We start from the raw sequence: 72,089 nt of genomic DNA on the forward strand, positions 1-72,089 counted from the left end.
ATTTACACTCATTCAGGTTTTAATCATGCAGTTCTAATAAAGTATTTGATTCTTAATTTATATTTATTTATGAATAGATAGGCTATTTAGGGTGGTCCAGATCAGTTAGGCCTCTTGAACGCCGCGTAATTAATATAGCAGACTCATTATGATCAACATTCAAAGGAGTCATACACTGGGATGGGGGGCGGGCAGAATAGCAGCTAATTAACAACCCATAAAAGGAGAGGATGGAGTGATACACCGTAACCCTGATGAAGAAGGCCGTGCACCTTCGAAACGCGTTGGTTTAGTCATCCCTTTTGGCCCCAACGCCGCTCCGTACCTTGTGTGACGTCACAGTTCAGGCACTTGCGAGCCGGCGCCAGCAGCCATTTCTCTCCTCGCGGTTACCAGGGACGCCTTCGGCCGGGGCTCCCAGGTATCGCGCTAGCTACTATACTACCTCCCGCTCTCCCCTTCTATTTCCCTCCGACGCTGCAAGAACCAGCAGCGGGGACCGGATCAAACTACTCCTCGGGGCATCGCAGCGGAACAATCAGCGCATCTATACTTAGGGTAAGCACCCTCTCACCACGGAACAATTGCGCATTGTATTTATACATTGACTACTTGCATCTTAGTAGCATATAGCATTTACCCCTAAGCGCGGCATCACTTTGTCCGTTTGTGGCATTTTTTCTATATATCTATATCTCAGGATAGGCACAGATCCTGTCAGTGATCCCAGCAGCTAGGGTTTTCCAATCACTATCCATTTTCCCTGTCACCATCCTTTTGTCTCTAAACGTGGTGAGCGCCAGTGTGTCAATTTCTTCTATCACTCAATCGTTACTGTTTCTGTGCCTCCACACTAACAGGCAGCCCCACCATGGTGTTTCAGGGATTACTGGATGATAGAAATTCTCGTTTGCGTTTCATCAAAGAACGCTTCAGCACTAACACCCCCATTTTCCCTACATATAATAAGGCAACTAATCTCCTCAAAACTTTGGAAAAGTTACTTTTTACCGAAATGAGGGATATGTGGGAAGTGGTATCCCTAGAAAAATACTTACAATCCCGAATTATCCCCAGAGGGCTAACTATCCATAAGACCCTTACTGGGGACTTCGGTGACCCTGCCACCAAGCAGGAATGGGAGAATATGTTTGAAGATTTTTCCTTTAGGGCATTACAATTTATCATTGACAAAAGAGTGCTTAACTTGAAAAAAACCAACAAACAAATCATGGACACTGTTACACAGTTAAAAACATGTACCATGACTGACGAAGCACAGGAATTAGCAGATAGTATTACACATAGATTGAGAGAACGAGAAACAGAAATTATAAATAAAAAAGTGAGAAAGTTCCAGCGTGACCATATCCCAGAGCAAGCGTACATGGATTATCCTGCTTCAAACTCAGGAACGGACAGATGGAACATCTCTCAGATTAACACTAGTGAACTGATGGTTCTTGATGAATATAATTCTGTGGAAACCCAAGGGGAGGGGGATGTACCCCTCAATTTTTCATGTGCCAAATCCAATTCAACACAATATACGCCAGTACGTGGAAGGGACCAGCTTGATTCAGACCTAATGCTGGAACAGGCAACTGTAGGGGAAGGCGTAATTCGGAATCCTGACAGCCCTGACAGGAGTTTGGATTTTTCAGTATATCCAGGCACACCATCTGACATACATTCTAGCCCCAGGGCAGGGGTGAACAACCCAACCCCTCTACCTACTTGTATTACCAATAGATACTCTCCCCTTACTAGGTGTGGGGATATGGAGGGAACACCAGTAGGTCCTAACACCATCCCAATGCTTACAACCACCCAGGTGAATCGTATTAATAAGGAAGCCCAGAAAAACAAAAAGAGTTTCCTCCTACACAGGAATCCGACTTCAGTGGCAGGAGTGTCTAACAAGGGTCACATTACGGCAAATAGGAATAAAATTACAACCAATAATAACAACAAGAAAACCTCAGGCCCAATTCAGAAGAAGAAAGCGAATAATCCAATTGCATACCCATCTGTAAGCCGGGATTTTTTCCGGGTAGGAAACAACAAAAAACAAGGAGAGGCAAGAGGGGTAGGCAACTCTCCAAAAAGAAAATAAATTCACCTATTGAATGCCAAGAAATATACAACTTAAGTTCACATCGACTTACGAACAGTGAGGTTGCCCTACTACAAAGAGGACTGAAATTTGCTCCTACCAGCTCAGCTAAACCATTCAACCTGTTTGTGAGTATGAAAAAATACCTACGAAATCTAGCACTGAAGAAATACTTCATTAAAAAAGAACGAATGGCAACTAGAAGTAACACTCAAGAGGTGTCTAACTATATTCATACCTCACTAGCCAATCCTTCTGCATTCAATCCAGTACAGGAATACTCCCATGCATTCCACACGTTTGACACGCTGGTAACAGCGGACATCAGGAAACTACACCATAAGGAACAAAGGTCCACATATGCCTCTCACAACCTGAACCGACAAGAGAGAGAATCCTTGAGAATACTTCAGACAAACAACGATATTATTGTTCGCCCAGCGGACAAAGGAGGTGGCATAGTGGTCCTTAACCGCACAATGTACCAAGACGAGGCAGAAAGATTGCTGAGCGATGGGACAACATACAAAAAATTACTAGGAGATCCTACTTCACATTATGTAAGCAAACTCAAGGTCCTGTGTATGAGGGGCAAATCTCTGGGCATTTTAAATAAAAAAGAGTACCAATTTGTATGTAAGGAGAACCCCAGGATAGCAGTGTTTTATCATATACCTAAATTACACAAGAGCAAAACAAAACCTCCAGGAAGACCTATCATTTCCGGGATAGATAGCCTGACAGCTAATCTATCCCGGTATGTAGATACCCACCTGCAGAAGTGCATGCCACTCATCCCGGCATACTTGAAGGACACAGGGCACGTTCTGCAGGTGTTAAACAACATTGACTGGAAACCTCAATACCTGCTAGCAACCCTGGACATAAAATCCTTATACACTGTGATCAACCAGGAAAAGGGATGCGAAGCGGCGGGTTGCTTTCTCCAGAAATTAGGGACATACCAGGAGTCCCAGGTACAGTTTATTCAAGAGGGGATTATGTTCATCACAAAACACAATTACTTCATGTACGAAGATAGGTTCTTCCTGCAAACATGGGGGACCGCGATGGGCACGCGGTTTGCGCCCAGTTTCGCAAATATATACGTAGCCAAATGGGAAGAATCCTATATATATAAGAATGGACGCCTACAGGAAGGCCTAATACTTTGGCGCAGATTCATAGATGACGTGATAATCATCTGGGACGGCTCGTGGTCCTCATTAGAGAGGTTTTTGTCCAACCTAAATGATAACAACTTTGGACTCGAGTTCACGCCTACTATAAGCTCCAGTAGTATCAACTTTTTGGACCTTACCATATACATTGAGGAAGGCAGGTTACATACCAAATGCTATCGTAAGGAAATTGATGTAAACAGCTACATCCATCTAACTAGCTGTCACCTGCCCGTTTGGCTAAATAACATACCGAAAGGCCAGTTTACTAGAGTCCGACGGAACTGCACCAACATAAGGGACTATGAGAACGAATCAGAACATCTGACAAATCAATTTGTGGAAAAAGGGTATCCGCTACCTGCATTGGAAAGAGTTAGGAACGAGGTAAGGGATATATCGAGGGACTCACTGATTGAGGGGAACAGAAACAGAGTTGGGGATACCATCAGTATTCCAGAACCGATAAAGTCCCTACCAATCATAACACAATTCCACGCAGGGTATAGGAAATTCCAGAACATCATACGCAAACATTGGGCGATTCTATCTAGGGATAAGGTGGTGGGAGAATTTTTGCCACCTCACCCTAAGTTCGTGTTCAGGAAAGCCCGTACTTTGGGCAATCTTCTTGCCCCAACAAACAAACTGGCCCTTAGTAAACCAGCATCTAACAGTGGGATTCCCTCAAGTTCCAATATGGGATTTACACCTTGTGGCAGTTGTTTCAGTTGCATCAACACAACCTTCAAGAAAACCTGTCAGACCCAGTTCATGGACACCAACAACACAAAGACATACAGCATTAAGAATAAAATCTCCTGTTTTTCCTCGGGAGTGATATACATTATCATATGTCCATGCAAGAAACTGTATGTTGGTCGTACCAAGAGGGAACTCAGGATACGGATCAAGGAACATCTTACTAACATCCAAAAGGGATTTTTAGGACATCCCTTGTCACGACATTTTGTGGAGAACCATGGGGGGAAGATTAAGGACATACAGTTCTGTGGAATTCAAAAGATCAAACCTAACTCAAGAAAAGGGGACTTCCTCAAACAGATGTCGAGAATTGAATCTAAGTGGATATTCTTATTGGACAGCCTATCCCCAAGGGGTCTCAACCAGGAGTTGGAATTGCATGCCCTCTGAAGCAGGCAGTAAGACTGAAAATAATTCTAATGTGGTATAAACACACATGCATTATAGGCACATAATTCTTGTGAAAGGTGGAGAGTACTCCTCCATGTCTGTATCCCGTCTCATCTATCCCTTACCCCTTCTCCTCACGCAACAGGCACATAGAGTAACATCGCCCTCCCCGTCCCTCTCTCTCTTTTTTTGCGTGGTTCCCTGTTCTACTCCCTTAATAAGGACATAGACACGTATAACCAAGTAAGGGGTATGGTTCACCTTCCAGCGTACACAGATACAAACAGTACCCTAAGCGCTTTATTAATAGTGGGAGGCAAAGGGATTGAGCTATGTTTTTAAGCTAGGGATTCTTATTAGCGCTTTTGTCAAACAAACGTTTTAAATATTTTAATACCAAGTAGTTTTAGTTAGCGTCTTTCTTTTAAGTTTTTTACGTGAGCCCCGGGGTAACGGCTACGTAATATAAACAGAGGAATTTGCATATCACCAATGAGGCACAGGATAAAGTTCTAGGTTTTTAAGTTTTAATCATGTAGTTTTAATAAAGCATTTGATTTTGAATTTACACTCATTCAGGTTTTAATCATGCAGTTCTAATAAAGTATTTGATTCTTAATTTATATTTATTTATGAATAGATAGGCTATTTAGGGTGGTCCAGATCAGTTAGGCCTCTTGAACGCCGCGTAATTAATATAGCAGACTCATTATGATCAAGATTCAAAGGAGTCATACACTGGGATGGGGGGCGGGCAGAATAGCAGCTAATTAACAACCCATAAAAGGAGAGGATGGAGTGATACACCGTAACCCTGATGAAGAAGGCCGTGCACCTTCGAAACGCGTTGGTTTAGTCATCCCTTTTGGCCCCAACGCCGCTCCGTACCTTGTGTGACGTCACAGTTCAGGCACTTGCGAGCCGGCGCCAGCAGCCATTTCTCTCCTCGCGGTTACCAGGGACGCCTTCGGCCGGGGCTCCCAGGTATCGCGCTAGCTACTATACTACCTCCCGCTCTCCCCTTCTATTTCCCTCCGACGCTGCAAGAACCAGCAGCGGGGACCGGATCAAACTACTCCTCGGGGCATCGCAGCGGAACAATCAGCGCATCTATACTTAGGGTAAGCACCCTCTCACCACGGAACAATTGCGCATTGTATTTATACATTGACTACTTGCATCTTAGTAGCATATAGCATTTACCCCTAAGCGCGGCATCACTTTGTCCGTTTGTGGCATTTTTTCTATATATCTATATCTCAGGATAGGCACAGATCCTGTCAGTGATCCCAGCAGCTAGGGTTTTCCAATCACTATCCATTTTCCCTGTCACCATCCTTTTGTCTCTAAACGTGGTGAGCGCCAGTGTGTCAATTTCTTCTATCACTCAAGTTTTAAACTTGTTGTTTGTGACAAAGTTGGCAACACAACGCTTTTCTATTCCCATCTCCAAGATCCTATCCCAATATGTAGAACGTGTAATAATAATAATAATAACAATAATAATAGGAAATACCTCCAATTAGAAATGTAGTATAATTCTTCTGATGTAGCTTACCTCATGCAGTGACAGTTAGTTGTAAGTGGTCGGTCGTAAATGTAATCATGGATACCTAAACTACTGCAATGCCCTGCACATGGGATAAGAGACATAGCAAATCAGAAGAACCATACTACATTTCTAATTGGATGTATTTTATAATATTATTATTATTACACCTACTACATATTGAGATAGGATCTTGGAAATGGGAATACTATTTTAAAGATGTGATCTAGGTACACAGGTTATAAAAAAGCAGGTAAAATTGTGAATGACTACAGTTTAGCTACATGTCAATGAAAATAAAGTGCTTATTTTATCTATGATCATAATTTACATGGCCAGTACTCTAAAGAAATAGTTTAAATATTGTTTGATGTAAATACTGTCCTTGGTCACTGTTAATCTAAAAGGAAAAATAACAACCTCCACGTAAGATACAGTACGGTACACAACGGTACCATGATGTAAGAAGTGTTACAATAACACAAGAGTCAAGGGTGGTGCCGTCCCTCCCTGGAGGTGGTGCAATGGACAGCTGAGGTGGAGCCAGTTTTAAAGCTCAATATTCACACAGTTTGCTCTCTTCTCAATGTGAAAGGAAAGGCTTAGGGACGTCTCTCCAGTGACAGGTGCTGTCAGATCGCGGAGTGTGTGTAGGGCGACTGTTTGCTGTCATTTAGCCCTATCTGAGCCTTGACATTTTCTCTGCTTACTGCAACATCACAGCTTAAGACCACATCTGATCTAAAAGGGTAAGTTGTGCTGAAACTTTTATTCTGCCTTTTGTGTCTACTCTAACTTCTGTTTTATCAAAAGCAAACTGATGTCAGGATGTCACCGAATATATACAATCCTTGTATATTACTATAATCAATGACAAATATGATTGTATTAACACAATTTTATTATTTATACTATGTGGCCAGCATCTATCTATCTATCTAGCTATCTATCTATCTATCTATCCCATATCTATCTATCTATCTATCTATCTATCAATCTATCTATCCCATATCTATCTATCTATCTATCTATCTATCTATCTATCTATCTATCTATCTATCCCATATCTATCTATCTATTAATTTATCTATCTCTCTATCTCTCTAATGACTTTTAGACATATATTCTTTTCTGTCTTTACAACAATGAGACTTTTGCTTTGCACATGAACTGGTAGGAAGCCATTGGAATGTGTTGGTGTTGAGACGATTTGAGCAGTGACCTATCTTTGGACGTTCGCTATCTGGCCACTCCATACTGCTATTTCTAGAACTGAGGCTGATCTCCTGTAACAGATGCAGCTAGTGGAATGTGAAGTAGGGGGGCTGAAGCTCAGTGTTGGGAGGTTGAGAAGATCTCAGTCAGCAGCTGATGTACAGAAAACAGTTTGTATACAGCTAGGCCTTTCACACTGTCACTCCTTAAAGACAGTATAGCTGAACCAAATCCAAAGTAAAATGATCCCAGAACCAAATGAAAAATAAAGTGATCTCTTCTTTTCCTCCTATTTTCATTGGCTATGACTGCTTATTCCATACTATTCCATATGTCCAAGTGGTGGAACAGTCTACTACAAGAGCTGGACACTGTGGACATAGTAGGAACCATCTATGGTTTCAAGAAATTATTGGGGGGATTATAAGAACATAATATAAATACTTATGTAAATGTGTAAAGTTCTTGATCTGAGTGTTCATCAGGATCAGGAGGAAAATCTTTGCTCTTTTGGGGCAGACTAGATTGTGTATCATAGTTGTACCTATAGCCCTTCTCTTTATCAATTCCCAAACCTCAGTTGACATTTACAAACATGTCTTTTTTTGCATACTGACTATGTAACTATTTAACTATGGATGCTTACAGTGGCTACTAAATTAGAAAAGTACATCGTTCTATTTCACCTTTCAGATAGTTGTGTTCAGTATATATACACAATTATATTTAACCTATCTCCACGGCACCAAGAAAACCGACACATGTTCAGGGACAAAAATTTCCAGGAAGACTCGTTTGAAACTGGATACTTTCTCTTGAAATGTGGGACAGCTGATGACCATGCCGGGATGTGTGACAGCATAGGCCCAAACATATGCATGGTTATTCAATTTAAAGACCATTTTGGCAGTCATCCTCCAGATAGAAATACAACATTACAAATGATATTTCATATTTAATTTTAGCAAATGTAATTTAAAAAGTGTCTAGCCTGAGGAGATTATGTATAAACCATGATCTCAGGTGCATATTTTATTACATTAAATCACAACTGCATTACAAATTAGTCCTTTATTAGTTTAAGAAGAACATTATTTAGATCCTACATGATGAATCATCAAGTGTTATAATTTTGGTTTAGGGCTCTTTCAAACAAACGTATTATACTAACTTTTGCTGTCCGTTTGCGTTATGGACCACAGCACCCATTATAACCAATGTGCCAATGACTGATTTTCCATACGTACCAACGGTCTGCATTGAAAAGAATCACAGAACCACTCCTGTGTAAATAGCAGGCAGCTCCAGCTTTGTGGAAATGCACATAGATCTGCACCGAGTCGATCATGGTCCCAATTTGCGGACATGACATGCCAGAATATTAGTTTGGCCATCTGAACTCGGCTTGGCAGTGGAAATTTTATTGTTGGTTTCTAATTAATCCGAACTGACTGTTGTGCCCATTCACTTATTTGATAAGGTTTTAGCATTCTTGATGGTAAGAACATTGAATGCATACTGCCATGGAAAAGTATAATGTTACAGGGTATATACACTAGATTCCTTGATAGGGCGTTGATCCAGGGAACTAGTCTGATTGCCGTATGTGGGGTCGGGAAGGAATTTTTTTCCCCATGGTGGAGCTTACTCTTACCACATGGGTTTTTTTTGCCTTCCCCTGGATCAACATGTTAGGGCATGTTAGGTTAGGCTATGGCTTGAACTAGATGGACTTAAAGTCTTCCTTCAACCTTAATAACTATGTAATATTAATGAATACTGCCATATTCCTATTATCAAAAATGGCAGGAGCACTCCAGAACTCACAGCATAGGTTCTCCGCTCAAGTGTAGATACTGCCCAATTATTAAAGCGTAATTGTCATATTCATTTCTATTTAATAAATCAATAGTCCACATGAAAATAAGAAACTTTGTAATATATCTAATCTAAGAAGTCTGCTTCTTTCTTCTTCTAGACTCATCTTTTACTCTCAATTTATAGGTAAAATCTGAATTCAGACCCAGGTTTTCATATTACTTTTAAAAATGTATCGAAGAGGGGAGGAAGAGAATCGAAGCGCTAGAGGCAGACACAGACATTTTGCTGCAAGTTCTAATGTTCTCCTGTCTCAGTAATGGGAAAATCTGTATCAACTGAAGGTTCATCCAATTAAAATGATAGTAGTCATGATCGGTATATCTATTTTGTGCACTAAATAGTTGCCACAAATCCATTAAGACCTGTTTCACACGTCTAATATTCGTGGTCCAGGTAAGGACCATGATGTCTTGATTAGCCATGGGTTTCCTGACCCTAGATCAACGGACTAAGTTCAGTTCAAGAGACCTGCAAACAGTCCGAACATTTTGGTCCGTTAATGGATAGTGAATGTTGGACGAGTGCACCAGCCTAAGACAGAGGTCAAAGGTAAAATATAATTGTTAAGGCTATGATAGGGAAAGTGAAATAATGATGAAAAATTGTTCTTAGCTCTCAGTTGTTAAAATTCAACTCAGAGGGGAGAATTTGTTAAGTCCGATTTTGTACATTTATAAAAGATGGACTATGCTTGCATCACAACACACAATCAAATCATCGGGTTCCCTGAGCAGAGCTAGTTGTATAAATACCACCATTATCTTAGAACGGGAAACCTGGATGTTGCGCCATGTATTATGAGCAATCCGAGCATGGTCCATGTTTCATAGACATGTGAAATGAGGCTAAGACTGGCTTTTCATAAGCTAATCGTAATATGAAGTACACTGAAGTAAAGACCACCTCACACAGTAGATAGCTGTTGAGAGCACCTGTGTTCTCTATTGGAGAACCGTTATACAGTAACTACAAGAGATGATACGATCAGCATTCTGATATTGGACATGACGGATTGGTATTTCCCTTGACAATCAATTGTCCAGTGCTCCCTTAAACATTGTATTGTCAGCTGAACCGACTGAAATCGGCGGGCTCTGCTGACATTAGCCTAAAGTAAATTAGGTGATGACTGCATAATAAATTAGACACATCTCTAGCTTTCTGTGTACCATAGATTTGCACTAGAATTTATACCAATTTATGGCATAAATGACAGTTAATATGTTGGGCTGTGCATGGTTGTGTCCTATCTCTAAGATCCAACAAAATTCAAAAAACTGGGGAGACCAGAGGAATACAGCAAAAAAAAAAAAAGTTTATTCACATTATTTTTCCCATTATAACGGTTTCTTAAAGCAATTTATTAAGTCCCCCTATAGCAGGGGTGTACAGCCTATAGCGGCAGATCATGCCGTTGCTATGGGGCCTGAGCAGCACTGCGCCCTAACCACTTCCCCTTTCCACCACATCAGGATGCAGATACCATTGAATACAATGATGGATGAGGATGTTGAGGCTCTCTACTTCATCATTCTCCCTGTGTGTCTGAGCTCTTAATCTCTCGATAATGACACTGCACCACACACGTCGCCACAGCACAGACTACAGCAGTAGGGAACAAAAACCTATACAGAAAGAAATACCAGAAATAACAACTTATATACACTAATGAAAACCACCATAGAAATTAACTCTTAAAAAATTCCATCAGACCAAAGATAATTCCATTAAATATATTTTTATTTAAAATTAATTGCAATCACAATATATATCACCAAAATATATGGAAATTTTTTATTAAAATTTTTTTTATTAAAAAATCAAACAATTTAAAACAAATTATTATTGATAAGAATATAAAATGTATAAATAATAATTAATTATAACTCCTCCAATCAAGGATTTCTAGGGGATTTAATAATATTTAATATAAAACCCCGTATGCGCAGGACAGGGCAATTCCAAACTGATCAGTACATAATTCATAAATATAAAAAAATCAATAAATATAATGCAGCAAATTATATTACTTTTTAATAATAAAATATGTGATGAAAAATAAATAAAAAAAATTGTGTATATAATATGCATGTGTATATACACTCACCGGCCACTTTATTAGGTACACCATGCTAGTAACGGGTTGGACCCCCTTTTGCCTTCAGAACTGCCTCAATTCTTCGTGGCATAGATTCAACAAGGTGCTGGAAGCATTCCTCAGAGATTTTGGTCCATATTGACATGATGGCATCACACAGTTGCCGCAGATTTGTCGGCTGCACATCCCAAAGATGCTCCATACAAGGCAGGATGGATCCATGCTTTCATGTTGTTTACGCCAAATTCTGACCCTACCATCCGAATGTCGCAGCAGAAATCGAGACTCATCAGACCAAGCAACGTTTTTCCAATCTTCTACTGTCCAATTTCGATGAGCTTGTACAAATTGTAGCCTCAGTTTCCTGTTCTTAGCTGAAAGGAGTGGTACCCGGTGTGGTCTTCTGCTGCTGTAGCCCATCTGCCTCAAAGTTCGACGCACTGTGCGTTCAGAGATGCTCTTAGGCCTACCTTGGTTGTAACGGGTGGCGATTTGAGTCACTGTTGCCTTTCTATCAGCTCGAACCAGTCTGCCCATTCTCCTCTGACCTCTGGCATCTACAAGGCATTTCCACCCACAGAACTGCCGCTCACTGGATTTTTTTTCTTTTTCGGACCATTCTCTGTAAACCCTAGAGATGGTTGTGCGTGAAAATCCCAGTAGATCAGCAGTTTCTGAAATACTCAGACCAGCCCTTCTGGCACCAACAACCATGCCACGTTCAAAGGCACTCAAATCACCTTTCTTCCCCATACTGATGCTCGGTTTGAACTGCAGGAGATTGTCTTGACCATGTCTACATGCCTAAATGCACTGAGTTGCCGCCATGTGATTGGCTGATTAGAAATTAAGTGTTAACAAGAAGTTGGACAGGTGTACCTAATAAAGTGGCTGGTGAGTGTATATACACACATACACAATACTCCCAAGTGTACAACAATCAAATATTCAAATATAATAAAGTGCAAAAGTGCATTTCAAAAATTAATCAGATTGCATACAAAACATACCAATGTGATCACAAAAATGGTGAATGAAAAAATCCAACACCCTAGTAATTATATTATTTCTATCACAATACTGCGAATTATACCAGACCTAGTGCAAGCAAAAATTTGTTTATACTGACCAGTTGGAGATGCCACTGCCCCGCACACGCCACCCCAAAGCAGTAGGGAAACAGGATTAAGTGAGGATTTTTATTTTATCTTGTAAATCAAAAGATGGATATTTTGTGGCTATCATACATGGTATGGATGAATGTGAGGGTCCATCACACTGTGCAAGGACCTGTGAGAGTTATCATACATGATGTGGGAGACTGAGGAGGCCATTATTTTGTGTAGGGTGCTTTAGGATTCATCATAGTGTATGAGGGACTAAAGGGGCCATCATAATTGGTGTGAGAGGGAGTGGGGGTAAATTGTACTGTGTGGTGGCCATTAGGGACCATCATATAGTGTGAGATGCTGTGGGGTCAATCATACTGTGGTTAAAGGCTGTGAGACGATCAAGAATAGTGTAAAGGGCTTTGGGATAATCCTACATGGTTTGGGTGACCGTGGGGATCCATCATACTGTGTAAGGGACTGTGGAAAGCCATCACACATGGTTTGGTGGGCTGAATGGGTTCATCATAATGCGTGAGGGAGTGTAGGGTCCATCATACTTGTGAGGGGCTATGAGACCATCATATTGTGTGCAGAGCTGTGGCACCATCATAATATGTAGAGAGCTATGGGAGACATCATAATGTGTAGAATGGCTGTGGGCCACCATACTGTGCAAACGTCTGTGGGACCACCATACTGTGTGCAGGGCTGTTGAGCCATCACACTGTGTGGGGGATGTGGAGCAATCACACTGTGTGAGGGGCTGTGGGGGAACATCATACAATGTGAGGGGCTGTCAAGGCCATCTTACATTGTGTGATTGTATTCTGTGTGAAAAACTGTGTAGAGATTGTGCATGTACATGGTGTGGGGGGCTAAGAGGGTCCATCACACTGTGTTAGGGGCTGTGGTGGGTAATCATACATGGTGGGGGTGCTGCGGAGACCCATCGTACTGTGTGAGGGACTGTAAGGGGCAATTGTACATGGTATGGAGGTTGGTAGGGGTCGATAATATTATGTAAGGGGCTGTGGGGCCATCATGCATGTTGTTTGGTGCTGAAGGGTCCACCATACTAAATGGAGAGCTCTGGGGCCATCAAACTGTGTAAGAGCAGTGGAGCCATCATACTTTATGGAGTGCTTTTTGGCTATTATACTTTGTGGGGGGCTGTGGCTCCATCATACTGTGTGAGAGGGGCTGTGTAGTCCATCATACTCTATGGGGGCACGTGCGGCATCATACTGTGTGAAGAGCTGTGGGGATCATCTGTTTGGAGTCCTGCGGGGCATCAGGCTGTGTGTGTGGGTCTGTCTGGCATCATACTGAGTGTGGAGGCTGTGCAATGTAATAAAATGTGATGAACTTTGGGACCAATATACTGTGTGAGGTTACTGTGGGAACAAATGATGTGGGTGAAGTTACTGAAGTATTATACTGTCTGTGGGGGAATTTTTGTCAGCTTCATACTGTTTGAAAGGAGTGCATGGTGAGAATACCAAGAGGCTTTAGCAGGGCACTATTTTTGTGTACATGCCACACAAAAAATCTGTCTCTCTCTGTTAAAAAAAATGTTGGGAGGTAAGCCCTTCTGTGACTGCACCTATGTGTTTCATCCCCATCTACTCCGTTTAAGTTTTTTTGGGGGGAGGGGAACCTTACGCACTCTAACTATTGGGTTCCGCTCCATGATTTCTATGTAAGTCTCTGACTTACAGAATTTTCTTTATAGTTTTTGCCTATCAAACTGCGAGATAAGGGGAAGTCAAGTGGTTTTAAAGATAATGTGTCATCAAGAAACAGTCTATTTAAATCAGGTACAAACAACCACAAGAGGGCAGTCCAATTACTGTCATCCCAAAGAAGCCAACCATTTATATAAAAATTTAGATATATTTTATTAGAAAACAATAAAGACAATACAAAAACATGTTAAAAGATTACCTCATTTAAACCGGATAATACCCCATAGGAAAGCCCAGAGAAGCACACTGTTATGTTACATCCAGACACAATGAAATCAAGTACATATAGTAAACGCTGCCTATATCTATTGACCAACACATAGATTATATACAAGGTGCTGAACATCATCCCCTTAGTAATACCAGTGTCTTTAATCTATACAACAGCACTTCATGCCAAGAAACTACCCGTGTCACAGATAGTAATATCACTTGCTCTAAATGCCTACAGATGTCATTACCTTGATGGAATATTATATCGCGTGCTTCCTCCCCTGGCTTTTCCCAGCGCCCCGACGCGCGTTTCACCCTTGCTTCTTCCGGGGGCATGTCCATACCCAGGCAAAGTGACGTATATATTAAACCCCTGAGCCAATCCCCTTATTGCTGTGATTAAAACTAAAACTAAAGTTGCCGTCAGCTCCGTGAATGACCTTTCGGCGCATGCGCAGATCCACCTTGCTCCGGAAGTAAAGTCACTTTGGGACATCCGCCGGGTGATACGCAAGCCGGTACGCAAGCCAATAACACCAATGGCGCTGTCCCAAGTGTACGGAGGAGGAGATCCACGCATGCGCACTATCATCCGGAAACCAGGCTAGGAATAAGAAATGACGCCTTATTCATATGGAAAGTGCTACAGTGCCGATTTATATCAATACGTGACTAAAAGTGAATAAGTAAAAAATTCTATATCCAACAAGGAAGAATGGATAAAATAAAATAAAATAAAATAAAGTGCCCCGTGAACAGGTAATCTCCTGTTTTAATCTATAAAGTGCGTGAATGTGCATAATCCTGATTTTACAATTGCAAAGACCATGCGTAAAAATACATGTCCGAGCAATGATAATGAATAAGATATAAAGTGCAAGACAAGACCCTAATAATAAAACAGAGTGAAAAGGTGAAGTGAATAAAATTTATTAATTAGTCACATATAATATTACCATGAGAAGTGCTATATAAGGTGATGTTATAAAATGTGAATATAAAAATATTTATTACACCCCCTTGACATTAAATATATCAAACCTGACCCATGTTGAAACCAATACAAAACAAGTGTATACACAAATAACTAACTTATACATATTCATAGAATCTCCTAAAAATGTGAATGTGCAGTATTATATACTATTATATACTTATATAAATAGAGCACCCCATCCACATATGATTATCACTCAGGCAGTCACATATATCATACCTATATCAGCCTAGTCTATATATATATATATATATATATATATATATATATATATATATATATATATATATATATATATATATATCTAATAATACCAAACTACATCATAATTGTATAATAAATAATAAATAATAAATATAACAAAAATAATAAATAACAGCATCTGTTGTTTTATTCTTGATAGAGATCCATTCACAGGAACCGGCGTGAGAGAATATCCAAATCTCCATAGAACAGCAATAGGAAAAGGATCATGAATTTATACTATAAATAAGAAAAAAATACATAATTAATATACAATATAAAATAACACATAAATATCCCCATTAAAATCACCCTTGCCCTAAAAAATACCTCTCAGAATACAACTGCCACTATCTACAAAAAAGACGCAAAACCAAAATTCTCATTGAGGCCATTGGGACTTAGAGTTCCCAGGCGATATATCCATTTACTCTCAGCCTGGGCAAGAATTTTTGGCAAGTCCCCCCCTCGAATACCTAACGTGACCTGATCTATTGCCTTCACACTGAAACCCCTAGCATTGCACCCATGATGAAACTTAAAATGTCTAGCAATGGGTTTCAGGGACACAGCATTATCCACCCCTTTCGCCTTTTGAATATCCTTAACTTGCTCCCTTGTTCTTACCTTCAATTCTCTTGTTGTGAGGCCGATATACACTTTTCCGCACGGACATTGCGCATGATAAACAACTCCTTGTGAACTACAGGTTAGATGTTTTCGGATTTCATACTGTTTGGATCCATCAAAATTGCAAAACTTTGTTGCCTTTGTATGATTGTAGCAACCTTTACATAGACCACAAGGGAAGAAACCAGGTCTTCCCTTATTTTTATCACTTTTCTTCCGTTCATAATGGCTATGTACTAGAGTGTCTTTCAAATTTGCAGATCTTTTAGCCACAAAGGATGGACGATCAGGTAAAACCTGTCGTAAAATAGGGTCCACCTGTAGAACTTTCCAATGTTTTAATATAATTCCTTTTAATTCATTCCACTTATTGTTGTAAGTTGAAATGAAACGTACTTGTTCTTGACCCTTTTGTTCCCTAGTGGTAAAGGCATCTTTATACAACAGTTGATTGCGTGGTGTTTTGGAGGCCCTGAGATATCCTCTTTTAATCATTCTTTTGCTATAGCCCCTTTCGGTAAATCTTCTTGTCAAATCCATAGCTTGTTTTTCAAAATTATTTTCATCCGAACAAATTCTCCGAGCCCGGAGAAACTGTCCGACCGGAATTCCTCGGACTGTAGAGATGGGATGGGAGGAATCTGCACATAGAAAGGAATTAGTTGAAGTAGACTTCCTAAAGATATCCGTATTGACCACCCCATCAGGACCTACTGAAATGTTAATGTCCAAAAAATCAATTTCCCTTCCATATTTAAATGACAACTTGATGTTCTTGATGTTATTATTAAGCTGTTGCATCATACGCTCCAAGCCCTCCAAGGGGCCCTCCCATATAAACAGAACATCATCGATGTATCTCATCCAGTTGTGAATCTGACACATATCCTGGATGAGATCATCTTGGAAAATCTTCCTCTCCCAGGCCCCCAAAAATAAATTGGCATATGAGGGGGCACAAGAGGCCCCCATCGCAGTGCCCTGTAATTGTAAATAGACCCGGTCATTAAAAGTAAAAATAATGTGAGTCAATAAAAATTCAAGTAGAACCATGATTAATTCCACCAATTCGACCTCTAATGAGCCTGAGCTTAGAAAAAATCGTGCTGCCTCCAAACCATCCTGATGCCGTATAGATGTATAAAGCGACTCCACGTCGGCCGTTACAAAAATCATATTTTCATCCAGATACAATTGATCAAGACGCTGTAACGCCGACGTGGTGTCTTTAATGTAAGATGGCAAATTAGCCACCAAAGGTTTCAGGAAATAATCAATGATATTCCCAATTAACTCACAAAGTCCACCCTTACCTGACACTATAGGACGACCAGGGGGATCCAGCTGGTTTTTATGGATTTTCGGTATTAAGTAAAGGGTGGGAAGCTTGGGATGGCTACCCCGAATCTGTTCCACCAATTTCTTGGTAATCAGACCTTGTGTCAGAGCCTTTTCCATAATATCACCCAACTCATCCTGAAAAGAGGACATGGGATTAAAAGATAATTGACGATAACACTTAGGCCATGTGCACACGTTCAGGATTTTTTGCGTTTTTTTCGCGTTTTCTCGCTATAAAAACGTGATAAAAACGTGAAAAAAACGCTAACCTATGCCTCCTATTATTTACAGTGTATTCCGCATTTTTTGTGCAAATGTTGCGATTTTTTCCGCGAAAAAATCGCATCGCGGAAGAAAAAGCAACATGTTCATTAAAAATGCGGAATTGCGGGGATTCTGCACACCTAGGAGTGCATTGATCTGCTTACTTCCCGCACGGGGCTGTGCACACCATGCGGGAAGTAAGCAGATTATGTGCGGTTGGTACCCAGGGTGGAGGAGAGGAGACTCTCCTCCACGGACTGGGCACCATATAATTGGTCAAAAAAAAAAGAATTAAAATAAAAAATTGTCATATACTCACCTTCGATGTCCCCGGAGTGTTCCCGCCTCTCACCGCTGCATGCTGCCGCTTCTGTTTCTATAGATGGTGTGGTTCAGGACCTGCGATTACGTCACTGTCTTGTGATTGGTCGCATGACCGCTCATGTGACCGCTCGCGACCAATCACAAGCCGTGACGTCACTGAAGGTCCTGAACCACACTGGCATCTATAGGAACGGAGGCTGCAGAGGGTGAGTATAACCATTTTTTTATTTTTTTTTAAATTATTTTTAAACATTCTATCTTTTACTATAGATGCTGCATAAGCAGCATCTATAGTAAAAAGTTGGTCACACTTTGTCAAAAAAAAAAATGCGGATTTCTTGCAGAAAATTTCCGGTTTTCTTCAGGAAATTTCTGCAAGAAATCCGGACGTGTGCACATACCCTTAGAGTCATTCAGAAGTTTATTGGCCTGTTTCTCATATTGGTTGGTAGGCCAAATCACCAAATTCCCTCCTTTATCGGCAGGTTTGAATACAATGTCATCCCATGTTTGCATTTCCCTTAAAGCCAACCATTCTGATTTAGAAAGATTGGGTTTGCTCCATTGTTTCCGTGCCAGATCCTCTATATCCTGTATAACTAATTTAGTGAAAATCTCTACCGCAGGGCAGAGATTCAAAGCTGGAAAAGTTTTACATTTAGTAAATAAATGTTTGGGGATTATACTTACATCCGATGTTCTCATATTTTCCTCCTCCAAGGAGATCAGGGCCTCCAAAGCTTCTTCAACTGTTGTCGATACAAGATCTCTTTCCATCTTAGATGCATGTAGCCTTTTCAGAACCAATTTCCTAGCAAACAGGTGAGTGTCCTTTACCGATGTGAACGAGTCTAAATTGTTAGAGGGAGAAAAAGTCAGACCACGTTGTAAAACATCCATCTGTTCCTCAGTGAGAACATGATTGGATAAATTACCCACCTGATAGCGATCTCCCGGTCTGCCATTCCTTTGTGCTTTCTCAAACATATCTGGGAATTTCTTTGTTTTCTCATTTCCTTTAGATTGATGGTCTCGTACAGCTTCCACATCGCTTGTTGATGCTCCACTATCCCCCTCCGAGACATAGGATCTATCAGATTGTGTTCTAATTCTGCTTCTTTGACTCTTTTTGGTTCCTTTTAATTGCCACCTAAAAATTCTATTAGAGTCATAATCTTCAACATCACGCTGATACTTTTTTAATTTCTCCTGGCTAATTTTCTCTTCCCATTTTAATGCGTCCATTTCAAGATCTTAAGACCATTTATTAAATTGATCAGTGGTCATATCTTTAGCCAGTGATTTCGAAACAGATTCCAATTCCTTGTCCAATTCCAATAACGAGGATGCATTATTTTCAAATAAAATCTGGATGAACTCTAGAGAGCATCTAGATGCTGCTGTAGTCCATCTTGTAACTAAGTCCTTATCTCCCAGTTCATATGTGGGATATAGCTGGATTCTCAATCCTCTGGGGACTATCTTTTTATCACAATAGTACTCAAGTGTGGTCATATTCCACCATATTTTGGTTTTACGTTGCAAAGTGTATCTATATTTGTGCATTAGATCTTTCACTTCATGAGAGGTATTTTGCGAAACAACCGGGGTACTCCGAGAAAAAATATCAGTAGCTTTAGACCGCCAAGCACTCTCCCTGGCTTTCAAATCCATATTCAAACGGACAATCTGTTATCAAAACAGCAATTAAAGTTATTCCAATAAATCCAACCATATATCGTTAATGGTACTTCATTAGTACATACAAACAACCACAAGATGACAGACCAAAGTCCTAGCCAAATCAGTTCTCATGCTTCGCACTGACGAGGGCCAACAGCCCGAAACACCGTGTCTGCGAATTGAGATACTGATTTGGCTTTTATCCTAAGTCATATTGCACGACTCGTTAAAGGGTTGATTGTGACTTGTAGGATCGCTACTTCCAATAGGTGGCGCTATAGAGTTAAGTCCTCTTTTTTTCAGCAGAGGCAATTTGCATATTTAAATTCCCAGAGGAGCATTGCACGGCGAATAAGCCTCCTTACCTTGACAAGCCAGCTGGTATGTCAATCTCCATAAGGAGAAACGTTACTCCTTAGACCCCAGTCCAGAGCCTCTCACCTAGCCAAATCAGTTCTCATGCTTCGCACTGACGAGGGCCAACAGCCCGAAACACCGTGTCTGCGAATTGAGATACTGATTTGGCTTTTATCCTAAGTCATATTGCACGACTCATTAAAGGGTTGATTGTGACTTGTAGGATCGCTACTTCCAATAGGTGGCGCTATAGAGTTAAGTCCTCTTTTTTTCAGCAGAGGCAATTTGCATAGTCCAATTACTGTCATCCCAAAGAAGCCAACAATTTATATAAAAATTTAGATATATGCACTTGCGTATTTATATAGGCCACCACTTTAATCTTTGCATATTTTAAACTTTGTCTCCCCTAGCCTCATAGGCTTATCTGCTTGAATATATATTCTTGGTATACCTCCTCACAATTTGTACTGTATATAAAATATTTTGCTGAGCATAGCACATTGGTGTCACTACCCCTGTTATTTTTTCTTTCTTTCTTTATTTTTTCTTTGTTATAAATTTTAATGGTTACTATTTGTGTTAACTCTTAATAAAATAATATATTTTATTATACTTTGCTCTGTGATTCACCTTTTTTGTTTGGGAAACATATTGTATATGACGTGATAGAGCTATATAATTTTGGCCGTCGTCTGGTAAATAGTTTACTTTGGAACTACTATTTTTTTTCTGTTTCTTGTAACTTTCTGGAGTGTACAAGCCTAAAGAGAACCTGCCAGCACAATATTGGAAAGTAACGACATCGCTGTAATGGTTCTTTAATACTGATTAAATTGATACCTTTGGTGAAGAAATCTACTTTGTGGTTCCTTATTAATCACCAATTAATATTTTGTAATTAGATTTTGGTGCATGGGGCCGGCCTGTGCACTGGGGCCGCTCCTTCCTGCCTGTGATTCCGCAGCCCCTCTACCTGTCTCCCTACTGTGAGTTACCTGCCTCCTCTGCTTGAAATCTTAGCAGCGACCTGTCATTCATAGACTGGAGGCAGGCAGAGGGGGTGGGGAATCACAGACAGGGTGGAGAAACCCCAGTGCACAGTCTGGCCCCTGTGCACCGAAATCTAATTAGCAGAAAACTTTAAACGTTGATTAAAGAAGAACAACAAAGCGGATTTCTTCCTCAATGGTATCAGTTTTGTCAGCATCACAGCACCGTTACAGCCATGTCTTTATTCTACGTTGCAAAATCATGCCAACAGGATTCTTCAGTCGGCTCCACACAATTTACCCTCTTGGAAACAACATAAAAGTTAGCACTAAATAAAAAGACTCATATCTTTGGGACTGGATGGTGGATTTTAATAAAACTAAAACTAAGAGAACAAACTGTCCACTTTTGACATTGCGACTGTTCCTCCTTAAAGGATTTTCTACGTATAACACTGATGGTATATTCTTTAGATTTGCCATCATTGTGTCTTTGGTAGAGCTCTGACCAGTAGAATCCCCTTGACAGGATGAAGGAGCCATCGTTCAGATATTCTGTCTGGTATTACATCTCAGTCCCATTTGATCCCTGTGTTCTCCTTTCTTCATGTCAGCAAACACTTGTGGTTACCCATAAATCTGCCTATAAACTACCTACTGGTAGTGCGTATAACTGTGTACAACCTATAGTTGTTACACAGGGTGTAATGTGCCATAAGGCAATTTGTAGTTTGCTGTCATGTGAGTATTGAGGAACATTAAAGGGAATATGTCAGCAGGTTTTTGTTATGTAATCCGACAACAGCATGATGTATGGACAGAAACCCCAATTCCAGCGATAAATTATTTAAATCATTTACTGGGTGCAGCAATTATCATAGAGTCACAGATATCTCCACTGCAATTCTAGCAGGGCTTAGAGTATCGAGACCTTTGTAATGCTACATACCACAGCTGTCCATGTACAATGTAATCAGTGGTTGGGGCGTGATCGGACCAGGAGGCATGAGGGCAGCTGGTCCTGTAGTGATTATCTCCTGTTGATAAAGCGCTGATTGTATTGAAACAGGAAAACACAGCCCAGTAAGTGATACATTGCTGTAGTCAGGCTCTCTTCTATGACACTATGGTGTTCTTAGATGACACCGCAAGAATCTGCACCATTCTTATTGTCTTAGCCACATTTAGCAGAATTTGAAATGTAGACAAATAAACATGAAAAAGAAAACATAACGCAAGCATGAAAGCACTACCACAGTACCCTCAAGCATGAAATATAGTAATATTTTCCTAGTAACATTTTCCCTTTAGCTTTTTTGAATGCTTTTATTGAGGTGTGCTCAGAACACATTTATAAGGCTTCCTTTATCGCAGCTTCAGCAAGTGGTGTAATAGAATAAACCCAGCTGTTCTGCCGTGTAACATTACAAATTATATATCACAGGAGGGAATGGACAAGAGACGCGAATTACACATACAACCAGTGTGCTGTGAGGTCTGCAAGGGATTAAAGGGATTCGCTCAATTTACATCGGTAAAATTGCAAAGTGCTCTTAAAAAAAAACTTTGCTAATTAACTCTTAATAAAAATCTCTGTTCTCAAGAACAGATGGATTTTTAATATTATAGTTTACTGCTCATTACTAGCAACCTTTGCGATCCATCAGAGGTGTCTGTTTTCTTAGGCAAGGGTTACAAACTTTCAGGCACAGTCTTGAATCTTTTGAGATTGCTAGATCTGTCTTCAGTGCTCTTGCGCTCCTTCAATGTTTTAAAGCTAAGCTGAAAGCAGCATGGACCACTGGTGTGAACATTTAGTCTTCAAAAGCACAGTGCCCCCCAGCAAGCAGGAGTCAGGGGACGAGAGTGGTGCACTCCTACAGAAAGAAGAAAGGGCAGGCCCTTTAAATGTAATTCTATACTCCTAAATTTTGCATCTCTGCCACTTGCACAATCTTTATAAAGTAGAACATTTTTTTTCAAGGCTGTTGACAAGACTACAAAGCTATCTAGAGCAAGTTGTCACTTTTTTTTTACTAAGTGAATGTGACCACTGTCGTAAAGATTTTGTATCTGGTGCCCTTTAAACTGATGGCTCTAGCGTTTCTCCCATCAGTTATAGAAACATTTTCTGCAGAGTATAAGCTTGTTGTGTACTTTTTAATTAAAGTTCTAATTCTTGAAGCAGTGATCCATATATCTCATGGGTAATCAGCAAATCTGACAAGTCATTTGCCAGCAACAACATGTACAAGAAGGAAATTAATCATAGGATAAAAGAATTAAGTTACACTTATGATTAATAAACTTTATGATATATATAAATCTCATCTTCTTATAGCCTTTGATTACCTTTAATTAACTAACAAAGCCCTAAATGAATTGTGGATGGTGCCAAGTGTTTATGGTCTCTTCTCGGGATTACAAAATTGGTTGTCTACCTCTCGGATAGAACCAGATCGGCAAAGGTCCGGTTCTCAGTTCCCAGCTGTTTTCAGGGGTAACAGTTGTTATGCAAATGCTGATAACCATTTAAAGTTGACATTGCTACGTGTACCGGCATGCCATCTACATAGTGCATATGGAGCGATCAGGAACACTCTCATATCAGATGGATGCAGAGAACGTAGACCATGGTTAACCAGATCCAGTTCATGAGAGCTACCAACAGATCATGTTTCAGTATTTCCTTAGTATTGTGCAAGTGATAAACTTATCACATGGGCAATACTAAGGAAATCCCGAAAATGTGATCTGCTCTTGAGAACTATAGTTGAGGGACACTGTCATAGACAAAGAAAGCCCACTTGGTAAAAATCCACAGACACAGATAAGTAGGCAACTTCCTAATGTGTAGTAGAGATTTTGAGTCTTTATCAAACATTTACCTTTTAACAATCCAGTAATTTATGTCAATAAGGCTGCTTTCACACATCAGGTTTTTTGTTTCAGGCACAATCCGGCAATTTTAGAAAAAAACGGATCCGTTTTTTTTACACGCCGGATTCATTTTTTTCCCATAGAGTTGTATTAGCGCCGGACTGTGCCTGAAGGACATGCGTTTCATCCATTTTGTGCCGGATCCGTCCCTTCAGGCTTTTTTGCCGGACACAAAAAACGTCTACTGAAACGTTTTGTCTGTGCGGCGAAAAAGCCTGAACGGACGTTTGCGGCAATAAACGCATGGAACGGATGTGTGAATGAACCTTTCCGGTTTCTCTCTCTCTCTCTCTCTCGTTTTTAGCAAATTTGCTGGATTTAGCCTGAAACAAAAAACCTGATGTGTGAAAGCAGCCTAAGACTATGTGCGCACATTGAGTATTTGCTTGCAGAAATTTCTGCAAGCTTTCTGCATCTCTTGGCAGGAAAAACGCTGAGGCAAAAACGCACATTTTTCCACATCTTTGTATGTGTCTTTGCATGCATCTTTGTTCAGCAATGAAGGCTTTTTTGAATTAAATAAACTTTTTTCTGAAAGTTTTGTGATGTAATGTCTTCGTTCAACACCACTTTTCTCATGCTGATGCAGTGGCATCAGGGTAATGGGATTAGGGCTTGGTGTCAGCAGCTGTCATTGACACCTTGCCAAAGGCTTAGTAATGAAAAGGTATCAGCCCAACACCCTCATTACTAAGCTGATAAGTAAACAAAAACACACACAAACCCACACGCACATTGTCACCAGCCTATGTAGGAGAGTTAACAGAACGAACCCACATAGGCTGTAACCAAACAGCAACTGTTAATTTTAAAGAAAAAAAAGTGAAAAAGCTAACTGTTGAGGGCTAATGTTAATATTCTGGGAAGGAGCCAATAGCCATAAAGGTTCCCAGGCTATTAATATCAGCTCACAGCTGTTTGCTTAGCCTTCACTGGCTAGTCTACAGGGAGACTCCAGAAAAAAATTGACATAGGGTCCCCCTATAAAATCTAACCAGCAAAGGCTAGGTAGACAGCTTCAGGCAGATATTAATAGCCTAGGAAGGGGCCATGGATATTGTCCCCATCCCAGACTAAAAAAAAGCCCTCAGCCGCCCCAGAAAAGGCGCATCTATAAGATGCACCAAATCTGATGCTTAGCCTCGCTCTTCCCACTTTCCCTGTAGCGGTGGCAAGTGGAGTTCATATTTGTGGGGTTGATGTCACCTTTGTATTGTCAGGTGACATCAAGCCCACAGGTTAGTAATGGAGAGGCGTCTATAAGACACCTATCCATTACTAACCCCATAGTGATCTTGTATAAAAACACAGACATCCAAAATAAACATCTTTATTTAAAATAATGACACAGACTCCTTTAATGAGTCTTAATTAAACCATACATACCAAACACCTAATCTACCAACGCCAAAGTCTCCAACAAAAATAAAATAATAAACCACAATATTCCTCACCAGAGAAGATAATCTATAATGTCTCATGATGACCCTGATGACTTTGAGACCAGTCACTGATGAGACTGCTCTCAAAGACAGCCAGCGATACACTGACAGGAGGTAATCGCTCCTGCAGTGTAGCAGTGAGCTGCCATGAGAGAGTTCACTGGAGTTCATCAGCTGATCAGCTCCGATGTTCTCACTTACTGCACCACTGCTGCATGGGAAAGTTCTCACACAGCGGTGCCGTAAGTGAAATCACCGGAGCTAATCAGCTGATGATTTCTGGTGAACTCTCAATTTTACTGTGCTAAAGCAAGGAAATGTGCGATACATGAAATGTGAATAGCATACTGGCTTGTGAAATCTATGAAAAAACACATGAGATGCTTAGCACAAGATTTGGCCAAAACGTCAAGGTAATCTCAGATCGGATGGGTAACTAACCTGTCTGCCTAGTGTGAACATATTAGCCATAGGTAAGTGTTCACACTAGGCAGACAGGTTAGTTACCCATCCGATCTGAGATTACCTTGACGTTTGGTGGATGGGCTCACAATTTTTGGCCAGGTGAGTGTAATTATTTTTAATTTTTATTTGAACATGTATGTAATTATTTTACTTTTTTTTAACTGTGAGTACAGGCGCTGGCTGATCAGCGGTACCTGCTGTCACTGTTATCAGTGACAGCAGACGTAGCCCAATGGGAGCAGTAGTCTCATCAGCCCATGCCAGCTGACCTGTGGTAAGCTTTTTACCGCAGGTTACCGCTGCAGGGTCACGCTAACATCTGACAGCATGACCCCGCAGCACTCTGACCGATGGTCTTACCGGTGGTAGGGTTACCGTCGATATGAACCTCCGTGATGGTGTTTCCCATGCTGTAATACCGATGACAACGTGAAACACCATAGGAAGATGGTAAAAATGCAAACAAAAACTCAGCAAATCCACAGCAAATCTGCAAAATTTTTATACCTGCGTTTTTGCTGCTGATTAGAGTGACTCAGTTGAAGTCAATGGATTAAAAACGCTGCAGAAACGCACAAAGAATTGACATACTGCAGAAAAAAAATATCAAGAACCCTGATGCAGACTTGCAGCAGGAGTCAGTGCACGAGATACAGAAGGACACGGGGGTGAGAAGGGGGGCGCTGCAGTGAGCTTACCTGCTGGAGCACGGGACCTGAAACACGTGACCACCGGTGGAGGGGCCGGAGGCAGAGCCAGACGCCGAGTAGCGGTGGTGACTGGCGAAACCGGAGAGTAGTCTGCACGTGCCAAAGTCAAGCCAGGAGGTCGATGAAGAGCTAAAGAGTGAGATGCTGAGAGTGGTCAGAATGTAGCAAAAGGTCAGGTAGCTGGAGATAGCAGTGCAGTACAAACAGGGCAGAGAGAAGATTAGTAAGAGTACCAAGTCGAAAGTCAGAGCCAGAAAAAGACAGTTATTACAGAATCACAAAGCAATGCACAGAACGAAAACCCGGACCGGATCATACACGAGAAGGCAAACGGACTACACAGTATGCAAGCACACTAGGGGAAGAGAAAGCAACACGATGGAGAACCATAAAAGTCCCAGGCAAGAGTAATGATTAAAATGCCTTTATTAATACCAGTAGCAATAGTAGCAAAAAATAATACATTAAAAGTTTGCACACAATATAGCGACAATAGTAATAATAATACAGACTTAAAATAAAATAATATATTAGGACCAAAAGGTGACTCAACAGGCCCCAATGTAATGCCTGTAATGTAATTGGCCCCAATATATTATTTTATTTTAAGTCTGGTATTATTATTACTATTGTCGCTATATTGTGTGCACACTTTTAATGTATTATTTTTTGCTACTATTGCTACTGGTATTAAGAAAGGCATTTTAATCATTACTCTTGCCTGGGACTTTTATGGTTCTCCATGGTGTTGGTTTCTCTTCACTTTATGAGAAATGATTTACTCACTGGTTTTTTAGTACACCGGGTACTTTTAATGTAATATTATATATTTTTTTGGTGAAAAAATTCTGTGTTATCCCGAAAGGTGTTACTATTGTGGTTCTAAGCACACTAGGGGGTCAGACACACAGCCAGAACAGATGTATCAGTGACAAGGATCCCCAGATGAAGGCAGGTAAATATAGCCCTCCCCAAACCAAAAGGAGGCCATATAAAATTAATCTTGAGAGGACAGGGAAGGACCCTGTCTACAACCATGACAAAAATGCATTGCAAATTCTCAAAGGAAATTTACTGATCATGTGCACAACACTTCAGGATTGCCATTGAATTACCTTGCATAAGGATTCCATAGCCATAGCCTTTTTGACCCATTTCTGAGCGAAAAATAACACCACAAAAATGCATAAAAATGCTCTGTGTGCACACAGCCTAAGACTGCTGAAATGTGATCAGTACAGAACAGGAAGTATGTGTCTAATACTTGGCCTAGTGGCAAGTGAAACAATTCCAAGATTTCTGATGTTTTTTAACATAACTAGTTAATTGTAAAATTGGAAAAACAAACATTATAAAAACATTACATTATAAAAATAGGGACCCATTAAGATCTGTTTTGTAGCTGTGTTCAAACGAAAGGTATGCATGTCCGCAATAGAAATTCAAGGCAGAGCCTTAGCTGAAGGACTTGCCCCATTTAAAGAGGATATCTTGTACTTTAGAAAAAAAAGGCATGTAGTTGCTATCAGAGGCATCAACCTGTCTGTTGTATCCAGAGTCGGTCATTGACCGCTCCTGGAAGAAATTCAGTTTCTCTTCCTGTTGACAGGGCGGGACTACTGGTGTCATGAAGATTGAAAGGTTGCCTAATTGGAGGATGTGGGCTGTCAATGAGCATGACACTGATAGTCCCGCCCTGTTGAGCCCTGAAGAGAAACTCCTGCTCTGTTGACAGGAAGTAGCTGAATTTCTGGCAAGAGTGGTCAATGACAGGCATCAGGTACAACAGGCAGATAGTTGTCTCTGTTAGCAATTTTATGCCTTTTTTTTTAAATCTCGGATATCCCCTTTAAATGTGGCTAACTAGTGTGTTGTTAGCTCAACCACTGAACAAATTAGTGCCATAGTCCAATAATAATAAAATTCATAGAAAAAGTTTATTAAATAAATACACAACAAAGAACATGGTCAGCAAATCGGGAATGTGTAACAACATACAGCACGGAAGATAGGAGGGAGGTAATGATCCCCAAGTGACAACTAATCAATGGTACCAAACAAGGCACATCATATAGGGTACATAGTAAGTTCACATAAATAGTAGTATAGCAATATCATGTATAAAGATCAGGAACAAACTGTGTCAGATCAAAGTATATAAAGCTGACAGTATTGCACAGAAGTTCACATAGTGTATCGGTGTCATATTAAGAAATCCAAGACATGCATATGTATAAGCAAAAGAATATGAACATACCAATAGTGCACAGGGGGTCACACCAGCTCCAGCCCACCCCGATGCGCATTTCGCTACAATCCTTCCTCAGGGAGCATGAGTTGTTGTTAGCTGTCTGATTTTCATCCAGAAGCCACATGGAAACCACTTTCAAAAGTGTTATGAAGTGATGTACTTTGTGAAGCAGAGGTCTGTCATTTTGAGTGGGAAAATAAGCAAGCAGCTTTAATCCTCTCGGACAAATGTCTGTCCAGCCTCTGTTTGAAGACTTCCATTGAATGAGAACTCACCACTTCTCGCGGCAGCCTGTTCCACTCATTGATCACCCTCACTGTCAAAAAGTTTTTCATATCTAATCAGTATCTTCTCCCTTTCATTTTTTTTTCCATAGCTTGTCATGTTACCATGTGCAAATGAGAATAAGGATGATCGCTCTTTTCTGTGACATCCCTTCAGATATTTGTAGACAGCTATTAAGTCTCCTCTTAGCCTTCTTTTTTGCAAGCTAAACATTGCCCTATCGTTTAACCATTCGTTGCTGGACATAGTTGTTTTTAAAATGTAGTGCCCAGAACTGGACACAGGATTCAGGATGAGGCCTGACCAAGGAGGAGTTGAGGGGGATAATTACTTCATGTGATCCAGACTCTATGCTTCTCTTAATGCATCTCCAAACTGTGTTTGACTTTTTTGCTGCTGCATCACACTGTTGATTCATGTGCAATCTGTGATCTATTAGTATACATTCTGACAGTAGATCAAAAAATCACAAATTGTAAAAATTGGAAAATCTTGCAATTTTGACTCTTTAAAGGGAATTTGTCTGCAGGTTTTTGCTATGTGATCTGAGGACAGCATGAGGTAGACCACCCGGTAGGGGGTAAAACACTGAACTCAATGATGTATCACATGTTCAGTGCTGTTGTTCATATTAACAGAAGGTTTAATCCCTTTATGATAAACATTGCTGTGACAAGGTGGATGTGTGAGTTCTGGTCTGACTCCACCCTCTCTCTCTGATAAGCACCTCACTGGCTGTAGCTATGCACATACAGAGCCTGGTGGAGGTGGGGTTAGCTTTCTTAGCTTTGCTGCATTGTTAAATCTAAAAGCTCTGATTGTGCCAGAACCCAGTACACTAAGTAATACATCGCTAGATTCAGCGTGTCTTTGCCTACATTATGTTGCTCTCAGATAAGACAGCGAAAAAACCTGCAGATAGATTCACTTTAAGGCAATATTATTATTTTTTAACATTCCTAGCATATTAGATTATCTAATATATATTTTAAAAATATAACATTATTAAGGCTTAATTAATTTTTCTTATTTACATTATAGCATAAATTTCCAATTGTTATTATTTTTTTATCTTACAGGAAGGTCTTTGGCTGTGATTCCTCTATTGCAGTCATGGCACCAAAAAAGAAGAATGTCAAGAAAAGCAAATCAGACATCAACGAGATGACTATCATCGTAGAAGATAGTCCCCTAAGTAAACTCAATGGGCTTAGTGGCTTAATTGATGGGGGAAATGGCTTTAGTTACATCTCCACAGAGGTTTCTGACTCATCATATGGAACCAATCTCATGGAAGGGTTAAGCAGCATGAGACAAGACAGTTTCCTGTGTGACCTTACCATTGGTACCAAAACAAAATCATTCATGGCCCACAAAGTTGTGATGGCGTCCTGCAGTGAATACTTCCACAATATTCTGAAGAAGGATCCGTCCACTCAGCGAGTTGATCTTAATGATTTATCTCCTCTTGGTTTAGCTACAGTAATTACCTATGCGTACACTGGTAAATTTACTTTGTCTTTGTACACAATTGGTAGTACCATATCTTCAGCTATCTCCCTGCAGATAAATAGCCTTGTAAACATGTGCTGTGACTTTTTAATGCAAGAAATCAATGTTGAAAATTGCATGTATGTCGCTAATATTGCAGAAACCTATGGACTTAAAAGCACAAAAGAAGCAGCACAAAAATTCATCAGGGACAACATTATTGAGTTCTCCGAAACTGATCAGTTCCTAAAGCTAACATATGATCAAATAAATGAACTTCTTATAGATGATGAGCTGCAATTACCATCTGAGATTGTTGCCTTCCAGATTGCAATGAAGTGGCTAGATCACGATGAAAAAAGAATAAAGTATGCCTCCGGACTTTTAGGCAATATTAGATTTGGCACTATTTCAGCTCAAGACTTGGTTAACTATGTCCAATCAGTGCCAAGAATGATGCAAGATACAGATTGTCATAGGCTACTGGTTGAAGCCATGAATTATCATCTGCTTCCATATCATCAAAACACCTTACAATCACGAAGAACCAAAATACGTGGAGGGACAAGGGTCCTTGTAACTGTAGGAGGCCGTCCAGCACTGACGGAAAAGTCTCTTAGCAGGGAGATCCTGTATAGGGATCCTGAGAATGGATGGAAAAGGCTTGCAGAGCTGCCAGCCAAAAGTTTTAACCAGTGTGTCACAGTGATGGATGGCTTTCTCTACATTGCTGGTGGTGAAGACCAGAATGATGCTAGGAACCAAGCGAAGCATGCAGTCAGCAATTTCTGCAGGTAATTGCAGATTTTAAAAAGCAAGCTAGCATTTGAGAATATGTTGAATGTGTGTGTATATAAATATACAAACAGTACAGACCAAAAGTTCGGACACACCTTCTCATTTAAAGATTTTTCTGTATTTTCATGACTATGAAAATTGTAAATTCACACTGAAGGCATCAAAAATATGAACTAACACATGTGGAATTATATACTTAACAAAAAAGTGTGAAACAACTGAAAATATGTCTTATATTCTAGGTTCTTCAAAGTAGCCACCTTTTTCTTTGATGACTGCTTTGCACACTCTTGTCATTCTCTTGATGAGCTTCAAGAGGTCATCACCGGAAATGGTCTTCCAACAATCTTAAAGGAGTTCCCAGAGATGCTTAGCACTTGCTGGCCCTTTTGCCTTCACTCTGCTGTCCAGCTCACCCCAAACCATCTCGATTGGGTTCAGGTCTGGTGACTATGGAGGCCAGGTCATCTGCCGTAGCACCTCACCACTCTCCTTCTTGGTCAAATAGCCCTTACACAGCCTGGAGGTGTGTTTTGGGTCATTGTCCTGTTGAAAAATAAATGATGGTACAACTAAACACAAACCGGATGGAATAGCATGCCGCTGCAAGATGCTGTTGTAGCCATGCTGGTTCAGTATGCCTTCAATTTTGAATAAATCCCCAACAGTGTCACCAGCAAAGCACCCCCACATCATCACACCTCCTCCTCCATGCTTCACGGTGGGAACCAGGCATGTAGAGTCCATCCGTTCACCATTTCTGCGTCACACAAAGACACGGTGGTTGGAACCAAAGAAGGCCTGCTGCAAAAAGTCTCCTCTTAACAGTTGTAGAGATGTGTGTGCTGCTAGAACTCTGTGTGGCATTGACCTGGTCTCTAATCTGAGCTGCTATTAACCTGTGATTTCTGAGGCTGGTGACTCGGATAAACTGATCCTCAGAAGCAGAGGTGACTCTTGGTCTTCCTTTCCTGGGGCGGTCCTCGTGTGAGCCAGTTTCTTTGTAGAGCTTGATGGTTTTTGCCACTGCACTTGGGGACACTTTCAAAGTTTTCCAAATTTTTCGGACTGACTGACCTTAATTTCTTAAAGGAATGATGGCCACTCGTTTTTCTTTACTTTGCTGCTTTTTTTCTTGCCATAATACAAATTCTAACAGTCTATTCAGTAGGACTATCAGCTGTGTATCCACCAGACTTCTGCTCAACACAACTGATCGTCCCAACCCCATTTATAAGGCAAGAAATCCCACTTATTAAACCTGACAGGGCACACCTGTGTAGTGAAAACCGTTTCCGGTGACTACCTCTTGAAGCTCATCAAGAGAATGCCAAGAGTATGCAAAGCAGTCATCAAAGTACAAAAGGTGGCTACTTTGAAGAACCTAGAATATAAGACATATTTTCAGTTGTTTCCCACTTTTTTGTTAAGTATATAATGCCACATGTGTTAATTCATAGTTTTGATGCCTTCAGTGTGAATTTACAGTTTTCATAGTCATGAAAATATAGAAAAATCTTTAAATGAGAAGGTGTGTCCAAACTTTTGGTCTGTACTGTATGTGTATATGTATATACACTTTCGACACCTTCACATTTGGACAATTCAACAATTTATTAATTTATTGGACACATCAATTCCTACATTAATGGGGGTTTCCTCCATCTTTAACTTGCCATAATCAAGGGATCATTATAAAATGAGATGTGTTACCTACCAGTACAACCCTGGCCTTGTGATTATGTCTCCAGTGATGGTGTCATGTCTATATAGTCATCTGACCTTTTAGACCACTGATTGTCTGCAGACTAAGCTGTCTGATAGATGAGAATCATCCCTTTTGGTGGAATGTCTGGAGCCAATCACTAACTTAGGGTATGTGCACACGTCCGGATTTCTTGCAGAAATTTTCTGCAAGAAATCCGCATTTTTTTTTGCATTTTTTTTCCGTTTTTTTCGCGTTTTTTTAGCATTCTGCAAGCGTAATTAGCTTGCAGAATGCTAAAGTTTTCCAAGCGATCTATAGCATCGCTTGGAAAACTGACTGACAGGTTGGTCACACTTGTAAAACATAGCGTTTGACAAGTGTGACCATCTTTTTACTATAGATGCAGCCTATGCAGCATCTATAGTAAAAGATAGAATGTTTAAAAATAATTAAAAAAAATTAAAAAAAATGGTTATACTCACCTGCAGGCGTCCGTTCCTATAGATGCCAGTGTGGTTCAGGACCTTCCATGACGTCGCGGTCACGTGAGCGGTCACATGACCGGTCTCGACCAATCACAAGACCGTGATGTCATCGCAGGTCCTTCACCGCACACCAGCTATAGAAACCGAAGCGTCAGCATGCAGCGGAGAGGCGGGAAGACATCGAAGGTGAGTATAGGACTATTTTTTATTTTAATTCTTTTTTTTGGACCAATTATATGGTGCCCAGTCCGTGGAGGAGAGTCTCCTCTCCTCCACCCTGGGTACCAACCGCACATAATCTGCTTACTTCCCGCATGGTGTGCACAGCCCCGTGCGGGAAGTAAGCAGATCAATGCACTTCCAGGTGTGCGGAATCCCCTGCAATTCCACATTTTAATGAACATGTTGCTTTTTTTTCCGCGATGCGATTTTTTCGCGGAAAAAAAGGCTACATTTGCACAAAAAATGCGGAATACACTGAAAATAATGGGAGGCATGTGTTAGCGTTTTTTTTGCGTTTTTATCACGTTTTTATAGTGAAAAAACGTGAAAAAAACGCGAAAAATACTGAACGTGTGCACATGGCCTAAAAGTTAGGTGACAGTATGGACATGACACCATCACTTCCAGTCCTGATAGAGACTCCCATAATGCTGGCATTAGGGTGGTTGATATACAGACTGGTAAGTTAAGTTTTATATAACAATCCTTTATCTTTTCAGGGAAAATCTCCTTTCATTCTGTTAATTTTCTATTTATGTTTTCTTTTGTATTTCTAGGTATGACCCACGTTTCAACACATGGATTCACCTTGCAAACATGAGCCAAAAGCGTACCCATTTTAGCTTGAATGTTTTCAGTGGTCTCCTTTTTGCAATTGGTGGTCGCAATTCTGATGGTTGCCTAGCTTCAGTTGAGTGTTATGTGCCTTCAACTAACCAGTGGCAGCTGAAAGCACCACTGGAGGTTGCAAGGTGCTGCCATTCCAGTTCAGTTGTTGATGGTAAGATCTTGGTCGTAGGTGGATACATAAATAATGCATACTCTCGCTCTGTCTGTATGTATGACCCATGTAATGATATCTGGCAAGACAAGGCAACTCTGAGTACCCCAAGAGGATGGCATTGCTCTGTTTCACTTGGTGATAGAGTGTATGTGATGGGTGGAAGTCAACTTGGTGGCCGTGGTGAGAGAGTTGATGTCCTCCCAGTTGAGTGCTTTAATCCACACACTGGTCAATGGAGCTACGTTGCTCCTCTACAGAATGGAGTGAGCACTGCAGGTGCTTCTGCACTAAATGGTAAAATCTACCTGGCTGGAGGCTGGAATGAAGTGGAAAAGAAATACAAGAAATGCATTCAGACCTACAACCCTGATCTTAATGAATGGACTGAGGAAGATGAATTACCCGAGGCAACAGTGGGAGTATCTTGCTGTACAATCACCATGCCACATTTTAAAACACGGGAGTCCAGAGCAAGCTCAGTTTCTTCAGTGCCAGTCAGTATATAAATGTTTACTACTAATAGAGCAATAATAAAATAATTTAATTACCAACTTTAGCACATTGCTTCTCAGGCACCAGGTCAATATAACAAAAAAACAAAAAAATGTAATTATATTATTCTTTAAGTTGTCTCAGCTTGCCCATTTTTATAACTTGGTGCTTGAAATATCAAGAACATGATGTTGACAAAGCATTATTTATTAGTAACAGTGATGGGAAATAATAACTGATCCATCAGAAAATATATCTATAAAAACCTTAATATTGCTTTGGAAATTGTTTGCCCATAAGGCATTGTAGCATGCTTTTAATTTACAATGAAGATTAAAAAAATGTAATAAATAAGTTGGACCGATATTTCACGATAATGAGAACTGCCAGTGAAAACAAGATGGTGTAGACTATCTTGGTGCATGAAACGTGATAGTTTTTCTTGTAAATTAGTGTTATTGCAGCCTGTATGCAGTGAGTAATATCTGGATGATTTTTTTGTGAAAAATAATCTTAATTTTAAAAGGCATTTTAAATGTTAGGGTCTGGGATAGCGTTTCGTTTCTAGGTGTACTATACTAACAAGAAGGAGTATTATAGGATTCCGTTATTGTAGTTAACAACACAAACATAAAATCACCCTAAGCATTTGTATATAATATTAATCTATTGACCCTTCTTAACAAAACTGACAAGCTATTTTTACCAATGAAATAATTTCTTTTTAACCATGTCTTTTTAGTGAAATGTTTCCATTCTTTTCCTTTTTGGAGCATGATCATGGCTGCAACCATGAATTATAACCTACTAATTAGTCTTTAATTACTTAAAACCTAAGGACCCAAAGCACAATTTTCCTCAACCCAATGACATACTTACAAGGGTCCAGAACACTAATATATGGAGAGAGGTTAGTGGATAGTTTGAAGATGTCCTCACACTATAATGATGTAAAAGTCGTCACTTATAAATTAATTTTATTTTCCAGCTCCATCAAATACTCCAATCTAGGTTTTATCTGACCCCTTAGTGGCACCGTATTCACTACTGACCACCTGTTTTGCCCCAGTGGTTCTATGTTTTTATTTTCCTGGACCCCTGTCACTATGACATTAGAAGTTCGAGATATTATAATTGGAACTGCTCTGTAATTAAAATGTAACTAAACTTTGGTACAATGTTCTTCCTTAAATTACCTACAGATCTTTGGGAGCGCTTGGTCCTGAGATCCCACCGATTGCTCAGAAGTATGCAGGTCCGGCGGTAGTAACATACAGCTCCTGCCTGAGTGCACACACGGCGCTATGTACAGCTGCTCACTTCTGAGTTTTGAACAATCATTGGCGGTCTTAGTATTAGGACCTGCACCAATCTGCCGGGAATTTAAGGGACTGTAAAATCTAAAAAGCTAGTCCAGAGTTTATTTACTCCTTACATGACAGCAAAAAGTAGCAAATTTATGTATTAACATGAAAATCCCCATGCAGAAAGGACAGTTTTTGTACAGTATTTAGTTAAAGTGCTGCTTAAAATTATCTATGGTATGTATTATAGATGATTGGACCCCAATCTTTGGTCCAGTGGACAGAAACTCTGGCTGTGGACAGGAGCTTGGCGAATTTCCTGACCCTCCAGAATCCCACGCTCTGCTTACAATTAGCCAGCCTGGTAATACATAACTTGTGCGCTGCCCAAGTTACGTCATGCCAGGCCTTCGAATCAATCGGGGAAACGCAGGAAATTCGTGCAGCTCCTGTTTACAGCCAGAGAGCACTGACCGGGATTGTACAAAGCGATCCACTCATCTCTAGTATATATACTATACAATATATAATAGACGGTATATCTCCATATTATAAATACTAATATGCACTAAATTCTGCTAATTTCTTTATTTTTTAGAACCTAACCCTGACATGTCCTTATTACTAACTGTGTTAAGTTTATTTATTGTTCTTTGATACTGAGTAATAATGAATAAACCACGTTCAGCTTGGATTCATTGCATACAATCATCTTTTTAGTGACCATATTAAGGTGCTCTGTAAGCTTCATGGTGAATAAAATTGCTGGCATTGCCGTTCTCGATTAATGAAAAAACCAATGAATTTGCAAAGCAATATAATGCTGGTTTGGTGCAATACTGCAAAACGCAAGATAGAAAAATGCATTCATAATGCAGACATTAAATTCCCATTACTGTTTCCATATCTTGACTTTTCAAACAGGCTGAAAACATAATAAAATATTACACTTGCTTTCTAAATGAAACATATTCACGGTAGCGGAACATAAAAATGCAAATTGAAATCCAAATAGCAAATGAAAATTATGAAAAATATCAGAATGTAATTTAAATGTCACGATAAACAGCAATAGAGGATCTATATATATATATATATATATATATATATATATATATATATATATATATATATATATATATATATATATATATATATATATATATATATATATATACATATATATATATATATATATATATATATATATATATATATATATATATAAAATCTTCTACATTTCTCAAAATACAACAAAAAATTGGCTATCATTGAAAATTGAGCTAACTAAAAAATGTTAGAAAAATAAACTTGTATTAAAAAAAAAAACCTTAGTAAAGGAAAAATGGATAATTGGGAAAGTTGAGAATCTTCTGCTTTCACTGTGGCTGGAGCAAGGAAACTTGGTTTGCTTCTTCTCTAAAACTCATCATTTATTTTTCTACCTAAGAGATATGGACACAGCCATAGTTTCAGTTAGGTTACATCCATATATTTCTACATATTTCATATAAAAAGGTGAGCTAATCCATTCAAAAGAAATTAGAAAACCATTTAGTTCAGGAAATGTCTCCTGTTTTCTTGGTTGAATTTCTTATTTTTTTGGCCAAGAAATATACTAATGTAGCACGGGCCGAAAAGACGGCTGTGTAAATGCATCTTTATGGGGATATTTGGCCTTGCCTGACGTAGGTTTTTGTGTTAAGAAACTATTTATTCAATATGCAAATTAAAGTATCCCACATTAATGTGAATATCTTTTATTTTAATGGTACTAATCCTTAAAGGGAAGTTTCCAACTTAGAACGTTTGTCAAGTACAAAGATCAGCAACAAATGTTAGATTGTTAGGGGCCTTTCTGCTGGGAACCCTACCAAAGACTACTGAAGAAGATCCCAGTGTCCTGGTCCTTATCACCAACATGTCCACAGTGAGGAGGAATAGCAAGAAATGGGCAATCAAGCGCTCTCACCACTGATCTGTAGAAATCTGTAGAACAAACAGCCGTGCGAGCGCTCTCATTGGCATCTCCAGTGATCTCACTTTTATTTTGATCCTCTAAATATTGAAAGTGACAAATGCCCTTTAAAGAATTCTTTCCCAAATTCGGAACATTATTTGGAAATATAACTCTTGAGTTGTCCTCTTGTGTGCAGTCTATTAAAAGCCACTTTGCTATCACACATGGAGCAGATGCTGGGACACAGACACGACGGTGGCCATAGGTTTTCATTGAGCTTAACATAGACCCTGAACTGACCTTGTCATAAAAGAAATATGTGACAATGGAAAGCCTACTAATGGTTGTCACTCAGAATCTGTAAGCTGTGTAGGAGGCCACGATAACTCATGAATAACTGAAAATCTTAGGAGAAAACATTACCCGAGAGGACAATCGGCTTTTATCTTTTAGAAGCACGTGCTTTAGGAAACATATTCATTCATTTGGATGAAACAAGCTTTACCAAACGTATCATTTAGTGCCATAAACTCAATTTCTTTAATTCCCCATTTGTGCTAAGAATGTTGGATTAGAAGGTTGAGGATGTATTGACTTTCCTAAATCAATGTCGATTTATTGAAATTAATATTCCTTTAATGAAAAGCTTTGTCCATTTGATTTATAATGGAATTGAATGAAGTGAAGGAGTTGGAATTAGACAAGTGGTAAAAAAGAATTAAGCGGCAATCCATGGATCGAGCTGTGTAGGTCGTAGATTAGGATACACTTCCGATGATCAGTATTCACTATCACATACATAGATTTTATACCATGTAGAAATCTGTGTAAATCGGTGAGCTTTTCCCCTCATGCAGCTCATGTACGTCCATTATCTGCAATGTAAACATGATTCTGAAATCTGCTAGCTCCTAAAGGGGCCTGCTGACAGCAGTGAATAGGAGACATGTAGAGTTGTACAAGCATACCAACCTGTAGGGTTTTAGCAGCTGTGTATAGTCCTGCCCACAACACAGTAGTGGTGTGGTTGGACTAGGAGGCACAAGGCAGCTTGTCCTCTAGTGATAATCTCCTGCTTATAAAATACTGATTGTATTGAAACAGTAGAACACAGCCGAGTAAGTGACAAATAGCTGTAATCAGTCTCACTTCCTTTACATCATGATGCTCTCAGATTACATACCAAAAAAACAGCTGACAGATTCCCTTTAATCTTACACACAGAGGTCTATTAACAACTCAACTAATGCGAATGTGCCCATGAATCTGTGTAGTAAGCACTTCACCATCTCTCCCTGTTCTTGAGTGATGCCTTTCACAGGCTCCTTTATGGGGTCATCAGCAGAGGTGAGAGGTTGTGGAGCAATTACTGCACAGACGCTGCACTTCAGGGTTAGGGGCTGACCAGAAATCACTTGCAGGAAAGTTGCACGTCATATTAAAGCTAAACTTTCTCATGCTGCTACTTAAACCCTACGAAAACTATGTTTAAGCCCCTCTACACATCTCCTATCTAGCTTTGTCTGCAGTGCGGAAGCTTCAGTTGAACAGGGAGAACCTCACTATAGCAAAATATATTATTGGGAGCAGCACAGAAATGTGTAATTACAACAGATTGTTGGTGATTGACAAGTGAATTATAAGCTATACGATTAAGTTTATTAATTGGGAGTTAAAGAATCAAATTTCACAAAGGTTGAAATCATAAGGCCTCTTTCACTATATTGTTGACTTTGAGTCCTATAAGGCAAATAACACCATATATTACTTATATTATCAGCTGATAAACTAAGGTGTCTACACATTTTCATTCTCTCTTTCTGGAGGACCAAGCATTTCCATCCTTTACATGGTCAGCCCATTGATTTTAGTTGGATCTGTGTGATACCTCATTTCCTCTGCGGGGGCACTGCAGATTAATGAAACACTTTCCTGAAAGTTCATTTTTAGGAACTTCTCTGCAAAAAAGAGTTTGTTAAAAGCAGATAACCCCTATAAATACCTAATATAAATATTAAGAAAAAATCAACATATCTACGGTGCAAAAAGTGAAATGAGCCTTATGATATTTCCTAAAATGATAATAGATGTAGTAACAGGTTGGGAAATCTCATAATTTGTCAGTAGATTAATATAGGAAAACAAAAGATTAGCTGCTGTCACCTACACAGTACACTGTATTGAATAATATCTGCTTTAGGGTATTGTCATATATGATTCTCATAACATCAGTTGTATTAAAATATATTTATAAAATCATTAAGTGATATTTTACCATAAGGGAACAGAAAGCTTTATACTATTTAGTAAATTGTAAAGAAAAAAACCTTTTTTAATGAAAACTATTATTTTAAGCTTGACTAAAGAAATGATTATACTTACCCAGTATGAAGAATCAAATTTATCCATCTGGATTTGGTCCGTACAAAACTAATTCATCAGCTTTGACGCCCATATAGGCGGCAATAAAAAATAGACATCAGTGTGAATTGTTCTTCTATATGTTATTATTGAATTATACAGTGACACTTTGGTATAATGATAATGACTGCTATATACAAATCTGCTGAAAACAAAGAATAGAGAATGTAAACTGTGGAATAATCATTGACAGAATGAATAGTATTGATATTCATGCAAATAAAGGAAAAATGTATCATACAGTATGTGTCTCTGAGTTTATCCAGCCTTAATGGCTTTCCTGGAGTGACACAATGATGTCAGAAAACCAGCTCCGTCCTAATCACACAAATTTTCTTATTCTTATATCAGATATGAAAAGTGTAGGAATTGTAATAAAAATATAGAAAAAACAAAGTAGTTGAAAACAAAGTAGTTTATCTGGCATTATGACTATGATGGTGGTCTATCTGGCCGAATCATGACCACATTGTCTCCTGTAGTTACAGAATCTGCTTTGACAAGCCATTAGAAAGCCCATGCAACTTAAAGAGTTGGATATTATCTCCCCACTCCCCAAACATATAAATGTGGAGGTGAGAGAAAGTCACTGCCAAATACTTCTGGCAATGGCTTATCTATCTAGGAAACAACAGGTAAGTATTGAAGTTTAAACTGCTCATTCCTTCTCTCAGAAAGTCTAATTCACATCAGATGGTCATCTATTCCTTCTAAAATCAGCACACTTTAATTTAACATGTATAGGGTGCCTTAAAGGGAACCGATCACTATGTTTTAATATATGACAATAGTGGTTTGGCTTCAGAGGTGCTTGTTTGCCAATAAAAATTATATCTTCTTGTAGAGATTGAATGTGCTAGTCATGAGACATCTAGGTGTAGAAGTCATATGCAAATCAGGCTGGAAGTGCACATGGGACATGTTAATGCACAGACTGTTTGGTTCAAGTGAATTGACAGAACCCAAGTGCGCTTCCATTCCGATTTGCATCTAGACTAAATTTGTCATGCCTGGTACATTGAATCTTTATACAACAGGCATAATTTTGGGGGGGGTACATGTGCCTATATAGCCATACTTCCACTTCCATTTGTAAGGCTGCTCTGCAAATTTTGACTTAATTTGTCTCTGCTGTTAGTTACTACAGCTTACATAGTTACGTAGATACATAGTTACAAAGGTTGAAAAAAGACCTAGGTCCATCAAGTTCAACCTTCCTCCACCAATTGTACATTTTGTCACAAATTTAACTATAACCCACAATGATATTGCTGATGTACACTCACTGGCCACTTTATTAGGTACACCTGTCCAACTTCTTGTTAACACTTAATTTCTAATCAGCCAATCACATGGCGGCAACTCAGTGCATTTAGGCATGTAGACATGGTCAAGACAATCTCCTGCAGTTCAAACCGAGCATCAGTATGGGGAAGAAAGGTGATTTGAGTGCCTTTGAACGTGGCATGGTTGTTGGTGCCAGAAGGGCTGGTCTGAGTATTTCAGAAACTGCTGATCTACTGGGATTTTCACGCACAACCATCTCTAGGGTTTACAGAGAATGGTCCGAAAAAGAAAAAAAATCCAGTGAGCGGCAGTTCTGTGGGCGGAAATGCCTTGTTGATGCCAGAGGTCAGAGGAGAATGGGCAGACTGGATCGAGCTGATAGAAAGGCAACAGTGACTCAAAACGCCACCCGTTACAACCAAGGTAGGCCTAAGAGCATCTCTGAACGCACAGTGCGTCGAACTTTGAGGCAGATGGGCTACAGCAGCAGAAGACCACACCAGGTACCACTCCTTTCAGCTAAGAACAGGAAACTGAGGCTACAATTTGTACAAGCTCATCAAAATTGGACAGTAGAAGATTGGAAAAACGTTGCTTGGTCTGATGAGTCTCGATTTCTGCTGCGACATTCGGATGGTAGGGTCAGAATTTGGCGTAAACAACATGAAAGCATGGATCCATCCTGCCTTGTATGGAGCATCTTTGGGATGTGCAGCCGACAAATCTGCGGCAACTGTGTGATGCCATCATGTCAATATGGACCAAAATCTCTGAGGAATGCTTCCAGCACCTTGTTGAATCTATGCCACGAAGAATTGAGGCAGTTCTGAAGGCAAAAGGGGGTCCAACCCGTTACTAGCATGGTGTACCTAATAAAGTGGCCGGTGAGTGTATATATCCTATGGCTGATGGAGATTTCATGCCTGTAGATTCCCATGTACTCTAGACTAATGTTGACTGAAGCCACCGATATCAGTGGGATTGACAGTTTAATGTGTATGAGGACCTCCCGACTCTCCCCATCAGATGATGTTGACAGGGAGAATGATCCAGAACTATGGGTTTACGACATCCAATTCTTTTGACCTCCAGCAAATAAGCTGCTGCTGAAGCAGTCTGACAGCAGCTCTCTCATAGAGAACATAAGAGCACTTGGCTAAGCAGAATGTCTCTTTGTGGCCACAATTATAAACGTTACATTTTGAGAGAGATCAACAAGGCCTATGATGAAAGGAACACTATTCCTATTTTCCTATTGTAAAGCACGGAGGTGGATCGCTGATGTTTTGCGGATGTGTGAGCTACAAAGGCACAGGAAACCTGGTCAAACTTGAAGAAAAGATGAATGTAGCATGTAATCAGGAAATACTGGAGCAAAATTTGCACTCATCAACCCGGAAGCTGCACATGGGACGTACTTGGACGTTCCAACATGACAACGATCCAAAACACAAGGCCAAGTCAACCTATCATTGGCTACAGCAGAACTAAGTGAAGGTTCTGGAGTGGCCATCTCAGTCTCTTGACCTCAATATCTTTGAGCCACTCTGGGGAGATCTCAAGCACGCAGTTCATGCTAGACAGCCCAGGAATTTACAGGAACTGGAGTCTTTTTACCAAGAAGAGTGGGCAGCTTTACCATCTGAGAAAATAAAGAACCTCATTCACAACTACCACAAAAGACTTCAAGCTGTCATTGATGTTAGAGGGGGCAATACACGGTATTAAGAAATGGGGTATGTGAACTTTAGGTCATTTGGATGCTTTGGGTTTTGTAGTGCAGTGGGTGGGTGCAGTGTGACAGGCAGTGACCACAGGGAAAGTTCACAGCAAAATGTGTTTAATTTCAAAAACTCACACAAGTGTACAGCACTTGGTATCCTCGGAATCGCAGCCGGGAAACAAGACAGTCCATATATGCATCCGGTTGCCAAGGGCGACTGCACCACTGTATCATGCTGCGGGGTGCCAGGAGTTCACTCAGCTGGGCTCTGTTGCTCTCACACAGGTTGAGCTTTTGCAGAGCCGACTGCTCTGCTCACTGCAAAACTCCACTCTCACTGACACACCCAACCCTCTGACAAGGGTTTATACAATAACCTGTGGCCACATGGAAAACCCGGCCCGTGGGAGGAAACCGACCAACCCCACTACCTTCCTGTAGTCCATTTCAAAAACAAAAGCCCATGACAGATTTTTCTAAATCTACCTTGAACAAATAGCGTGCCCAAAGTCAACACTGACTTTTATTCTGCATTGCAACCACAGCTATACCGGTGACTGCAATGCACTCCCACAGCCTTAATACTCTTTGGCGCGCATCCTGGGAGACACATGGTGACCCTCATAAATAACACCAGTCGCTGCTTCACAGTTGTTATTCACAGTAGTTTGACAATAAATGGCTTCACCTAACCACTAACCATGAGTGGTGAGTAAGTTTTTGGTGAAGAAAGCAAAAACTCTGCTTGGATATGTAAACTTTTGAGCACAACTGTATAATAACATGGGAGCAATAGCCAAACATACATACAAATTTTACATATTTTATTGAACAATTCCACAACTATTAAAAAATCACATTTAAAAGGCAGAATGTTAAACATAGCCATAAGCCATACAAGGTACCTAAAGGAAAGACACAGCCATTTTGGATGAATATACATACAAAAATTTTTGATACGCAAAAAAAGAGGCTATTCATCAATCATTATCTAAATATTGTGGAATAAAAACCCACAAAAATAATGATAAATGCCTCAAGAAAATAAAAGCATATGAAAAAAATCAATAATAAAGGATTAAGCCACTAGGGAGTGAGGACTGTGAGATCTATAATATAACGCTGGGAGCGTCACTCTGTCCGAAGCCTTTATAGACTGCGCAAGCGCAAGCGCCGGCGCAGTCTGGACCCCACAGAGTGATGCTCCCAGGAGATTGCGGTATGCGTAAGCACTGAATGCACACCGCGATCTCCAACGGAGAAGCAGGGACGAGCCAGGAGGGTGAGTATATTTACCTGTCCCGTTCCACTGCTGCGCGCTGCTCCATCCTCCACCTCGGACCTCCTCTGCCTGCGACGTTCAGTTCAGAGGGCGCGATGACGCGCTTAATGCGCGCCGCCCTCTGACTGAACAGTCACAGGCAGAGGACCCCGGAAGACAGAGAGGCGCGCAGCAGTGGAACGGGGGACAGGTAAATATAGCAAGTGCCGGGGGCCTGAGCTAGCGGCGACTCCGGCACCTGACCCCCACAGCGCGCCGGTGTCCCCGCCTGCTCAGGCCCCCAGCACTCGGCGTCCAGCACAGCCGCCTGCACTCTCAGCACCACCCCGCACAGCCGCCCGCACTCACTACCGCCACGCACAGCCGCCCGCACTCACCACCGCCACGCACAGCCGCCCGCACTCACCACCGCCACGCACAGCCGCCCGCACTCAGCACAGCCACGCACAGCCGCCCGCACTCAGCACAGCCACGCACAGCCGCCCGCACTCACCACCGCCACGCACAGCCGCCCGCACTCTCAGCATCTCAGCACCACCCCGCACAGCCGCCCGCACTCACCACCGCCACGCACAGCCGTCCACACTCACCACCGCCACGCACAGCCACCTGCACTCACCACCGCCACGCACAGCCACCCGCACTCTCAGCACCACCCCGCACAGCCGCCCGCACTCACCACCGCCACGCACAGCCGCCCGCACTCACCACCGCCACGCACAGCCGCCCGCACTCACCACCTCCACACACAGCTGCCCGCACTCTCAGCACCACCCCGCACAGCCGCCCGCACTCACCACCGCCACGCACAGCCTCCCGCACTCACCACTGCCATGCACAGCTGCCCGCACTCACCACCGCCACGCACAGCCGCCCGCACTCAACACCGCCACGCACAGCCGCCCGCACTCACCACCGCCCCGCACAGCCGCCCGCACTCTCAGCACCACCCCGCACAGCCGCCCGCACTCACCACCGCCACGCACAGCCGCCCGCACTCACCACCGCCACGCACAACCGCCCGCACTCACCACCGCCACGCACAGCCGCCCGCACTCACCACCGCCACGCACAGCCGCCTGCACTCTCAGCGCCGCCCGCACTCTCAGCACCACCCCGCACAGCCGCCCACACTCACCACCACCACGCACAGCCGCCCGCACTCACCACCGCCACGCACAGCCGCCCGCACTCACCACCGCCACGCACAGCCGCCCGCACTCTCAGCACCACCCCACACAGCCGCCCGCACTCAGCACAGCCGCCCACACAGCCGCCGGCACTCAGCACAGCCGCCCGAACTCAGCACAGCCGCCCGCACTCAGCACAGCCACCCGCACTCAGCACAGCCGCTGTTATGATCCGGTGACTTCGGAGCCGCATTAACTTTCTCTGGAGTAGGTGGAAACTGTACTGACCGCAAAACCTGAACTAACACCGCAACTAGAAGTAGCCGTGGGGTGTGCCTAACAAACCCTAGACGCCTCGACACAGCCGGAGGACTAAATACCCCTATAGATGGAAATAGGAATACTACCTTGCCTCAGAGCAGAACCCCAAAGGATAGGCAGTCCCCCACGAATATTGATTGTGAGTAGGAGAGGAAAGACACACGCAGGCAGAAAACAGGATTCAGCAAAAGAGGCCACTCTAGCTAAATAGGGAAAGATAGGACAGAATACTAAATGGTCAGTATTAAAACCCTTCCAAAAATATCCACAGCAGATAATACAAAAAGTTCCACAATCTAACTAAAGACATGGAATGTACACTCACTGGCCACTTTATTAGGTACACCTGTCCAACTTCTTGTTAACACTTAATTTCTAATCAGCCAATCACATGGCGGCAACTCAGTGCATTTAGGCATGTAGACATGGTCAAGACAATCTCCTGCAGTTCAAACCGAGCATCAGTATGGGGAAGAAAGGTGATTTGAGTGCCTTTGAACGTGGCATGGTTGTTGGTGCCAGAAGGGCTGGTCTGAGTATTTCAGAAACTGCTGATCTACTGGGATTTTCACGCACAACCATCTCTAGGGTTTACAGAGAATGGTCCGAAAAAGAAAAAAAATCCAGTGAGCGGCAGTTCTGTGGGCGGAAATGCCTTGTTGATGCCAGAGGTCAGAGGAGAATGGGCAGACTGGTTCGAGCTGATAGAAAGGCAACAGTGACTCAAATGGCCAACTGTTACAACCAAGGTAGGCCTAAGAGCATCTCTGAACGCACAGTGCGTCGAACTTTGAGGCAGATGGGCTACAGCAGCAGAAGACCACACCGGGTACCACTCCTTTCAGCTAAGAACAGGAAACTGAGGCTACAATTTGCACAAGCTCATCGAAATTGGACAGTAGAAGATTGGAAAAACGTTGCTTGGTCTGATGAGTCTCGATTTCTGCTGCGACATTCGGATGGTAGGGTCAGAATTTGGCGTAAACAACATGAAATCTTTGGGATGTGGTGGAACGGGAGATTCGCATCAGGGATGTGCAGCCGACAAATCTGCGGCAACTGTGTGATGCCATCATGTCAATATGGACCAAAATCTCTGAGGAATGCTTCCAGCACCTTGTTGAATCTATGCCACGAAGAATTGAGGCAGTTTTGAAGGCAAAAGGGGTCCAACCCGTTACTAGCATGGTGTACCTAATAAAGTGGCCAGTGAGTGTATATCTGCCACTCCAGAGAATCCAACAAGACTGAGAAAATACTGACACAATCTAAGCTGGACAAAAAAAAACACTGAATAGCACAGAATTATTGAATTATTAAGCACACAGCATGTGTGCCACAGAAACAAAACCAGACACTTATCTTTGCTGATTTGGCAGAAGGCAGAAGGAACCAAACCAGAACCAAAACCTCCCAACAACCATGGACAACTGGCAAGGACTAATGAATCCTGCACGCCTAAATACCCCAGTCAGAACTGCAATCAGCAGATACACCTGACCAGGACTGCAACTCAGAGACAACTGCATTACCACCTAAAACCACCGGAGGGAGCCCAAAAGCAGAATTCACAACAAGCCGCCCGCACTCAGCACAGCCGCCCGCACTCAGCACAACCGCCCGCACACAGCACAGCCACGCAGTCGCCCGCACTCAGCACCGCCACGCACAGCCGCACGCACTCAGCACAGCCACGGCACAGCTGCCCGCACTCAGCACAGCCATGCACAGCCGCCCACACTCAGCACAGCCGCCCGCACTCAGCACAGCCGCCCGCACTCAGCACAGCCGCCCGCACTCAGCACAGCCGCACTCGGGCAGTAGAGCCGGAGAGAGAAAGATGAGAGCAACATATGGCAGAATGGAAACAGGAACAGGCAGAATTGGTGCAGCACATTACAACAGAATGGGGGCACAGGATGGGAGCAGCACATAACAGAATGGGGGCGCAGGATGGGAGCACCACATGACAGAATGGGGGCGCAGGATGGGAGCAGCACATGACAGAATGATTGCGCACGATGGCAGCAGCACATGACAGAATGGGGGCGCATACATGACAGGATGGGGGTGCAGGATGGGAGCACATGACTGGATGGGGCGCAGGATGGGAGCACATGACAGAATGGGGGCACAGGATGGGAGCAGCACATGACAGAATGGGGGCACAGGATGGGAGCAGCACATGACAGAATGGGGGCGCACACACATGACAGGTTGGGGGTGTAGGATGGAGCAGCATATCACAGGATGGGGGCGCAGGATGGGAGCACATGACAGGATGGGGATGCAGGATGGAGCACCACATGACAGGATGGGGGCGCAGGATGGAGCAGCACATGACAGGATGGGAGAGCAAGATGGGAGCAGCACATACCAGGATGGAGACCATATACCAATATAAATGCTCACCACCCGGGTGTAGAACGGGTTCAATAGCTAGTATTAAATATTGGTAGATGTAAAGAACATCAAATAACAGTAGTCACATGTCTCTCAGAGAGATAGATGAATGCTGCTGCTCAAAAATATAAACATACAGCCAATCATAGATAAATACGTATACAACTAGTCAGAATTGGACCTTAGTGGGCAGCACGGTGGCACAGTGGTTAGCACTGCAGCCTTGCAGCGCTGGAGTCCTGGGTTCTAATCCCACGCAGGACAACATCTGCAAAGAGTTTGTATGTTCTCTCCGTGTTTGCGTGGGTTTCCTTTGGGTACTCTGGTTTCCTCCCACATTCAAAAGACATACTGATAGGGAATTTAGATTGTGAGCCCCATCAGGGACAGCGATGATAATGTGTGCAAAATTGTAAAGCTCTGCGGAATATGTTAGCGCTATATAAAAGTAAAGATTATTATTAGTGGAAGTCAATCAAATGCAGAGGCTAGGAAAAAATAACAGCAACTATGGACATTAGCGAATACGCAACCTGTGTGGCAGCCAAAGAAGCACCACTGAACTGCATTTTGCGCACTGCTTCTTCCGAGGGTCCAAACATACTGGGTACTACAATGTATAGGCAATGGCAGATTTGCAATTTTCACTTATCAACTACCACTGCTGCTCATTTCTGGAAAACATCCATGGAGTCAAATTCATCACTACACCTGTAGATAATTTCCAGATGGGGTGTAGTTTCCAAAATTGGGTAACTTGAGAAGGGATTCTGCTCTTCTGGCACTTATGGACTCTGTTTATGGAGTCTACAAACTATTCTAGAAAAATCTGTGTTCCAAGTGTTAATTAGTGCTCCTTCCCTCCCAAATCTAAGCTGTGTGGCTAAGCAGTATTGTACAGCAACATATGGGGTATTGCCACGCTCAACAGTAATTGTTCAACAAATTATTTTGCCATTTTTACCTATTTTCCCATGTTTACATTTATAAATTGGGGCTGAAACCATTTTTTTGAGGTAAAAATGTAATTAGTTTTTCTTCACTGCCCAATGGTATACAATTCTGTGACTGGCCCATGGTGTCAATATGATTAGTGCAACCTTAGATGAATTCACTGAAAGGTGTAGTTTGTAAAACATGGTCACTTATGGGGTGGTTTTGCTGTTCTGGCATCAAAGGGGCTCTTCCAGTGAGTCATGGGTCCATTTTCCCAACTAGCCCTTACAAAAATTTAAAATTTGAGGCAAAAAAACATTTTAGTGGAAAAAATTTACTTATTCTTTCGACCCCACCCAATGGTATAACATTCTGTGAGGCACATGTGGTGTCAACATGCTCACTGCACCCCTAGATGAATTTATTGGGGGATGTACTTTATAAAATGGGGTCACTTATGTGGGGTTCTACTGTTCTGGCACCTCAGGGGCTCTGCTAATGTGACATGACACCCTCAAACCATTCCAGCAAAATCTGAACTTCCTTTCTGAGCTTTGCACTGTGCCTCAAAAGTAATTTTTGACCACATATGGGGTATTGTAGTACTCAGGAAAAATTACATAACAAATTGTACCATTCATTTACTCCTACTATCTCTTTTGAAAATTAAAAACTTGGGGCAAAAGCAATATTTTAGTGGAAATATTTTAATTTTCTATTTACTAAGCACAATCTAATCACCTGTGGGTTAAAAATGCTTACACCCCTAGATGAATTCTTCAAGAGGTGTAGTTTCCAAAATGAGGTTACTTGTGGGGGTTCTGCTGTTTTGGCATGTCAGGGCTCTTCAAATGTGACATGTCATCCGCAATCTATGCTAGTCAAAATTGAGCTCAAGGATTCAATTGCTTCACCTTCCCTTCCAAACCCTGCCATGTGCCCAAACCGTAGTTTTCCAGTACATATGAGTGTACTCAGGAAAAATTGCACAACAAATTGCTTGACCTACTTTCTTCTGTTACTCTTGTGAAAATGAAACATTTAGAGCTGGAACAACATTTTTGCTTTAAAAATTAATTTTTTCAACATTATAAGATGTATAATTCTGTAAAGCACCTGTGGGTTAAAGTGGCTCACCACACCTCTACATAAATTCTTTGAGGAGTATAGTTTCCAAAAGGAGGTCATTTGTGGGGATTTCCACTGGTTTGGCACCCCAGGGGCTCTGCAAACTTGATATGGTGTCTACTATCTAATCCAGTCAATTTTGCACTCAAAACGTCAATTGCGCTCCTTCTCTTCCTAGCCCTGCCATTCTCCAAAACAGTAGCTTTCCACCACATATGGGATATTAGTGTACTCACGAGAAATTGCACAACATACTGCATGGTCCATTTTCTCCTGTTACTTTTGTGAAAATGAAAACTTTGGAGCTAAAACAACATTTATGTAGGAAAATGTAGTTTTTCATTTTCATGGCTCACCTGTGGGTTCAAGGAGCTCACCACAGAGCTAAATACATTCCTTGTGGGGTGTATTTTTACAAATAGAGTCACTTGTGGTGGCTTTCTACCATTTAGGCACATCAGGGGCTCTGCAATCACAATATGGCTTCCTCTATCTATGCCTGCAAATTTTGATTTCCAAAATTCAAATGATGCTCCTTTCCTTCCTAGCACTGCCATGCGCCCAAATAGTAGTTTTCACGATATATGCACTATAGGTGCACTCAGGAGAAATTGAACAACAAATTGTCCATTCCATTTTCTCTTGTTACACTTGTCAAAATGCAAAACGTAGAGCTAAAGTAACCCTTTTTTATGGGAAAAAGTAAAGTTTTCAATTTTTTCTTCCACATTGCTTTAATTCCTGTGAAACATCTGAAGGGCTAATACATTTCTTGAATGTGGTTTTGAGAACTTTGAGGTGTGCAGTTTTTAAAATGGTATCACTTTTGGGTATTTTCTGTCATATAGGCCTCTCAAAGTCAAATATCAAATATGATGTGGTCCCTAAAAAAATGATTTTGTATATTTTGTTGTAAAAATTAGAAAATTCTTTTTTAACTCTTCTAACTTGCTAAAAAAATAGTTCAAAAAAGTATTCTGATGTAAAGTATACATATGATAAATGTTATTTGTTAACTATTTTTTGTGATATATCTATCTGGTTTAAGGGCATAAAAATTACAAGTTTGAAAATTGTGAAGGTTTCAAAATTTTCACCAAAATTCTGATATTTTCACATATAAATGAAAACAGTATCGACCTAAATTTACCACTAATATAAAGTAAAATGAGTCACAAAAAATCTCAGAATCACTGGGACATGTTGAAGCGTTTCAGATTTATAAACTCATAAAGGGACACATCAGAATTTTAAAATTTGGCCTGGTCAGGATAGTGAAAACACACCCGGGGCTGAAGGGTTAAGTGTTATGTTAAAATTTTCTATTTATGAGATCATCTAAAATATGTAGGAAGAATAATAATGCACTTTTAGCAATTAGGGTGCCTTTACATGTACAAATATGTGATTAATTTCTGTCCAAATGGATGAACAACATGTATGTGTGTAAATGGATGGCCAACTGATCTGATTGCAATCTGTCTTATCTGCCAAAAACATCATTTGACATGTCAGTCACAATGATCGTAGTGTGAAAACAGGAATCAAAGCGTAAGCGAAATACAGTCATTACCAAAAGTGTTGGAACCATTGAAACTGTTTCAGATAATGAAGTATTTCTCATTGACAGTTATTGCAAATACATACAGTGGGGAAAAAAGTATTTAGTCAGCCACCAATTGTGCAAGTTCTCCCACTTAAGAAAATGAGAGACCCCTGTAATTGACATCATAGGTAGACCACAACTATGAGAATCAAAATGAGAAAACAAATCCAGAAAATCACCCTGTCTGATTTTGCAAGATTTATTTTGCAAATTATGGTGGAAAATAAGTATTTGGTCACCTAAAAACATGCAAGATTTCTTTCTCTCACAGACCTGTAACTTCTTTTTTAAGAGGCTGCTCTGTCCTCCACTCATTACCTGTAGTAATGGCACCTGTTTGAACTTGTCATCAGTATAAAAGACACATGTCCACACTTCAAACTCCACTATGGTGAAGACCAAAGAGCTATCAAAGGTCACCAGAAACAAAATTGTAGCCCTGCACAAGGCTGGGAAGACTGAATCTGCAATAGGCAAGCAGCTTGGTATGATGAAATCAACTGTGGGAGCAATAATAAGAAAATGAAAGACATACAAGACAACTGATAATCTCCCTCGATCTGGGGCTCCACGCAAGATCTCACCCCGTGGGGTCAGAATGATCACAAGAACGGTGAGCAAAAATCCCAGAACCACGCGGGGGGACCTAGTGAATGAACTGCAGAGAGCTGGGACCACTGTAACAAAGGCTACCATCAGTAACACTCTACGCCGGCAGGGACTCAGATCCTACAGTGCCAGATGTGTCCCCCTGCTTAAGCCAGTACATGCCCGTCTGAAGTTTGTTAGAGAGCATTTGGATTATCCAGAAGCGTATTGGAAGAATTTCAAATAGTCTGATGAAACCAAAGTAGAACTGTTTGGTAAAAACAAAACTCGTTGTGTTTGGAGGAGATAGAATGCCGAGTTGCATCCAAAGAACACCATACCTACTGTGAAGTATGGGGTGGCAACATCATGGGGTTTCTTTGGGGCTGTTTCTATGCAAAGGGACCAGGACGACAGATCCGTGTACATCAAAGAATAAATGGGGCCATGTATAGTGAGATTTTGAGTGCAAACCTCCTTCCATCAGCAAGGGCATTGAAGATGAAACATGGGTCTTTCAGCATGATAATGATCCTAAGAACACCACCAGGGCAACAAAGGAGTGGCTTCATAAGAAGCATACAAAGTGTTAGGGTTTGCAGAACGCACCGAATATATTTATTGAGGTGATTGGTGCGTTCGCAACCCGGGATCCACCGTGCAGGAATATCCTGCTGCTAAGTGGATGGCGGCACAATATGGCGGTAATAACCAGCTCTGTTAGCTTCACAGAGTGGCCTAGAAAGCAAGGCTCTGTGCCCTCTTAACTCTCACAGAGACACAGGCTAACTACCCAGACGAGAGCAGTCAGTGGTCATTCATGCATACAACACTCCTCGCCGGAGGTGCCAGCATTCTAGGGGCTTATTTCAGCCGGGTCCCTGAATACTCTCACACACAAACTCCTCGCCGGAGGTGCCAGCATTCTAGGGGCTTATTTCAGCCGGGTCCCTGAACACATTCACACAAATGACCTCAGTGGCGCAAAGCATGTAACATATGAAGATACTAGCGCATGGCCGTGCGGCCATGCGAGCCTTAAATAGCTGCAGCACATACAAGACCTTAAAGAAGAGGACCAATGAGAGATTGCCATACCTGAGCATGTGACCCTAGATCTCCACTGAGAGATCTTGCCCTGGGCATGCTCAGTGTGTGCAGAGCAGGACTTAGTCCTAGCACCTATAGGACCTTCCTGAAAGGACCAATGGACTTGGCTGCAGAAGCTGAACATGTGACCCCTGATCTCCAGTGAGATATCTTACCCTGGGCATGCTCAGTATGTGCAAAGCAGGACTTAGTCCCAGGAAAGCCTGTTCGCCGTAGATCAGTGCAGGGTACAATAGTAGAGCCTGGAGAGGCAGCAATAACCCTTTGCACTGAATCAGACTCAGTGAGACACTGGGACCGACATCTCCGCTGAGCAGGCTCCACTGCGGCCGATGGAGAATGGGAGACTGCAGCAGAGACGGATCGAGATTCCCCCTGTGCAGCAGAGGAAACTCGACTCCTAACACAAAGGTCCTGGAGTAGCCTAGCCAGTCTCCAGATCTCAACCCCATAGAAAAGCTTTGGAAGGAGTTGAAAGTCCGTGTTGCCAAGCAACAGGCCCAAAACATCACTGCTCTAGAGGAGATTTGCATGGAGGAATGGGCCAACATACCACCAACAGTGTATGCCAACCTTGTGAAGACTTACAGAAAACATATGACCTCTGTCATTGCCAAAAAAAGGAAATATAACAAAATATTGAGATGAACTTTTGTTAATGACCAAATACTTGTTTTCCACCATAATTTGCAAAATAAATCAGACAAGATTTTTTGGATTTGTTTTCTCATTTTGACTCTCATAGTTGTGGACTACCTATGATGTTAATTACAGGCTTTTCTCATCTTTTTAAGTGGGAGAACTTGCTCAATTGGTGGCTGACTAAATACTTTTTTCCCCACAGTATCTTATATCTATGTTTTTTTACGAATAGAACATGTATCCATTATAGTCTATTGGGCTGTTCACAGGTCCATGTTTCTTATTGAGGACTGAGTATTCACAAAAACATCATAGAGACATTTCCATTTTGTGTTTGTTTCATGGATGACAATGACCTACTCAAGTCTATGTGTCCAAGAAAATCAAATGCAGCACACAGATGACATCAGTGTGCAGATTGTGTGCTGTTTGTGAATAGAAAAAATGTTGTAACTTATTTAAATATTTGTCACGTGTCTACCAAGAGAGAGGGGCCAGAAGACCATGGTGTCTGATTTCTCATACTACTGTACTGATTAGAAACACTTCACCTTCATATTAAACAGAGGAGGTTTCTATGAGTAGTGCAGAGGTTAATCTGTTCAGTTGAGAGCTCCTGGAAGCTTTCCTGCTTTGATCATCTCAGCTGTTCAGTGTTGGCCACTCCTCTCTGCTATGTATACTCGCCTCTGGCAATCAAGGATAGCCAGTATTAGTTTAATACTGCCTGGTTCTGGTGTTGGTTGATAAGATCATTTTGGAGTGTTGTTCTAAAGACTGTTGCTTGGTGACTTGTCTTTATGTACAGGTGCTTCTTACAAAATTAGAATATCATCAAAAAGTTAATTTATTTCAGTTACGGAATCTGCAGCATGGATTCGGGATAAAGCATCAGCCTTCCCATTATGAGAACCTGGACGGTACGAGATAACAAAGTTAAATTGATTTAAAAATAAGTTCCAACGAGCCTGACGAGGAGAAAGACATCTAGCGGATCTAAGGAACTCTAGATTGCGATGATCAGTTAGCACTATGATCTGTTGTGCAGCGCCTTGCAGATGATGCCTCCATTCTTTGAAAGCCGCAATAATAGCCAGCAATTCCTTGTCTCCCACGTCGTAATTTTTCTCTGCTGAGGTTAGTCTAAGGGAAAAGAAAGCACAAGGATGTAGCAGACCCTTCTCTCCAGTTCTTTGTGAGAGAATAGCCCCCAAAGCATTATAAGAAGCGTCCACCTCCACAATGAAAGGATGTGTTGGATCTGGGTGTATCAACAGCGGTGCTGATGTGAAACAGATCTTAAGCCGATCAAAAGCTTCTTGAGCCTGTGATGAAAGAGCCTTTCTTTGTCAAGGAAGTAAAGGAACGGACAATATCAGAAAAATTTCGAATGAAGCGTCTGAAGAAATTTGCAAAACCAATAAAACGTTGGACCTCCTTAACATTCTTGGGTACCGGTCAGTCAAGGATAGCCTGAATCTTACCAGATTCCATGTTCAGCCCCTGGGGAGAGATGATATAACCTAAGAACTGTATCTCAGAACGATGGAACTCGCATTTCTCCGGCTTAATATACAGATGGTTCTCTTTCAGATGTCTTAAAACAGTTTTGACATGTTCTTCATGTTCCTGTAGAGAGTCAGAAAAGATTAGTATATCGTCCAAATAGATCACTACAAACTGGTCCAACAAATCTCTGAAAATGTCATTAGCAAGGTGTTGAAACGTTGCAGGGGCGTTACAAAGCCCGAAGGGCATCACAAGAGATTCAAAGTGTCCATACCGGCATCTGAATGCTATCTTCCACTCATCCCCTGGACAAATACGCACCAAATTATAAGCCCCACGAACATCCAGTTTAGAGAACACCTTAGCATGGCGGACTCTTTCCAGTAATTTGGGAATCAGAGGCAAAGGGTAATGGTTTCGTACGGTTACCTTATTGAGTTCCCGATAGTCAACACAGGGTCTCAGGGTCCCATCCTTCTTCTTTACAAAAAAGATAGGTGCCCCTGCTGGTGAGGAAGAAGGACGTATGAAAACTTTGGCCAGATTTTCATCAATATACTCCTTTAAGGCTTGAAGCTCAGGTGCCACCAAAGGGTATACGTTACCAAAAGGAATAGCTGCCCCAGGAAGCAACTCAATGGGACAGTCATAATGCCTGTGTGGAGGAAGCTGATCTGCATTCTTCTTGTCACAGATGTCAGAGAACTCTTTATATGCTGGAGGTAAAGAAAATACCTGTACATGTGGTTCCGTAGCCGTGGACTCAGGGACAGTTTCTGTTAGCGCTGAGTTGCTCCTTGTTAAGAAGATAATCTCCTTGGTCTCCCAGTTGATAATTGGGTTCTGAGAACGCAACCAAGGAATGCCTAAAATCACAGGAAAATGAGAAGAAATTAGCAAGAAAGAAAGTTGCTCCTGATGATTAGGCTCCAACAAAATTTCACAGGCCCAGAGATTAAAGGTGACCCATCCACTGTTTCCATGGTAATTGGAGAGGCTCTTTGCTGAATTTCAATACCATGTTCCTTGGCAAATGCGATATCCATGAAATTGCCACCTGCACCAGAGTCAATCATAGCTGCACTGGAAATCCACTGTCCTGAACACAGGATCTTAATAGGGAGAGAACAGTGAGAGTTCTTTTCCTTCTGCTCCTTGGGGGGTGAAGTCATAGAAAGTGAATGGAATACAGCGTTTAAAGGCAGGCTACATTCAGAGATGTCAGATTCATCATCACAGTTGTCATACTCCCCTATTGCTGCTAGCACCTTGTTAGGCCGTCTAGGACACTTCGGACAATTGATCAAGAAGAGGTCAGACTGGCCACAGTAGAAACATAGACTTTCACGAAGGCGATGCTCCCGGCGCTCATTGATCTCACTCCTCTGAATGGAATCAATTTGCATGGGCACCTCCTCCACCTCCCGAGAGGTTTTACCTGCAGGCTCTTTGGAAGGAAGGGAAAAGTTGGAAACACGGTTATATGCAGCAAATTTCTCCTGCCTACGCTCAGTAAGGCGAATGTCTATGCGAACACAATGCTGTATAAATGTCTCTAGCTCTTGTGGTGACTCAGAGCAGGCTAGTTCATCTTTTACAATACTAGACAGACCCATTTTAAAAATAGGCAGTTGTGCATAACTGTCCCAATTGGTATCTACCGCTAATCTCCTGAATTCAGTGGCATACTCAATAACAGAACGTTTAGCCTGGCGTAAAGACAACAAAGTAGATTCAGCGGTTGCACGGCGATTAGGGTCATCAAACATTAATGCCATAGCGGCCAAGAAATCATCCAAGTTATTTAACCGTGGGTCACGAGATTCAATCATCGGATTCGCCCAGGCGAGCTCTCGTGAGGTCAGTAGCATTATTACACACAATACTTTGGATCTATCAGTAGGAAAACAGTCAGCACGCACATCAAAATATAGCATACATTGATTCACAAGGCCACGAAATTTGTCGCGATCACCATTAAATCTGAATGGGGGCAACTTAGGTGGGCTAGCTGGTGGCGGTTGCCCAGAGGGTAAAGTCACTTGTGCAGCTATTTGCGTGCTTATGTCCTGAAAAGCCCGTCCATACTGGGACTCTATGCCAGCAAGTTTGTTTTCCTGGGCTGCCATGCGGTTGCTTAAGTCCTGCAAAGTTTGCCCAAACACTTGTTGATTGTGTTCAAAGCTTCCAAACTTCTTTTGCAGACCTTCCACATCTTTCTGCAGTGATCTACAACTGTGTTCCAAATTATTATGCAGATAATATTTCCTCATATTTTCTCTAAATTACCTATCTGAATTGCAGTCATTGTTATTTTCCAGTCATCTACTATTCTAGTATAATTGCAATGTTTTGGAACAAACTGCCTATGAAAACAGTATATTTTTAACCCCTTTCTGACATCTGACGTACTATCCCGTCGAGGTGGGGTGGGCCCGTATGACCGCCGACGGGATAGTACGTCATCATCGATCAGCGGCGCTCACGGGGGGAGCGCAGCCGATCGCGGCCGGGTGTCAGCTGCATATCGCAGCTGACATCCGGCACTATGTGCCAGGAGCGGTCACGGACCGCCCCCGGCACATTAACCCCCGGCACACCGCGATCAAACATGATCGCAGTGTACCGGCGGTATAGGGAAGCATCGCGCAGGGAGGGGGCTCCCTGCGGGCTTCCCTGAGACCCCCGGAGCAACGCGATGTGATCGCGTTGCTCTGAGGGTCTCCTACCTCCCTCCTCGCCGCAGGTCCCGGATCCAAGATGGCCGCGGCATCCGGGTCCTGCAGGGAGGGAGGTGGCTTACCGAGTGTCTGCTCAGAGCAGACACTTCGTAAGCCTGCAGCCCTGCACAGCAGATCGTCGATCTGGCAGAGTGCTGTGCACACTGCCAGATCAATGATCTGTGATGTCCCCCCCTGGGACAAAGTAAAAAAGTAAAAAAAAATTTTTTCCACATGTGTAAAAAAAAAAAAAAAAAAATCCTAAATAAATAATAATAAAAAAAAATATATTATTCCCATAAATACATTTCTTTATCTAAATAAAAAAAACAAAACAATAAAAGTACACATATTTAGTATCGCCGCGTCCGTAACGACCCAACCTATAAAACTGCCCCACTAGTTAACCCCTTCAGTAAACACCGTAAGAAAAAAAAAAAAAAACGAGGCAAAAAACAACGCTTTATTACCATACCGCCGAACAAAAAGTGGAATAACACACGATCAAAAAGACTGATATAAATATCCATGGTACCGCTGAAAACGTCATCTTGTCCCGCAAAAAACAAGCCACCATACAGCATCATCAGCAAAAAAATAAAAAAGTTATAGTCCTGAGAATAAAGCGATACCAAAATAATTATTTTTTCTATATTTTAGTTTTTATCGTATAAAAGCACCAAAACATAAAAAAATGATATAAATGAGATATCGCTGTAATCGTACTGACCCGACGAATAAAACTGCTTTATCAATTTTACCAAACGCGGAACGGTATAAACGCCTCTCCCAAAAGAAATTCATGAATAGCAGGTTTTTGGTCATTCTGCCTCACAAAAATCGGAATAAAAAGCAATCAAAAATGGTCACGTGTCCGAAAATGTTACCAATAAAAACGTCAACTCGTCCCGCAAAAAACAAGACCTCACATGACTCTGTGGAGCAAAATGTGGAAAAATTATAGGTCTCAAAATGTGGAGACGCAAAAACTTTTTTGCTATAAAAAGCGTCGCTGGTTTCACACTTGCGTTTTTGTCTGCAGCGTTTTTTGCACAAAAAAACGCATGCGTTTTTTCCCTATATTTAACATTGAAAACGCATGCGTTTTTTTTGTACGCGTTTGGTCGCGTTTTCAAACGCATGCGGTTTTTTTCTGCATGCGTTCATTTTCAGAAATACAACCTGCAGTATTTTCTTGCGTTTTTAAGCACATGCGTTTGTTTGCGTTAAAAACGCATGCATTTTTATCGAAAAAAAAAAGAAAACACACTGAAAAGCCACCCACCACCATCAAGGTGATAAAGGGATCCAAACCCTAACCCTAACTCTACCCCTAACCTCACCCCTAACCGTTTAATGAACATTTTCTGACAGTCATAGTGCCACGTATTTCAGTGCCACGTATTTCAGTGCCACGTATTTCAGTGCCATGTATCACGTATTTCAGTGCCACGTGTTTCAGTGCCACGTATTTCACGTATTTCACGTGTTTTCACGTATTTCAGTGCCACGTATCACGTATTTCAGTGCCACATATTTTAGTACCACGTATTTCAGTGCCACGTATTTCAGTGCCACGTATTTCAGTGCCACGTATTTCAGTGCCACGTATTTCAGTGCCACGTATTTCAGTGCCACGTGTTTCAGTGCCACGTATTTAAGTGCCACGTATCACATATTTCAGTGCCACGTATTTAAGTGCCACGTATTTAAGTGCCACGTATTTCAGTGCCACGTATTTCAGTGCCACGTATCACATATTTCAGTGCCACGTATTTCAGTGCCACGTATTTCAGTGCCACGTATTTCAGTGCCACGTATTTCAGTGCCACGTATTTCAGTGCCACGTATCACATATTTCAGTGCCACGTATTTCAGTGCCACGTATTTCAGTGCCACGTATTTCAGTGCCACGTATTTCAGTGCCACGTATTTCAGTGCCACGTATTTAAGTGCCACGTATCACATATTTCAGTGCCACGTATTTAAGTGCCACGTATTTCAGTGCCACGTATTTCAGTGCCACGTATTTAAGTGCCACGTATCACATATTTCAGTGCCACGTATTTCAGTGCCACGTATTTCAGTGCCACGTATTTCAGTGCCACGTATTTCAGTGCCACGTATTTCAGTGCCACGTATTTCAGTGCCACGTATTTCAGTGCCACGTATCACATATTTCAGTGCCACGTATTTCAGTGCCACGTATTTCAGTGCCACGTATTTCAGTGCCACGTATTTCAGTGCCACGTATTTCAGTGCCACGTATCACATATTTCAGTGCCACGTATTTCAGTGCCACGTATTTCAGTGCCACGTATTTCAGTGCCACGTATTTCAGTGCCACGTATTTCAGTGCCACGTATCACGTATTTCAGTGCCACGTGTTTCAGTGCCACGTATTTAAGTGCCACGTATCACGTATTTCAGTGCCACGTATTTCAGTGCCACGTATTTCAGTGCCACGTATTTCAGTGCCACGTATTTCAGTGCCACGTATCACGTATTTCAGTGCCACGTGTTTCAGTGCCACGTATTTAAGTGCCACGTATCACGTATTTCAGTGCCACGTATTTCAGTGCCACGTATTTCAGTGCCACGTATTTCAGTGCCACGTATTTCAGTGCCACGTATTTCAGTCACGTTTAGGGTTAGGGTTAGGGGTAGGGTTAGGGTTAGGGTTAGGGCTAGGGTTGGAGGTAAAGTTAGGGTTAGGGTTTGGATTACATTTACGTTTGGATTAGGGTTGGGATTAGAATTATGGGTGTGTCAGGGCTAGGGGTGTGGTTAGGGTTACCGTTGGGATTAGGGTTAGGGGTGTGTTTGGGTTAGGGTTTCAGGTAGAATTGGGGAGTTTCCACTGTCCAGGCACATCAGGGGCTCTCCAAGCGCGACATGGCGTCCAATCTCAATTCCAGCCAATTCTGCGTTGAAAAAGTAAAACAGTGCTCCTTCCCTTCCGAGCTCTCCCGTGCGCCCAAAAAGGGGTTTACCCCAACATATGTGTTATCAGCGTACTCGGGACAAATTGAACAACAACTTCTGGGGTCCAAGTTCTCTTGTTATCCTTAGGAAAATAAAAATTTGGGGGGCTAAAAATCATTTTTGTGGGAAAAAAAAGATGTTTTATTTTCACGGCTCTGCGTTATAAACTGTAGTGAAACACTTGGGGGTTCAAAGTTCTCACAACACATCTAGATAAGTTCCTTGGGAGGTCTAGTTTCCAATATGGGGTCACTTGTGGGGGGTTTGTACTGTTTGGGTACATCAGGGGCTCTGCAAATGCAACGTGACGCCTGCAGACCAATCCATTTAAGGCTGCATTCCAAATGGCGCTCCTTCCCTTCCGAGCTCTGTCATGCACCCAAACAGTGGTTCCCCCCCACATATGGGGTATCAGCGTACTCAGGACAAATTGGACAACAACTTTTGGGGTCTAATTTATCCTGTTACCCTTGTGAAAACACAAAACTGGGGGCTAAAAAAATCATTTTTGTGAAAAAAAAAAAGAATTTTTATTTTCACGGCTTTGCGCTATAAACTTTAGTGAAACACTTGGGGGTTCAAAGTTCTCAAAACACATCTAGATAAGTTCCTTGGGAGGTCTAGTTTCCAATATGGGGTCACTTGTGGGGGGTTTGTACTGTTTGGGTACATCAGGGGCTCTGCAAATGCAACGTGACGGCTGCTGACCAATCCATTTAAGTCTGCATTCCAAATGGCGCTCCTTCCCTTCCGAGCTCTGTCATGCGCCCAAACAGTGGTTCCCCCCCACATATGGGGTATCAGCGTACTCAGGACAAATTGGAAAACAAATTTTGGGGTCCAATTTATTCTGTTACCCTTGTAAAAATACAAAGCTGGGTGCTAAAAAATCATTTTTGAGAAAAAAAATAAAAATTATTTTCACGGCTCTGCGTTATAATCTGTAGTGAAACACTTGGGGGTTCAAAGCTCTCAAAACACATCTAGATAAGATCCTTAGGGGGTCTACTTTCCAAAATGGTGTCACTTGTAGGGAGTTTCAATGTTTAGGCACATCAGGGGCTCTCCAAACGCAACATGGCGTCCCATCTCAATTCCAGTCAATTTTGCATTGAAAAGTCAAATGGCGCTCCTTCCCTTCCAAGCTCTGCCATGCGCCCAAACAATGGTTTACACCCACATATGGGGTATCAGCGTACTCAGGACAAATTGGCCAACATTTTTTGGGGTCCAATTTCTTCTCTTACCCTTGGGAAAATAAAAAATTGGGGGCGAAAAGATCATTTTTGTGAAAAAATATGATTTTTTATTTTTACGGCTCTGCATTATAAACTTCTGTGAAGCACTTGGTGGGTCAAAGTGCTCACCACACATCTAGATAAGTTCCTTAGGGGGTCTACTTTCCAAAATGGTGTCACTTGTAGGGAGTTTCAATGTTTAGGCACATCAGGGGCTCTCCAAACGCAACATGGCGTCCCATCTCAATTCCAGTCAATTTTGCATTGAAAAGTCAAATGGCGCTCCTTCCCTTCCAAGCTCTGCCATGCGCCCAAACAATGGTTTACACCCACATATGGGGTATCAGCGTACTCAGGACAAATTGGCCAACATTTTTTGGGGTCCAATTTCTTCTCTTACCCTTGGGAAAATAAAAAATTGGGGGCGAAAAGATCATTTTTGTGAAAAAATATGGTTTTTTATTTTTACGGCTCTGCATTATAAACTTCTGTGAAGCACTTGGTGGGTCAAAGTGCTCACCACACATCTAGATAAGTTCCTTAGGGGGTCTACTTTCCAAAATGGTGTCACTTGTAGGGAGTTTCAATGTTTAGGCACATCAGGGGCTCTCCAAACGCAACATGGCGTCCCATCTCAATTCCAGTCAATTTTGCATTGAAAAGTCAAATGGCGCTCCTTCCCTTCCAAGCTCTGCCATGCGCCCAAACAATGGTTTACACCCACATATGGGGTATCAGCGTACTCAGGACAAATTGGCCAACATTTTTTGGGGTCCAATTTCTTCTCTTACCCTTGGGAAAATAAAAAATTGGGGGCGAAAAGATCATTTTTGTGAAAAAATATGATTTTTTATTTTTACGGCTCTGCATTATAAACTTCTGTGAAGCACTTGGTGGGTCAAAGTGCTCACCACACATCAAGATAAGTTCCTTAGGGGGTCTACTTTCCAAAATGGTGTCACTTGTAGGGGGTTTCAGTGTTTAGGCACATCAGGGGCTCTCCAAACGCAACATGGCGTCCCATCTCAATTCCAGTCAATTTTGCATTGAAAAGTCAAATGGCGCTCCTTTCCTTCCGAGCTCTGCCATACGCCCAAACAGTGGTTTACCCCCACATATGGGGTATCAGCGTACTCAGGACAAATTGTACAACAACTTTCGGGGTCCATTTTCTCCTGTTACCCTTGGTAAAATAAAACAAATTGGAGCTGAAATAAATTTTGTGTGAAAAAAAGTTAAATGTTCATTTTTATTTAAACATTCCAAAAATTCCTGTGAAATACCTGAAGGGTTAATAAACTTCTTGAATGTGGTTTTGAGCACCTTGAGGGGTGCAGTTTTTAGAATGGTGTCACACTTGAGTATTTTCTATCATATAGACCCCTCAAAATGACTTCAAATGAGATGTGGTCCCTAAAAAAAAATGGTGTTGTAAAAATGAGAAATTGCTGGTCAACTTTTAACCCTTATAACTCCGTCACAAAAAAAAATTTTGGTTCCAAAATTGTACTGATGTAAAGTAGACATGTGGGAAATGTTACTTATTAAGTATTTTGCGTGACATATGTCTGTGATTTAAGGGCATAAAAATTCAAAGTTGGAAAATTGCAAAATTTTCAAAATTTTCGCCAAATTTCCATTTTTTTCACAAATAAACGCAAGTTATATCGAATAAATTTTACCACTAACATGAAGTACAATATGTCACGAGAAAACAATGTCAGAATCGCCAAGATCCGTCAAAGCGTTCCAGAGTTATAGCCTCATAAAGGGACAGTGGTCAGAATTGTAAAAATTGGCCCGGTCATTAACGTGCAAACCACCCTTGGGGGTGAAGGGGTTAAAAAAAAATAAACACTCAAAATACATGTTCCAAATTATTATGCACAGCAGAGTTTTCAACCTTTTTTTTTTATTTTGAACAAAAAAATGGTTAATTGTGAACTTATAAGCATTATCAGCTTATTACAAAATGAAATCAAACAGTTTTCAAGTGAAAACTTTATTCTAGGTGATATTACATTTGCACATAGGACCCCTTGTTCGAAAGAAGCTTCTGAACTCTCTTGTCCATTGAATTTGTCAGTTTTTGGATGGTTTCTGCTTCAATTGTTTTGCATGTGGACAGAATACCCTCCTAGAGCTGTTGCTTAGATGTGAACTGTGTCCATCATAAACACTCCTTTTGATGATGCTCCAGAGGTTGTCAATGGGGTTGAGGTCAGGGGAAGATGGTGGCCACACCATAAGTTTGTCCTCTTTTATGCCCATAGCAGCCAGAGATGCAGATGTGTTTTTTGCAGCATGAGACGGTGCATTATCATGCATGAAAATGATCTTGCTGCGGAAAGCACGGTTCTTCTTCTTGAACCATTGCAGGATGTGTTGTTTTAGAAACTCCACATAGATTATGGAGTTCATTTTTACCCCTTCAGGGATCATAAAGGGGCCGACAATCTCTCTCCCCATGATTCCAGCCCAAAACATTACTCCACCTCCTCCTTGTTGGCGCCTTAGCCGTGTTTTCATGAGGTGTCCATCAACCAGCCATCCTTCACTCCATCCATCTGGACCATCGAGCATTGCACGGCACTCATCGGTGAACAAAACAGTTTGGAAGTCAGTCTTCATGTATCGTTTGGCCCACTGGAGCCGTTTCTGCTTGTGCGCAGTGGATAGAGGTGGTCGACAGGATGGCTTACGCACAGCTGCAAACCTCTGAAGGACCCTGCATCTTGTTGCTCTGGGGACGTTGGAGGCACCAGCAGATCCAAAACTTGTCTGCTGCTATCACAAGGCATTTTTGCAGCTGCTCTTTTAACCTGACGCAATTGCCTTTTGGAAAGAGTCCTCAATTTTTCCTTATCAGCACGCACACGTGTGTGCTGGGAATCGGCTACATACTTCTTGATTGTGCGATGATCACGATGAAGTGTCTTGGCAATGTTGATTGTAGTCATGCCTTGACCTAAATACTCCACAATTTGTTGCTTCTCAGCAGCCGACACATCCTTTTTCTTTCCCATTTTGGCAAAAAATGTAGGCTGCTTAATAATGTGGAACAACCTTCTTAAGTAGTCTTGCCTTTATTTGGACACACCTGCCAAACTAATTTGCACAGGTATCTGCAATTGCTTTCAGTTATATAAAGAGCCCTGACACACATCACCATCAATGAGTTTAAATGACAAACAAAAAAATTCTAACCTTATCACTCCTAAACTCTTTGTGCAGAATCATTTGGAACACAGTGTAATTATGGAAAACACCTGCTCTAATCTGCTTTCTGCAGTCATTGTTCCAGCAGTCTGCTTTTTTTATGGCTAGAGTGTCCTGTAATAATTATAGAGGACAACTCAGGAGACTCTTTGCATGGAACAAGACAACTACAGGACACAGTTTTATAAGTGGTAAAGTCTATATTATCACACGGTGATTCAAACAGGTGCAGAGAGAAACTCAAGTCCACAACACTTGGTGCAAATAATAATTGCAGCTTAGCAGTCTATAGAAAATTTCAGAGGGAAATGCAATCAAGCAGAAAGTCTATGAAGCACAATTATTCTTGAGGAAACTTGACACGAATAAATCCTTGTCTTAGTCCAAACACAGATAGATATGCTTATAAGGCAGTTCAAATCATGTCTTAGCTCAACCAGGGAGGCCTGGTTAATAGTCTCAGGTTATTGCAGAGCAGAAGCAGCTTACATGTCCAGCAAATGCAGATGGTGTAAACACGAGCAGCAGATGAAGTAAACACGAGCAGCAGATGAAGGAGGATTACTGGAAACTTTTGTATGCAGCAGGAACTCAGAGCAGAGTAGCAGGATCACCACACAGGTTCACAGGAGCAGGTTTATAGCCAGGGAGTAATCAGAGGTCAGGAGCTGGATGCAAGGCAGAATACTCTAGCACAGACTGAAGGCTGGGGTGGAGTCCTGACAACAGGAAATTAACAAGAAAGAGAGTTGCTCTTGATGATTAGACTCTAACAAAATCTCAAGGGGTGCGGTCTCCTGATCCACAGGCCCGGAGATTAAAAGGTGACCCATCCACTGTTTCCATGGTAATTGGAGAGGCTCTTTGCTGAATTTCAATACCATGTTCCTTGGCAAATGCGATATCCATAAAATTGCCACCTGCACCAATCAAGTCAATCATAGCTGCACTGGAAATCCACTGTCCTGTACACAGGATCTTAATTGGGAGAGAACAGTGAGAGTTCTTTTCATTTAGCTCCTTGGCAGCTGAAGTAATAGAAAGTGAATGGAATACAGCGTTTAAAGGCAGGCTACATTCAGAGATGTCAGATTCATGATCATAGTTGTCATACTCCCCTACTGCTGCTAGCACCTTGTTAGGCCGCTTGGGACACTTGGGACAGTTGATTAGAAAGTGGTCAGACTGGTCGCAGTACAAACACAGACTTTCTTGAAGGTGATGCTCCCGGCGCTCATTACACTCGCGCCTCTGAACAGAATCAATTTGCATGGGCACCTCCTCTACCTCTCGAGATGTTTTACCTGCAGGCTCTTTGGAAGGAAGGGAAAAGTTAGAAATACGGTTACATGCAGCAAACTTCTCCTGCCTATGCTCAGTAAGGCGAATTTCAGTGCGCACATAATGCTGTATAAATGTTTCTAGCTCTTGTGGTGATTCAGAGCGAGCTAATTCATCCTTTAAAATGCTAGACAGACCCCTTTTAAAAATAGGTAATTGTGCATAACTGTCCCAATTAGTATCTACCGCTAATCTCCTGAATTCAGTAGCATACTCAATAACAGAACGTTTAGCCTGGCGTAAAGACAATAAAGCAGATTCAGCGGTTGCACAGCGATTAGGGTCATCAAACATTAATGCAATAGCGGCCAAAAAAATCGTCCAAATTATTTAACCACGGGTCACGAGACTCAATTATCGGATTCGCCCAGGCGAGCGCTCGTGCAGTCAGCAGCATTATTACACACAATACTTTGGATCTATCATTAGGAAAACGATCAGCATGCACATCAAAATATAGCATACATTGATTCACAAAGCTACGAAATTTGTCATGATCACCATTAAATCTGAATGGGGGCAACTTAGGTGGGCTAGCTGGTGGCGGTTGCCCAGATGGTAAAGTCGCTTGTGCAGCCATATGCGTGCTTATGTCCTGAAAAGCCCATCCATACTGGGACTCTATGCCAGCAAGTTTGTTTTCCTGGGCTGCCATGCGGGTGCTTAAGTCCTGCAAAGTTTGTCCAAACAGTTGTTGATTGTGTTCAAAGCTTCCAAACTTCTTTTGCAGACCTTCCACATTTTTCTGCAGTGATCTAATTATGGAGAACACCTGCTCTAGTCTGTTTTCTGCAGTCATTGTTCCAGCAGTCTCCTCTTTTGAGGCTAGAGTATCCTGTAATGATTATAAGGGATAACTCAGGAGACTCTTTGCATGGAACAAGACAACTACAGGACACAGTTGTATAAGTGGTAAAGTCTATATTATCACACGGTGATTCAAACAGGTGCAGAGAGAAACTCAAGTCCACAACACTTGGAGTAAATGTTAAACGCAGCTTAGCAGTCTATAGGAAACTTCAGAGGAAAATGCAATCACACAGAAAGTCTATGAAGCACAATTATTATTGAGGATACTTGACACGAATAAGTCCTTGGTAGTCCAAACACAGATAGAAATGCTTATAAGGCAGTTCAAATAATATCTTAGCACAACCAGGGAGGCCTGGGTAAAAGTCTCGGGTTTAATCTTAGCAGCAACAGCTTACATGTCCAGCAAATGCAGATGGAAACAAACACAAGCAGCCAGATGGAGGATTACTGGAAACCGATGTATGCAGCAGAAACTCAGAGCTGAGTAGCAGGATCTCCACACAGGTTCACAGGAGCAGGTGCAGGTGCAAAGCCAGGGAGTCATCAGGAGTTGGATGCAAGGCAGAATACTCTAGCACAGACTAAAGGCTGAGGTGGAGTTATATAGCAGGAAGACACAGTGCACGAGACCAAAGACGCCATCTTGGAAAAGGGCAGTAATGCAGAAAAGGTAATCAAAATGTTCAGAGTCCTGACAATATGCTTGGATACAGCACTCTGTGAACAGCCAGCTTCTTTAGGATTGACCTTTTGTGGCTTACCCTATTTTGGAGTGTGTCAATGACTGCCTTCTGGACATCTGTCAATTCCGCAGTCTTCCCCATGATTGTGGAGCCTACTGAAACAGACTAAAGTACCTTTTTAAATGCTTAGAAAGCTGTTGTGATTTTGCTTTTTGCTCCCTCTAGTGGTCATTAGTGATTTGACTCTGGAGCGTCTGTCTTTTCCTATATCCTCACCTGGGCCGTTAGTTCAGGGGCGTTGCTATATAAGCTCCCTGGACCTTCAGTTCAATGCCTGGCATCGTTGAAATCAGAGCTAATCTGTTGTGCTCTTGTCCTCTGATCCTGGTTCCTGTTTTTCAAGCTAAGTCTGCTTCTTTGCTTTTTGCTTTTGTTTTGTTTGGTATTTTTGTCCAGCTTGTTCCTATCTTTATCCTGACCTTTGCTGGAAGCTCTAGGGGGCTGGTGTTCTCCCCCCGGACCGTTAGACGGTTCGGGGGTTCTTGAATCTCCAGCGTGGATTTTTATAGGGTTTTTGTTGACCAGATAAGTTATCTTGCTATATTCTGCTATTAGTAAGCTGGCCTCTCTTTGCTGAACCTGGTTCATTTCTGTGTTTGTCATTTCCTCTTACCTCACCGTTATTATTTGTGGGGGGCTTGTATCTTGCTTTGGGGTCCCTTTCTCTGGAGGCAAGAGAGGTCTTTGTTTTCTTCTCCTAGGGGTAGTTAGATTCTCCGGCTGGCGCGAGTCATCTAGCGATCACCGTAGGCATGATCCCCAGCTACTTCTAGTGTTGGCGTTAGGAGTAGCTATTTGGTCAACCCAGTTACCACAGCCCTATGAGCTGGATTTTTGTATCTTGCAGACTTACACGTTCCTCTGAGACCCTGTCCACTGGGGTCATAACAGTATGCCAGGACAGTATTAAATGTTTAATGCATTGCAGAAGTGGGATTATAAGAAAGAAAATTTTTTTCCCTCTCTCATTTTTTTTTTTCTTTTCCCCTTTACCTCAGAGTGGCTTAAGCTTGCTGCAGACATGAATGTCCAGACCTTGATTACAAGTGTGGACCAGCTTGCCGCTCGTGTGCAGGGTATACAAGATTATGTTACCAGAAATCCTAGGTCTGAACCCAAGATTCCGATTCCTGAACTGTTTTCAGGAGACCGATTTAAGTTTAGGAATTTCAGGAATAATTGTAAATTATTTTTGTCCCTGAAACCTTGTTCGTCTGGAGACTCTGCTCAACAAGTAAAAATTGTTATTTCATTCTTACGGGGTGACCCTCAGGATTGGGCTTTTTCGTTGGCGCCAGGAGATCCGGCATTGGCTGATATTGATGCGTTTTTTCTGGCGCTCGGTTTACTTTATGAGGAACCCAATCTTGAGATTCAGGCAGAGAAAGCCTTGCTGGCTATGTCTCAGGGCCAGGACGAGGCTGAGGTGTATTGCCAAAAATTTCGGAAATGGTCCGTGCTGACACATTGGAACGAGTGTGCACTGGCCGCTAATTTTAGAAATGGCCTTTCTGAGGCCATTAAGAATGTTATGGTGGGTTTTCCCATTCCCACAGGTCTGAATGATACCATGTCCCTGGCTATTCAAATTGACCGGCGGTTGCGGGAGCGCAAAACCGCAAATTCCCTCATGTTGTTGTCTGAACAGACACCTGATGTGATGCAATGTGATAGAAAAACCGCAAATTCCCTCATGGTGTTGTCTGAACGGACACCTGATTTGATGCAATGTGATAGAATCCTGACTAGAAATGAGAGGAAAATTCATAGACGCCGGAATGGCTTGTGCTACTACTGTGGTGATTCTACACATGTTATCTCAGCATGCTCTAAACGTATATCTAAGGTTGTTAGTCCTGTCACCGTTGGTAATTTGCATCCTAAGTTTATTCTGTCTGTAACTTTGATTTGCTCACTGTCATCTTATCCTGTCATGGCGTTTGTAGATTCGGGTGCTGCCCTGAGTCTTATGGATCTCTCATTTGCTAAGCGCTGTGGTTTTATTCTTGAACCATTAGAAAATCCTATCCCTCTTAGGGGTATTGATGCTACGCCATTGGCAGAAAATAAGCCGCAGTATTGGACACAGGTTACCATGTGCATGACTCCTGAACACCGCGAGGTGATACGTTTTCTCGTTCTACATAAAATGCATGATTTGGTTGTTTTGGGGCTGCCATGGTTACAGACCCATAATCCAGTCCTTGACTGGAAGGCTATGTCAGTGTCTAGTTGGGGCTGTCGTGGTATTCATGAGGATTCCCTGCCTGTGTCTATTGCTTTTTCTACGCCTTCGGAAGTTCCGGAGTACTTGTCTGATTATCAGGATGTCTTTAGCGAGTCCAGGTCCAGTGCATTGCCTCCTCATAGGGAATGTGACTGTGCAATAGATTTGATTCCAGGCAGTAAATTTCCTAAGGGAAGACTGTTTAATCTGTCGATACCTGAACATACCGCTATGCGTTCATATATCAAGGAGTCTCTGGAGAAAGGACACATCCGTCCGTCTTC

The 72,089-nt window shown here is 41.7% G+C and overlaps 1 protein-coding gene across 1 annotated transcript; it reads left to right on the top strand.

The window, feature by feature from the left end:
* Nucleotides 1-6,578: 6,578 nt before the first annotated feature.
* On the top strand, nt 6,579-35,324 carry KLHL31 (kelch like family member 31). The gene is made up of 3 exons (XM_077290024.1): nt 6,579-6,750; nt 30,269-31,474; nt 34,451-35,324. The coding sequence occupies exons 2-3, from the start codon at nt 30,303-30,305 to the stop codon at nt 35,181-35,183; spliced, it is 1,905 nt and encodes a 634-aa protein (XP_077146139.1). The 5' UTR covers nt 6,579-6,750; nt 30,269-30,302; the 3' UTR covers nt 35,184-35,324.
* The last annotated feature ends 36,765 nt before the right edge of the window (nt 35,325-72,089 follow it).

Source organism: Ranitomeya variabilis, chromosome 2 (genome assembly GCF_051348905.1).
Source record: "Ranitomeya variabilis isolate aRanVar5 chromosome 2, aRanVar5.hap1, whole genome shotgun sequence".
Classification (NCBI taxonomy): Eukaryota; Metazoa; Chordata; class Amphibia; order Anura; family Dendrobatidae; genus Ranitomeya; species Ranitomeya variabilis.

What these genes read in the sequence shown, in the direction of transcription:
- KLHL31 (XM_077290024.1), top strand. Translation starts at nt 30,303, where the DNA reads ATGGCACCAAAAAAGAAGAATGTCAAGAAAAGCAAATCAGACATCAAC. An exon ending in GCAGTCAGCAATTTCTGCAG is followed by an intron (nt 31,475 to 34,450) that starts GTAATTGCAGAT and finishes TTGTATTTCTAG; the next exon opens with GTATGACCCACGTTTCAACA.